Source organism: Pezoporus occidentalis, unplaced genomic scaffold (genome assembly GCF_034315485.1).
Source record: "Pezoporus occidentalis ecotype Australia unplaced genomic scaffold, CSIRO_AGI_Poc_V1 ctg196, whole genome shotgun sequence".
Taxonomy (NCBI): Eukaryota; Metazoa; Chordata; class Aves; order Psittaciformes; family Psittacidae; genus Pezoporus; species Pezoporus occidentalis.
The window spans coordinates 61675-124550 of NW_026913811.1; the positions used below are offsets into that span (position 1 = coordinate 61675).

At 41.2% G+C, this 62876-nt stretch overlaps 2 protein-coding genes across 7 annotated transcripts; both read left to right on the top strand.

Annotated features, from left to right (window-relative positions):
* Positions 1-7469: 7469 nt before the first annotated feature.
* On the top strand, positions 7470-39478 carry FSD1L (fibronectin type III and SPRY domain containing 1 like). 5 transcript variants are annotated; one of them, XM_062617417.1, is made up of 14 exons: positions 7470-7509; positions 14908-15003; positions 15939-16070; positions 19411-19512; positions 23474-23496; positions 25331-25452; positions 28266-28475; positions 28772-28870; positions 30558-30684; positions 32570-32602; positions 36081-36172; positions 36618-36869; positions 37194-37381; positions 37414-39478. In XM_062617417.1, exons 1-13 carry the CDS (start codon positions 7495-7497, stop codon positions 37340-37342), a joined length of 1452 nt encoding a protein of 483 aa, XP_062473401.1. In that variant the 5' UTR covers positions 7470-7494; the 3' UTR covers positions 37343-37381; positions 37414-39478. The 5 variants fall into 5 exon arrangements, with proteins under 5 accessions (XP_062473401.1, XP_062473398.1, XP_062473399.1 ...); XM_062617414.1 differs by having other exon boundaries at positions 37194-37282; positions 39109-39478; XM_062617418.1 differs by lacking the exon at positions 7470-7509 and adding an exon at positions 7828-7846 and having other exon boundaries at positions 37194-37282; positions 39109-39478.
* Positions 39479-44750: 5272 nt separating this feature from the next.
* On the top strand, positions 44751-60522 carry FKTN (fukutin). Of its 2 annotated transcripts, none has more exons than XM_062617419.1 (9): positions 44751-44987; positions 46251-46310; positions 49130-49333; positions 50485-50762; positions 52174-52306; positions 53506-53635; positions 54729-54862; positions 55746-55873; positions 58161-60522. In XM_062617419.1, exons 1-9 carry the CDS (start codon positions 44883-44885, stop codon positions 58372-58374), a joined length of 1386 nt encoding a protein of 461 aa, XP_062473403.1. In that variant the 5' UTR covers positions 44751-44882; the 3' UTR covers positions 58375-60522. The 2 variants fall into 2 exon arrangements, with proteins under 2 accessions (XP_062473403.1, XP_062473404.1); XM_062617420.1 differs by lacking the exon at positions 44751-44987 and adding an exon at positions 45010-45132.
* The last annotated feature ends 2354 nt before the right edge of the window (positions 60523-62876 follow it).

Genomic DNA, 62876 nt, shown 5'->3' on the forward strand with positions numbered 1-62876 from the left:
CCCACATCCCTCTGCCTTGTCTTTGCTCTTCGAATCTTCTATGAAGTTCTTCAGATGCCCTCAACCGCTGCAGTAAACTATTTTCCTGAGCAGAACTGCAGCCACTTCAGAAGAGGACATGCCTCCAGAATCCAGTAAAAATCACTATTAACTGTAAATGCCTGTCAGTGATCACCAAGCTCCCCATTTCGGTGTGCCCACTTTTCAAGCCGTGCATACCAAAATGTCATTGGCATCAGGCAGCTGTTTCTGCGAAGAAAGGTGTGTACAATGCATGGCTGTTTTCTCCAGCACAGCAGCAGCCTGCTTTCCACTGCAGGTCTCTGGCAACCCTTCTAAAGGAGCACATTGTGCAGCTTCACCCTGGAGCTGCACTGATCTGGGCGGCCATCCCACAGTGCACACAGGGAGCCAGCAAGCCACGGTGGGCATAGGGTGTTTCCAGTTGGGTTGCAGCACGGTTCATCCTGCCCCAGAGAGCAGGCAGGCACCATGAGGAAGAGAAACAGATCTGCTTGGCCACAGGTTGGAACTGGGTGCATTGCTTCCTCTTCAGGGATTGCCGGTGGTGTTGGGGTGGAGACGGGTGTCCCTAGGAGGAAGGTGTGGGGCTGTTCCCAGCTGCTGCTCTAGCTTTCAGACCACCCGCAGCCCCCAGGACCAGGGCTGTCCATGACACAGCTTCCAGCTCCACTCCGACCAAGCTTCGTGCTCTGTGTGCGCAGGAGCTTCCTCCTCTGCAGATCCTTCAGAGCCCACCACCCTGCTCAGCAAACCAGCAGGCACCGGCGGATAGAAGCGACGGGCCACGCACCACGGCTGGCGCTACCCCGTTCCAGCCAGACGCGGGTCAGACACGGATCCCACCGCTCCCCCTCGTCCCGGCAGACGGGCGAACACACAGTGCCATCAGCTGGGCGATCGCAGCCAGGGGCCGGCCACCGCTGCCGGGCCCCCCTGGTGCCGCGGGAATGGGGCTGCAGAAAACCCCATCACCTGCCTCCCGCAGCGGGCAGCACTGCACCAGAGTCTGTGCCTGCGCTGGTAAGGACGGCAAACCGGTGTGCAGCACAGGGACGGGATTACGAGTCTTGAGCCCATTAAGAGGACAGCGGCTAATCCTCGCTGTAAAGCAGCTCTAGGAAGCCTTGTGTCCTCCATAGAGCGACCTCTCCTCCGCCAGCGCTGACTGGCTGCCTGAGGGCAGGCTCGGCAGCAGCGCGGCGCCGGGCACTAGCAACAGTCTGACACGGGGACAGAAACCTTTGCCTGCGATTTGCTTTGGGAACCTCTTACAAGGAAAGCGGAGGATCAGGTGGCAAGTTGGAGAAGTGGTATCCTCTAACTGTTACCAGCCAGGAGAGTGCAGCCGACTGCGCAGCCCAGCCAAGTGAAGCCAGCCTTGAAAACCTTGTGAATTATGCTCCCCCTCTCCCAGACTGCAAACGGTCCTTCCACTGGCTATGCCAGCACCTCTCTCCCTGGATATCAGGGCTCATATTTCCTCCTCTCCTCTTACCTCCAGCTCTCTCACACTCTACGGAAGAATAAGCAGCATCAGACCCTTTTTCCCAGGGGTGCGTGCTTTAATCCCATGTGAAAAACCTCCCTTTTTCTCTGTGTGTTCTCCTGCTGCCCTGGATTCTCTCCTCACTCTGCTTATCTCCTTTCTGCTTCTGGCTGGCTGCAGGGCTTCTCAAAATCTGGTTTTAAAACATAAAGTGACTGCTGGTCTGTGTGGCTCTGGGCGAAGCCTTCATAGGCAGTGGCTAAGAAAATGTACTAACTCACTGCTTTTCAACATGGGTCAAAGCTTATTCCAGTAGCATTTCAGCATGAGAGGAGCAACTTCAGAAACTGACAAAATGATGTGATTTCAAGAACTCAGCCTTCATCTTCATGCATGGGTGACCCCTGAGCAATGTACTTTACTTTGCTTTCACATAATGGGCCTTTCATTTCTTTCCGGCTGCTCTTCCTTGGCTCTGCTTTATTTAAGTGGTATATATGGGTCTATGTTACACACACACATATATATACATATATATATATATACATATATCTCCTGTTCACAGCGAGCCAGGTCCCAGAGATGGCACAAGCTTTGTGCCGTGATGAGGCACTGAAGTGGTACCAGGCAGCTGGTACAAGAACAAGACAATGGCCTGACATTAACAGAACTGATTTTACTAGGCTTGGATGCTCCCTTTTGTTACTCCCACAGGTCATGTTTTTAATGGAAGGCTGGTTTCCTGTGATGGAGGATGGTTATTTTCTTTCAGTCCTAGTTATCATGAGGTCTGTGACAATCTGTGGCACTGAAGGGGTATTTTCTGTAGGCTTTAGTGTACTACATGTGCACAACCCACCTCTGTTCAGTTTCTTCTGCAGCCACATGCAGCATTTATTATCACCCTACAGGTTTGAACAAGACTATGACCCCGGGTACAGCTGCAGGTGTCATTATGGTACTTCTGGCACCACAGCATGGGCTGGGAGCCAGGGGGTTTAGGAGCCTGTCCCAAGGGAAATACACTCTTAGTGATGGGCAGAGGAGCTGACTTAAAATATGGGTATGCAGTGGTTTGTGGCATACATGGAAAGGTCACACATGGTGGCAATATCAAGAGTATGGAACTTACAGGTATGGGAGTAAGAAGTGGGAGAGAAAATAAATGTGGAATTTAACAGTAAAAGGCACTCTGGAGAAGAACACAAGGTGTCTGATTAGCTTAGGTATCATTTTCTCTTGTGGCTTCAGAGATTTTTTCAAGCAAGTTTTGGGACATGTGGAGTTAATAAATTTTGTAAGAACATGCAGAGCACCAGGAGCTTGCATGAGCCCTAAGTTAAACTATGTCATTGTTTAACCCCAGCTGGCAACTGAGTACCATGTAGCTACTTGTGAACCATCTCCCCCCAGTGGGATGGGGAGGAGAATCAGAAAAAGGTAAAATCCATGGGTTCAGATAAGGACATTTTAATAATTAAAATAAGGTATAATATAATACTACTAATTATAATGGAAAGGGAAAGAGAGAGAGAGAAAGAGATAAACAAACAAACAAACAAAAAAACCCAATAAACACCCCAATAAGCACAATGCCATTGCTCAGCACCCACGACCAATACCCAGCCCAACCTGAGCAGCGATCTGTGCCTTCCAGGTAACTGCCCCCAGTTTATATACTGGGCATGACGTGCTGTGGTATGGAATACCTCTTTGGCTAGTTTGGGTCAGGTGTCCTGCCTCTGCTTCCTCCCAGCTTCCCGTGCCCCTCCTCATTAGCAGAGAATAAGAGACTGAAAAGTCCTAGATCAGGGCAACACTGTTCAGCAGCAACTAATAACGTTGGTGTGTTACCAGCACTGTTCTCACACTAAATTCAAACCACAGCACTGCACCCACTACTGGGAAGGAAATTAACCCTACCCCAGCTGAAACCAGGATAAGCCAAAAAACAAGAGAGAATGTGAATAGGGCAGGATGTATAGGTGTTCTGGAAGAGGTTTGTGGTTCGGGGCAGGCTAGCAATTCTCCTATTGCGAGCTACTGGGCTCAGAACCCAGCAACCCCCCCTACTGGGGACCCTGCTGTCCATCCATCACCTTCCCAGCTAACTGCGGTCACAGAAGTCAGGTTTCTACATGGGAAAACAGCAAATTCTATGAATCTATGCCCTGTGGCTGAACAAGGAGATGCTCTGTGCTGCATTTCTTCTTCTTTTTGTTATTTTCCCTCCCCCACAGAAATATCCAAGACTGCATGGAGAACAGGAGAGGGAGCCAGCACAGGCACCAGGCACTCTGCTACCTGGTGGAGGATGTGTCATTGTGCCCAAGCTTTTCTGTAACACTGATGATGCCAAGTTGGATATGGGATGAGAAGGACTTCATCCTGCCTATCCTGATTTATGGCATACAAGTGGTGATGGTGTTTTTTTTACCAATCACACCAAACTCCCTCCTTGCAATTCAGCGCCATGAAAGATTCACCACTGACTTATAGTGCTTTAAATTAAGAAAATAATACTTTAAAACTTAAAAACTCATTTGGCACCTTATTTACACTGGCATGAAATTATTATTAAGTTAGGAGCAATTAATTTTGTTAGTTTTTATTCTAGTATCCGGGGGAATTTTGTGGTGTTTGGTGGTTTTGTTTGATTTTTTTTGTTTGTTTTGGTTTTGTTGGGTTTTTATTTAATGCCTTAGTGTGCATAAAACCAGCAATGCAGTAGATTTCAATGTTCATTCCAGGTGAGGAAAAATCAGTTATTCAGGTCTCAGAACACATTTTACTCTCCTCCTTTTCTAATTGGAAAACTGCTAATAAAATTCATCAAAAATCAAAGCTCTACTGTCTTTACAGTACTGTGCCTGAAACACACAGGTCTTACCGCTAAGCAGTACTTGTGTGTACGTTTTAACCCTATGGATGCACTGCCTGTTGAAACAATAAAGCAGATTTGCTAGTCACAGCTCTCTCTGCGTGCAAATAAATAGAACTTCACTGTGTTTTCTTCAGTGAAGTGATTTGAAGAACAGTGGGAAAGCCTGTTTTCCTCTGCTGACTGTCCTCTGTTCTTGATGTGAAGAAGAACACTCTGAGAGAGGCACACCCCTACCAATTTGGAATACCAGGGGGCATTTTGATCCAAATTTCTCAGTTCAGTGCGTTAACTGAAAGTTCAGAAGTTGTTAGTGGGGAGAAGGACATTGCACAGATCTTACTTCCTTGAGTCATGATGGAAACCCTGCAGTAACTACATTTAATATAAGGAGCCATCACTGAACTGACTTCTGAGGCTTTGGTGTTCATAAAGGTAATGAAGAGATAATCAAGCACTGAATGAGCAGAACTGTCGCGATCTCTCAGCCCATCCACAGTGACTCCCAGGAAGCTCTGAGCATGGCCCATGAAAACCCTGGCATCCAGCCCTGGTATTTTCAGGTAACTTGCTGAAAAGAAACCCAGGAAGTCTTTATTGTCCTTAGATTGTTTAGGCAGACCGTCTCATACACGGATGTGTCCAGGCTTCTCTGCTGCTGCACCAATTTTCCTCTTACTGATTGTGCTCGTGGTTTCTGACTCTGATGTTTGTAGCAGTCATCACAGGCTCCGGCCCTTTCTCAAAGCCAGCACAAAACAAATGTCCTGTGTTATAAAGGCCATTGATGGCCATCTTCCTACTTTGTTATTTTGCTAGCTTGGTTTCTCAGGCAGAGTTTTAGTATCAGTTTTAACTCCTTCCAAGCCTTCTTCCATACAGAAATGCAACAACCTGCTGCCTCCTCCTCACACAATACATACATGTATCTGGCACTGCAAATAAACATAAGTACTGCCACCCAATTAGTGTTTGAAGAAAATACAAAAAAAAGACATAATCTTTTACTTTGAGCTGGAAGAAAACTATTCGTATTGTAATTCTCATGAGGTTCAAGATCGCAAGTCCTCCTAGGAGGTGGCCAGGTAAGGCTAAATCTTGCTTTATTGCTCCAGACGTTAAACTGTAAGGAAGCAGTGTGCTTGGTGCCAAAAGAAAGTTGCTCTGGGGCAAACTTCTTCCTTAAATTTCTAACCTCTGTTTTAAAGACAAATTTGGTAAATTCATGTGCCTAATGTGCAAAGACAGATTAAATCCAACCTCCACTTGTATTATTCTGTGATTACTCAAGCTGGCCCATTCTTGTTTTAGGGAGCTCAAGTATTTCTTCCTCCTCCAACTTCTTACCATTTTTTTTCTTTTAAATCTTGTTACTGTGATATCTCTTTTTATCCTAACATAGGCTAACAGCCTTAACTTGGAAGATATTCTCTGTCCCCTCTAGCAACCTGCCAGCAGCTCTTCTGCTCATATGTTAGCTTACAGACCATCTGCTTGCCAGGCTCCCCTCCTAATAAGGTTTTTGTTCAGGACCCAGGTTCCCAGGGGCTGCCAAGCATCCGCACATGTTCCTGCCATGTTTCTTGATGTCCCGGTGTATAAAGCAGTAATATGTCATTACAGCCTTTGTTAGGACCAGTTCTAGTAATCTGAAGTATTTCTCCTCACCAGGCATTCCTCTTTTAAAACTCTCTCATCATGCAAAATAAAGAACATTTTCTCTAGAACAACTCTAGAGAAAATCTTTTTAGTAGATACTTTGCTGCTCAATGTATGTTCACAAGAGCGCTGAAAGAACCCATAAAACCATGGAATAATTTCCTGATGATAACCCTTCCCCTGCATTTGCAGTTTGTAAATGAGAAAGCATACAGGAAGATATATAGTTGAATCCTTCCACATAATCCATACCCAGAATTAAGAAGTGGGCCCACAACTTCAGAAATCAACATAGGCACCCAACCAAACACACTGTAAAGGGTTTCAGAGACAAAGGTGCGTCTCCCTGAGGCTGGTGTTATTGGCTCCCTGGTCTCTGACCACAGGCACTACTTCTGACCCAGCTGCCAACTTCTCTCACTGGCCAAGACATTAAAAATCCTTTTGAGTTTAGTAGGTTGCCACTGAACTGTTTGTGGAAAATGGCATCGATGTCTCCTACATTTAATTCATGGAATTACGGTCACGGTAAGTCTGCAGTCTCCTAAGAAGTTGTGTTTAGAAATACAGGCACTAAGTTCATTTTCAGAGCTATAACTGTCATCTTGAACAGCTAAAGCACTTTTGGTTTTTTTACCCTCTTGAATATACGATAAACAAATTCTGTTCTGAAAGGATGTCATCACTAAGAAGGTGAAACCGCAACCCAGCTTTGACACCCCTCGCTGCCAGTCTGGTGTGAAACAGAAAGGATGTATATGAAGGCAGGAAGGATGGCTAGATCGGTTCCTACGGAGCAGTCCCCGTTACCATTTTGTCCTACAGCTGGTTTACCACCACCAGCCATGTCTCCCGGCAGCTGCAGGCTGCTGAATTCTATAGCAGTAGCCATGCCCTGTGCTTCTGTCCTGGTTTCAGCTCGGGTAGTGTTAATTTTCTTCCCAGTAGCGGGTGCAGGGTCTGTGTTTTAGCTTTGGGGTGAGAACAATGCCAGTAACACACTGATATTTTGCATGTCGCTCAGTAGCACTTTAAATAAAGGACAGACGCGGGGTGTCCCGTCCCACGGACGAAGGGGCTCCCGTAGCCACCCGCAAGCCCGGCCCGGACACGACTGTCCCACTCCGCGCCCCTCCAACCCACGCCGGGACTCGAACCCTCAGCACCCCGCATCGCATCCCCCCCCACCCTGTCCCCCGCTTTGGGCAGTGAGCCCGCACTGCGCGTGCGCAGAGGCCCCTCCCCGGCAGGGCAGGCGAGGCGCACGTGCCGCTGGCGTGCGCGGAGGCAGGGGCGGGGCAGAGGGCGCGGGGCAGAGAGCGCGTGCGCAGGGGGCGGGGTTGGGCCGCGCGCGCACGTATGCCGCTGCGGGGCGCGCCGTGTCCTGGGCTTAGTTCCCCGTGGGCTGTCCCGGTGGCGGCTTCCTTCCGTTCCCTTCGGCACCATGGACGAACAGAGGGTGAGTGCCGGCGGCGGCCGGGACCGGAAAGGAGAGTGCGCCTGCGCTCCCTTAGCCAGCTGGGCTGCGGCGGGCGGCAGGAAGGGCCTTTGCCCGCATCGTCGGCGTTGCCCCGGCGCTCGGCCTGGCCGCCTGAGGGGAGGGGAGGGGCGGCGGCCGCGCTGTGGGAGGGCGGCAGAGCCGGGAAGGCGCTTCCCTCGTCCCGGGCTGAAGGCTCCTGCGGACGGCCGGGGAGAAGCTTCCCCGCGGACGCTGGCTGCGGGCGCTGCGGCTGTTGTACTGTAATGAGGCGCGGTTCTGCTGCAGAGCGCTTTCAAGCTCTGCATTCCTGTCATAAGTAATTATGAGTGTACTTAGGCCGCTCTGTTTCCCGCTGGTGGCGTCCTGTGTTGAACGGAACTAATTAATAAAAGCGTTTTGTAGTTGGTTTCTTGTTTTTTTTTATTTTTTTCCCCTGTGGCTGCTGCCCTGTAATCTTCTCTTTCCCTAACTTGCCATCTGCCCCTTCAGGGAAATCACTGAGGAGCAGGGATGTGCCTGGCAGAGGACTGGGCTTTCTAAAAATGATACTCTGTCAGAAAGAGTTCTGACTCAGCCTTTTGGCTTTCAGTGCAGAAAGGCTTCTGTTCCTGCCTCGGTGTTTTCTTGGCAACTGGTTTGTGTATAGGGTCTGGGTAACTACTGGCTTAAATGTACAGATCACAGATGTTTGCTACTTAAGTGTTTGTGTGCTGCTACTTGAAACTTAGCTACACTTTGGAAAGTGAGATAGGAAATGCCAAAAAAAAAGTGTGCTCCTGGTAGGTACTATTTGAGTCTGCCTGCCCCTGCCTGTTTTATGTGTGATTAGCCTCTGCTGAGAAGGAGTAAATGAGGGCTGCATCTGTTGTGGGTGCTCCAGGTTGATGTTCCTGAGTGGCGTCATTGTTATTTGAATTTCAGTGCTGCTCGGAGGTTCTTAATACAGTAGTAAATTTGCAGTTGATCTTTTATTTTACAGTTCTTTGTTAATTTGCTATTGTCAGCTGTATTGTCTTAAGTATGTCTTCAAACTCTGGCAACTTCAATGTGTGGACAAGTGCAGAAGATTAAAGTAATAGCGGCTAAGTAAATTTGAAATTCAGTCTGCATGTGAAGGTTAGTACGACACAGGATTTTGTCCTAAGCCTGCAGAAATGCTTAACTGTGTCCTGCATCCGCTTCTGTCAAAAGACTTCAGTACGATCTTGAACAAGTTTATAACTTGCTTCTTAAACAGAACTGATGTAAACTGTTTAGTTTATCAAAGTTTACTCTAACTTTTATGAGGTGCCCATCTGCTTCAGCATATGCTATATGATGTTAGTTACTAGCTATTCGAAGGAGGGTATATTGTCTAGTTTTATACTCTTGGCAAGATTACAAGCCACCACATGTTAGCTTGTAATAAAGGGCTTCCTGTCCTTTTTCCTGTCATTTCATGTTCTTCATCCCTTCCACATCAACTCTGTTGCTTTACAAATGCCAGGCGTGTTTTTTTTCTAGCAAGAATGTATTAGATTCAGAGTGAGAATAGGATATAAAAGTGAAAAGCAGCATGAAGCTCATTGATAGCACCAGAAATCACTTCTGTGATAAAAGTGCTGTAATGTTTTAAAAGTTAATTTGAAACTGACCTCATCTGACACATGCTAACTAGAGTGAATTAGGAGAAAATTAGTTTTAATAAGATTCTGTGAAATACTACATCCCTTAGTAGGCAATAGATGTAAATTTCATTCAGTGTAGAAGTACCAGGAAGGTTTACAGAGCATGGTGCTGTTGTAATCCTTTTGTGAAGTAACTTAGAATACATGCATCAGCTGCTGCTTATGCTTGTAATTTTTCTAGCACCCTTTTCATTATATGTAATTGTAGTGACTTTTCAGAAATTCCTGTTAAAGGAGGAAATAGCAACAGTGCAGTGTGCTGAATTTGGCATGTGTGTCTATTACATATTGATGATTAGAAAATTCCATTAGAAGATACTATATATTAGTGATTCCTAACAGCTCACTTTATTTGCATTGCTGTTTAAGAAAAAGATCTGTCTGCTGCTGGTGGATATTTTTAGGGCTTTACGTCTTCATTTGTAGGTGGTGTCCAAACTTGTTCAAGTTTGACCCAACCCGGTAAAATTCTTGTTCAGAGAAACTGGTAGCTTACTTTGAAAGAGCTGTACTGATCTGTTTGGTCAGTTGGCTTCAATTTTAGATGTAGTGGAGAACGTCGTTTGATGGTCATCTTTCAGTTGCCGCTATGCATTTCATCGTGCAAAGACTTCCTAAGCATTCCTCCCATGTAGAGCTTTTCCTTTTATCATATGAAGCTGTAAAGCCTCCAAACATACTTCAGTAGTACTATGTACAAGAAGACCAACTTTTTTTTCCATGTGGTGTAACTGAGTAAGCCCTAAAATCCTGTCTGAAAGAGGATTGGGAGTTTTCTTGTTCATCTAAATTGACAGTTACGTTTATAGGATCTAAGGCTTAACTGCAGGCTGTCTGACATGGCAAAACAATTGCCTCTGGTCAGTAATGAATGCAGAAGCAGCTTGGTTGGACAACGTTGTTTCATCTGCCATTCTGATCTGTGCAGAATTGCCCTTAAATATGTTCTGTTTAACCAGACAATGGATGGATTCTTTAATGAAGTGATTGAGACCTGCTGTACTCCTTGTTTCTGAAAGAAGCCAATCTGGTTTTGTTTCTTTTCCTCAAAGTCCTGATTTCAGTCATTGCAGTTGTAGTCGGGCCACTGTATTTTTACATAACGTTATCACAATGTATGTGGTAAAAGCAGTAAGTTTTCACTTCTGCTGTTGCTCTGACTTTGTGAGCATGGCAGTATGCAAACCGACAGTGGGCTGGAGTACCAATAAACACATCACTGCAGATTTGAAAACTGCAGAGGACGGGGTGAGGACAGGTATGGGCATGGCTTAGGACTAGTGTAGAGATTCGTCACATGGGACATAGTGTCTGGGTTTGCTGTGGATGTTGCGTAAGGATAAAATATTTTTCTTGCTTTTCAGAAAAAAATATGATTTAAGTGGCAAATGTTTATTTAAAAAATGCTTATGGGAGGGACTTTTACAACATCTTCTTGGTGGTCTAGCTGTTTTAAAGGTGTGCTTATTTGCTCCCTATGCCTTAATTTCCTAAATGTTCTCAAATAACAATGTTAAGCTGAGCAACTTGAAATCAGTTTTGTTTATAGAACTTACTATCAACCAGCCAGAATTGAATAACAAAATTCTTAGTCACTCCCTTGCATTGTCCTTTATTTTTACTTGCATATGCTGATGTGTTCTGAACTTACTATACAATTACACAACTTGATGTAGTTTTAAGTACTGAGCATTGATGAAAAATTTTTAGAAAGTGATTGAGTACTCAACATAATTGGACTTGGTAGTCTTACTTAGTTTAAAAATGCACTTTCATGTGCTTTATGTTGTTTTCCTGCTTATGATTCGGAGAAAACTCCAGGAACAAACTTGCCAACAAAGTTTTCAAGCTGACAACAGGTATTCTTTATTGCGGCGCCAGGAGACAGGGGGCATAGCTCCTCCTAACGTGTGTATTGCTACACAAGCCGTCCTTATATAGTCATATATAAGGCATACATACATATTCATGAGGCTACGTATGGATTACATAATTTTCCAGAAAGTTCCCCGCATGCGTACAGAATTGTGGTGGTGGTCTCTGAGGGTCGTTTACTTCTTCCAACAATCTTCATCACTTCTGGCAGCCTTTGAAGCATGTGCAGTAGATGCTTATACCAGCTTAATTGGTTCGTTAGCACCAGAGACATAATAATCCTCCTGTCCTCCTACTTATCAGTTGGTTTAACTCTAGCCCATCCTGGACACCTGCCATTCCCAGATATTCTTTATGCCTGTGTCCTGTTCTTCTAGACTGTTTTTCTTAAAACTATGTCAACTATAACAATTTATCTTGTACAAGAATTGTGTTCTCTAGCTGTACTCAACTTTTTTTTTCTGTGTATCATGCACCTCAGTAATTTTCCATTGCTACTGTTACAAAGCCATAAAACTTAATATTACTTAAAACTGATTCTAAAGGTTTATATATTCCATTTTGTAATTTTGTGGCACACCCCCCCCCCCCCCCCTTAATATGTATTGTGCAAGCTGAATCTACTGTTTTTTAATAGCTGGAGTAGTACACATGTTATGGTTTAAACAAAGTCAGCCATAAATCACGGAGTCGCCCTCTCACTCCCCCCCTTTTTGCCTTTCCCCTTCTCCTGGAGGGATGGGAAGGAGAATCAAAAGAATGCAGCCCCGCGGGTTGAGATAAGAACAGTTTAGTGACAAAGGTATAACACAAATCACTACTGCTACCACCAATAATAATAATGATAAAGGAAATAACAAGGGAAGAGAATACAACACCTCACCATCTGCTGGTCGATAACTTGCCCCCCCAGCCCAACCGAGCACTAAGCGATACCTAGTCCAACCCCATAGTTCTCTCAGTCATGCTGGACATGACATGTTGTGGTATGGAATACCTCTTTGGCTAGTTTTGGTCAGGTGTCCTGTCTCTGCTTCCTCCTGGCTTCCCCTATTCCCTGGCAGAGCATGAGGCCCAGAAAGCCCTTGGCCAGACCAAACATTTGAGCAGTAACTAAAAACATTGGTGCTATCAGCACCGTTCCCAGGACGAAAGTCAAAAACACAGCTACCAAGAAGGAGAAAAAATGACTGCTACTGCTAAACCCAGGACAGTATCCACCCTCCCTTATTCCATGCCATTCATGTCATGCTCAGATCCCACATTTTCAATATACCATCACTCTTAGCACACTCTAACCTTAGTGCATGGACCAGTCCCTATAAAGCTGCTGAGTCTATCTGGTCCATGATGTCAGGCTCCATCTCTTGTAACAGTCTTCCAGAGCAGGAGAGACTGTGTGCAGTGTTCACACTCATGAATAACCTGGGCAATAGTGTCCATTGCTAAGTCCACCCCTCGATCATGAGTCCATCTCTATGTTGCATCTCTGAAGTGCCATGGGCCCACCAGGCTCAAAATAATTCACTGTCCCCTTCAGCAGTTTCTGCAGCTTGTTGCCGGGGCCTTCCATCTCCGACGCTTGCAAAGCACCGGAGGGGCTCAGTGGACTAGGTACTCACCCAAACTGCCCCACACACCCTGCCATTCATGACTGTCCAGCCTTGGGGAAAATCTCCTGGTCCCCCTATATCGTTGTCTAACCCCAGACAAGACACAAACCTGACTCTGCTTAACCTTTGAGATCATAAAAAATGGTCGTGGGTAGAACACAGTCTGTGTGTGTGCCAACATGCTGATCCCCATCACAATCAGCAGGCAGGTCCCAGGGATACCCAAAGGCCATTCAAAACCTTCAGAACTCTCAGTTGATGCTGCTGTACTTGTCACTGGGGCTGGTGTAGCCGCTGTGCTTGCCGGCTCTCCCACCGCCAGCTTCTCTTTTCCTGAGTCCAGCTCTTTCTCCTTTGCCTTGCCGGGAAATGCTGCGTGGTCTCCTGCATCCTCCTGGGGCTCGGCGGGCGGCTTCCGGGGAATGCTCTCTGCCGTCGCGGGGCTGGGCTCGGCTCCTCCGCCGCCTTCTCCCTCTGCTCGGAAGCCGCCTCCTTCCGCTCCTCGACCGCACCGACCTCCTCCACCGGCAGCCGCTCCCTGCCGGCCTCCGGTCCCGCTCCCGCCGCCGTTTGGTCCCCGGGGCCGCTCTCCCGGGCCGCTTCGGCCGCCGGCGGCTGGCGGGGCCGCTCCCCCTCGACTCTCCGCGGCCTCACGAAGACGGAGGCGAGGGCGAGGGCGAGGGCCAGGACGGTGAAGAACAGCCGGACGGCCAGGTACAAGTCCATGGCTACGGGAATCCCGCCCTGCTGCTGGAGCCTGCCCGTATTACAAGTCATTGCCATAAAGTACAGTGAAACAAGAGCCTTAGCCCAAGCCTCACACTTGATGAACACTAACCCAGCAAATACCTGCTCTAAGTAAGTTACAACATTCTGAAACTGAGATCAAGAGGAAGAACTTTGAGAGCCAGTAAATCGGCATTGTGACGAGTGACTGTGATCAGATCCTGTGAGATCTGTTGTTATCTCAACCCCTCGAGCCCCACGTTGGGCGCCAAAAAGAACTGTCTTGGTTTAAACAAAGTCAGCCATAAATAACACAGTCGCCCTCTCACTCCCCGACTTTTCGCCCTCCCCCTGCCCCCAGAGGGATGGGAAGGAGAATCAAAAGAATGCAACTCCCACGGGTTGAGATAAGAACAGTTTAGTAACTAAGGTATAACACAAATCACTACTGCTACCACCAATAATAATCATGATAAAGGAAATAACAAGGGAAGAAAATACAACACCTCACTATAACTCGCCCCCCCAGCGCGACCAAGCACCAACTGATACCTAGTCCAACCCTGCAGTTCTAGCCCTTCAGGGTAGCTCTCAGTTACATGCTGGACACGACGTGGTGTGGTATGGAATACCTCTTTGGCTAGTTTGGGTCAGGTGTCCTGTCTCTGCTTCCTCCCGGCTTCCCCTCCTCCCTGGCAGAGCATGAGGCTCACAAAGTCCTTGGCCAGACCAAACATTTGAGCAGTAACTAAAAACATCGGTGCTATCAGCACCGTTCCCAGGCCGAAAGTCAAAGACACAGCACTGCACCAGCTACCAAGAAGGAGAAAAAATGACTGCTACTGCTAAACCCAGGACAATACCACAGAAATCCTTGATTCTTTTTCTCAGCTATCAGTAGGCTTTTCTCTTTGAGGTCACTTTCAGGTGGAATATAGAAATTATTCACCAAAATATTTTGCCGCTTGTGAAATGACAAATTTTCAAATCAACATTACAGATTTATTCTGTCTATAGAACAAACTGTCAGCTTAGTTATTAAACACTAGCTTCTTTTGACTGTAGGAAATAACTAGTTTTTCTTCTGGGTTAATTTTTACCAGCTTTTTTCTCTATTGGTTCTGTATTTGGTTGCACAAACATTAGGTTTCTCATCTGGAGAAGCTGTATATGGCAGAGTGTGGTGCCACTGGGTGGTCTTGTTTAGATTTTTTTGGGAGTTGCAGTAAAACATGTGAAATGGTGTATCATAAAATAGATTTGTGATTTCTCCTAAACTAACAGCTGGAGATCTTTAGTTTGTTTGAATGCTGTTTAGACCTTTGTTATTCTTTCTTTTATTGAACAAACTCTTATTCTTAATCCCATCAGAATAAGAGTTGAATTGGCCACAACTAGAATATGTGTAATGAATTTCCATCTCTGGTGAAATGGTGATGGTTAACAAAATTAGAAGGTTCTTTTACAACTTCTCTCACTTGTTTTTGTAATTCTAGGAAACTCTGCAAAGGATTGTCTCTACCCTAGCAAACAAGAATGATGAAATTCACAACTTTATTGACATCCTGAACTACACAATAAAGAATGTTCAGGTATGTGTGTATGTATATGTATAAATATATATTAAGGCTCATAAGTTGTAGTTGAGAGGGGAGCAGCTTTCCAGTTTTATCAAACTGTTTAGGTAGTGTGTAAGGCTATAACAATCAAGTTTAAAATATATATATTCATGTTGGAACCAAATAAAAAACATTTTACTTTTTAAGTCTGTCTCTAGTAGAAAGGAATGACGGTTTCACTTTTCTTGTGAAAAGCAATTATAAGATTTTATTTGTGTGGAAGAGAATATGGATTTTGATGCAAAATTTTCAGATCCTGTTATTTGGAAATAGTCTATATCTTTAAATTTGTGGTCTGCTGTGAAGACTGAAAAATGAGACCATGTACATGATACTTGTGAGAAAAAACTATGTTATTTCTCTTCTCAGTAGCTGCAAATTTTGTGCTTAAGTTAGGCCTAATTTTTAGAGCATTTACACTAGGATGAGACTTTGCTTCCTTTAGCCTATCAGTAAACTGTAATTTTGTTTTGTGTTTAAAGCTGGGCCAAGTTAACAGCAGAAATAGAAATCATCCAGCCAGGTCTTCAGGATGGCTTCTAGACTGCAGTTTTTAGAATTAAATGAAAACATTTTCTGTGGAACTATATGACTACCTCCTTAAAAACATCTAGCAATCTCTATATACGTATATGAGAGAGGGAAGTCAAGGTCTTTTGGCATGGAACAAAGTTGCCAAGTATGTGGATTCTGTGCAAGTTTGAGTGTTGTGGAATTTGCATGGATTTCAGTCTTCGGTGTCCATCATTCCTGATGTTTTTTACCTCTTGATAAGGTAGGGAGCAGTGACAAAGTATCCAGGAGCTGTGGCAAAGCATGTTTAGCCAAACAATGTAAGTTACAGTCTTAAAAGCCTGGCCTGCGCTATTGCCAATGCAAATTGAGTCAAGTTTCAATTCTCTTCTCAGGTGAACTCTTCTAGTGCAATCAGTGAGTTGGATGAAGAATTTGATCGTCTGTATTCTGTATTGTATGAGATGAGCGGGACTATGGCCAACACTATTCGGCAAGAGGCCGCTCATAAAATTCAGGCTCTACAGGTAACTGTGTAACTATATCTGCAAATTGTTGCAGCTGAATGGAAGCAGTTTTAAAGTGCTATTTTAAACTTCAGCTGAAAGTGGTATTTTGGTAGTGTTGCAAGAAATGCAGAAAGTGCAGTGTAAATATTTTCTTTGATGCAAGTGTTTCTCTGGTCCCTTCTTCTAGGGTACTTAATGGTGTCTAGTGTCTTTATGTGCTCCAGATCACCATGTAGAAAGGAAGTGATATTACTTGTAGAGCTTACAGGTGGAGAGTGGCTGCATAGGCGCAGGATTTCGATCTGCGTTTACTACTTTCAAATTAATGAATACATTCTGGGCTGAAGTTGGTGTCTTTCTCCAGTTTGGAATACTAGCATCTGAACCTGTATACACACCAGAGTGATTTACTCAGGCTTGAACTTGGAGAATCACATCAGATATCTTAAGCACAAAGTCTCTTCTCCTGTTGACAGAACTGGCCACTCCACTAGTTAGCATGAAGGAAATTGTTCGTGCACAGTGAAAGAAATATTGGAATTGCTTGGGAACAGGTTATACTGGTGTCTGCTACTAAACCTGCTGTGTGAGTTTTGGCAGCTTGTAGTTTTATAATTTCATGAAGAAGAATCTTTGTGATGGGTTTCAGAGAGGAAAAATGTTAACTTTCTGAAACATGCATAAAGTCTGTTTGGTTTTGTTGTTTTGTTTTGTTTTTTTTTTCCCAGTAGCCTGTAGCAGGTTGGCTTTAGCTTTCACAAAGTCTGGTTGCCTGGGGCCAAAGCACAGTTAAAACTTCTAAGCAGAAGGTGTTTCTCCAGCTTTTTTCTTGAAATGATTCTAGTTGCAGCATTCTGCTGTCTAGCTATTTCCTTATGTAGATGAATTAGGAAGATACTTGTTCCTGACAAACTTCACCTTCTCATGTCTAGTCAGTTTAAAGAAGTTCTAGGAGCAGTTTCCTGAAACAAATTCCACAGGCTTCTTTATATAAGGTCTGTTTATGTCCATACTTAAAGACTGAGTATAAAACATTCCAGAGCTTCTCAGTGCACAATTGAAGTTAGGTACCTAAGTGTACTTTTTAACTTTTAATTTCATCTCCCAATATGTCTGTTCTAAGTCCTTCTGAAGTGTCTCAACAGATGGAAGTCTGGCAATATCCAGGCATGCTTATGACTTAAATGCTTAAAGAATGAACAATGAACAGCTCGCAGATTAAATTCAGCTGTGGCATGTATCAATTTTTCTGCCTTATAGTGAAGAAAACCTAACATTAATCTTGCAAGCAATTATTCTGGAACTGAAAACTGATAGTTACTCATCTGACAACTTAACTTGACCATTGAAATTTTCTGCTAGTATCTGTTAGTTTTCTGTGAATATCTGAAATTTAATCTAATTTGATCAAGCTCAGGTGTGTTTGAGCCAAATTATTCTGAAAGCTTGTGGGTGTGGTACAGTTGTATCAAGTATCTGTGTTGAACAGCTGAAATGCTGCTTAGTCAGAAGAGGATGAAAAGAAGTGGAATGTTACGAATCACTGACACAGTTAAGTGCCTTACTTGTTCTTCAGCTGAGGCTGTTCTCTAGTCAGGGGCCCAGAAGACATTCGCTTTGCTCTGTAACAGACCAAGCTTCCTCTAAGGGACTGCAAGAGTGCTTTTTGCAACAGTCAATCTGCCAAACCAAACTAACACATGAAAACTATTGCATTGAATGTATTAATTCAAGCCATTATCTTTGTCTGGAACTGAAAATTAACTTTGTATGAAGAAACCAAAGAACTTCAGTGAGATAAAACATCCTGCTTAAAGGAGTGGACTTGCTTAGTTTATTGTACTTGTGTCCTTAGTTAACTGTGCTTGTGCTGTAGTTAGTCTTCTGTAGTTGTCAAGATGCTCTTGTGAAAAATAAGCTGTAACTTAAAATACTGGGGCTACATATGGTGGAAAAGGGTGAGGGTTTAATATTTAGACTGATCCCTCAAAAATAATTCCTTGGATTGGCTGAAAACCGGAAGTTTTCCTTAAACCCTTGCTTTGAAAATATTGTTATATTTGGGGGCAGTGTATTTTAATAACGAAGTATTTAATTTAACGGAAATGTAAGTGCATCTCAGGAAGATGCTGATGGAAGCATCCAGTTACCATGTCAGTCCTGCAGATCTGTTTGAAAATGCCTTTGGCATTTGCTTCTCTGCTTTGAGGTGTTTGCCTGGGACGTTTTGGGAGTATCATGGTGTATCTGAGTTCGTCAACATGTGATATCTTTCAAAGAGGAGAGCAGCTGTAGTAGATGAATTACAACTTGCATTAATGGCGTGCTTCAGAAGTTATCTGGAAACTGTGTATGAACTTCTGCCTGTTGGACTGTTTCCTTGCTCCTATTTTGTCTCTGAACAGTAAATCTGAGGGGCAACTGGCCCAGGTCAACTCAGCACAATTGCCAGAACTGGTTGTGCTTCTGAAGTGCACAGACGGGTCTGTTCTTGAAGTTGATTCAACTGTTGGTTGCTTTTGAGGCAGTGATGACCTTAGAACAAGCTGTCTTTCCTGAAGTGTGTTAAAGTTACTTGCTATTGACTTGTTCTAAGATACTATAGCCAAGTATAATATGAGTATAAAACCAGCTGTAGGGTGAATGCTGATGCAAAAGCTGCTGCCAAGCTTAAAGTGTGCATCATTAAACCTATGGTATGTTTAGGATCCTGCAGTGTATTCAAAACTAATCTTTACATGATATGTAATACTTGAAGTTCTCTGTGGACTGTTTTATGTACTGGGGTTGGTAGTTTACTAAGAATAGAGTTTCAGCTGATCATGAAAAATTTCTCCTCTGTCCTCCTTTGTCTCTTCCTTTTCATCTACTATCCCCATTTGTTATACAGCAGTATTGATTTTTCAGGATTGTTTTTGTGATAGTTGTAGAGCTTGTTGGGGATATAATCATTGTCTTTTTCAAGACTACTGTTACATTAAACACTATCAGTTCATTGATGAAGTACAGTTTTGGAAATAAAAATTGTGCACATAAATGCACATTTCTTTGCTTCTGGAATCCTGATGGTGTGAGAAAAAGGCCTTAAAAAGAAATCTGATTTTTAAATCAGACTTCAGCACCTATCCAACTTTTTCCCCTTTGGATTTATAAGATGTGCCATATATTACTGTGCACTTGTCAAGCACAGTGAAGTCCTAGTTAACATGATGTGTCAGAGGTAATAGCCTTGATCAGATAAGGTGTTAAGCTGTTACAAACAAACAGCAAAGCCATGTTGTTCTAGTACTGGTAGTTTATAAACCATTTTTTTAACGTGAATACATCTAATTACTTTTACTTTCTTTTTTTGCTTCAGGATCAGCTTAGCCAATGTCGTAATGCCCTAGAGAGTTCTGAAGAGCTGCTGGAACTTGCAACTCAGTCACTGGACATAAAGGACCCTGTGGAGTTCTTAAAGGTAGGAAACATTGAACAAATATGTGTAAGGCGGATGTTGGTATTTGGTTGAAATACCCTTGCATTACTGTACTGTGAACTTACCAGGAATGTGGAGAATATGGATAAAGCATATGAAATGCTCTGTTGAGGAGGCAGAGTCAGGCATGATAGTCTTGAAGTTTTATGCAATCTGTAATGAAAGAAAGTTTTTTCTCTTAGAGTGATGGGGGAGGGGAAAGTAATGACTTTTCATGCGCAACAGTCAGTGTTAAGCAAACTTGCACGGATGGTAGGTAAGTGAACCCAGAAAGTGAGGGTAAAATATGTCTCTAAAACTGAACCAAGACTTACAAAGTGTGTGAAGGCCAGAACTCAAAGCTGTGGCAAGCGACCCATTGGTTGTCAAGTCCTGTTACATGACACTTGCAGAGAGTGAATTGCTTTGCAGCTCTGCAGGGGGCTAACAACAAGACAGCTCTCCACAACAAAAGACAAGCCAGTTGCCCTGCCACTAAAGAAGTTACTGGTGCTTCTAAGGAAAGGTGGCAGGTTAACAGATGGTTAAAGGGGTGGTGCATAGTCAGGGGTTTGGTTACTTAGACCGTGGGACTTGCTTTGGGAAGCCAGGTCTACTGGGGGCTGATGAGGTCTGACAAGGAAGAGAAGAGCATCTTTGGTAGGACAATTGCCAGGCTGATGAAGGCAGCTTTAAATCAGATTTGTTGGGGTAGGGGGGACTGATCCATCACAAAACTCCAAGTCATATGCCAGCACCTGCAGTGAATGCTTGCAGCAATGCAGGGCTAATCCAGCCATTCCAGCCAATGAGTCGGCTTTATTTAGAGCTCAGCTAAGATGCCTCTATACGTATGCCCATAGTATGGGGCATAAATGAGGAACTAGAGGTGTGTGCACGTCTATAAGGATATATCATTTGCATGAGGGGTACATGGTGGCACGGCTCCTATGACTGGAGTATTGGAATGGAAAGTTACAGGCTTCTTAGACAAGAGAGGTCTGGGGGTATAGCCATTTATGTCAATGAGTAGAGTGTGTGGAGCTCTGCCTGAGAATGGATTAATGAACTAACTGAAAGCTTATGGGCCAAGATTAATGGGAGGGCAGTGACTGGGGATGTCACTGTGGAGGATAAAGGGGCTGGAACACCTCACGTGTGAAGACAGGCTGAGATATTTGGGGGTGTTTATCCTGGAAAAGAGAAGGCTGTGTGGAGACCTCATAGCAGCCTTCCAGTATCTGAATGGGGCCTACAAGGATGCTGGAGAGGGACTCTTCATTAGGGACTGTAGTGATAGGATGAGGGGCAATGGATTTAAACTTAAACAGGGGTAGTTCAGTTTAGGTATAAGGAAGAAGCTTTTTACTGTGAGGGGGGTGAGGCACTGAAACAGGCTGCCAAGGAAGTTGTGAATGTTCCGTCCCTGGCAGTGTTCAAGGCCAGCTTGGACCTAGCCTTGGCAACATGGTCTAGTGGATATCCCTGCCCATGGCACGGGGTTGGATATAGATGATCTTAAGGTCCTTTTCAACCTAAAGCTTTCTATGATTCTATCTGTAACCATCTGTGGATGACAAGCTGCTTGTTTTGCAGAACCTTATGCAACCTGTGAGTCTTTAATTTGCAAGCCTGAACTCTATGGCTGTACTGAAAGGTCCTGTGAAATTGAATGCAGGGCAAGTCTTCTTCTATTTCTCAACCTTCTAATGCATTTATATACTGTATAAGTGAGAGCCTGATTTGGGCCTCATGTTGCGATTCTGATACACGTGTACTTTACAACAGACTGTAAACAAGGCAATTTATCTAACTGGAAGAATATATTTACAAATTAGTGAAACAGTTCTACAAATGAACTGAGTCAGTACCCTAGGCTTGCTAGCATAATCTTTTCATTAGTAGTGGGGCCAAATCCAAGACCCAATTACTTCTGTATTTCTGAATTTTAACTGGAACAAGGACATAAATCAATCTAAAAAAGTGGGCAGGAAAGCAATCTTAATGTCAGTTATACCTTTTGGCAACACGTTTGTGTGGTGTCCTGAGTGTCATGTTTGATTTATGTGCCTTGAAGAGTGACAATTCTGAAACTGAGTATTTTTTCTTAGGACTTCAGTTTGAGTTGTCCTTTCTTTCTTGTCATTCTGATGTGTAAAACTTAAGTTAGCTCTTGAGCACTAGGTAGAATGTAGCTTTGAATTTATTGCAAGTTGTTTCATTTCAGGTGTATCTAATACATCCTTTTTTTGAAGTTGTATACATTTAGGAAAATTATTCTTTTCTGGGAGTTTCAAATTTGGTGTCTTGTATTTAGGATACTGAAATCCAATTTGTTTAAGATTTGAAACTTGTCTTATACTAGTCGCATTTGTAAATATGCGTTTGGATATGGTGTTTTAAGGTAATACTGCCTTAGCTATTAGATAGCTAAATCTGTTTTTCTGCTAATAGGAATACCAGATGTTCCTGAAACACAGGGCAGCTTCAGACCTGAGAATTTTTTGTTGGCAGAAATTTTCTTTGGATCCTCCAGTAAATCAGTTTCATGAGAAACTAGCATAAGACTGAACTAAGATTACTTTAAATTTCTTTTTTCTGTGTTAGGTTTCTGGTGGCTTTATTGGCTGAATTGACTTACCTGAAAGTCAAAAGAGCACGAATGCCAGCACATAGAAGGATTTGGTGATTAGACAGGATGTGATTTGACACTGCTGGGCAGGTCATCTGAGGTGGGCTGAAACCCATAATTGTCTGCAGCCTGGAAGCAAACTAAATTCAAAGGAGATAAGCCAGGCCTGTCTTACAGTAGACTGTTGAGTCCTGGCTACCACACATTCCACAAGGCACAGAGGTTATGAAGAAGGTCTTTGTTTTAAAATGGCTTTGGAGAGTTAGTCAGCAGTTCTTACAATAACATTGGTTTGAGGTAAAACAAAGCTAGCTCTTAAGCTAAATTATTTCTAAACACATGGGTTTTTTTCTGCTTCTGACTTTGGGAATATAAAGTTGGTTTTGTGGTAGGGACGTATGGACAATTTTAATTTTTACTTTTTTGAGTGTGTGTCATATTTAGTGAAATAATTGAAATTCCTCCACTTTTGTTTGACTTTAAGTTGGAAAACTACCTGATGTTTGTCTCCCCTTTGAAAGGGAGTGGTTCAGCTGCACAGCAGTTAGATCAAGTAGCAGTGTCAACTCCTGGCATGGATTCAATGGACATAACTAAGCCATCACTACTTCAACAGTAACATTTTATCTTGGGTTTGCTGTTCCTCTTGGTGAAGGATAGGGATTTTGTCCTTCCTAAAGACACTTAATGTTTGAAATATGCCATCACCACTTCTGCATCTCCTTCAGTGGTAGCATTTAAATGCTAGGAAAACTAGGCTCTGTAGTTTTGAGTGGTGGCATAAGGAGAGAGCCTTTTATGAAGTATTTCTTGAATAATACAACATGTTCAGAAGAAAAGTGAAAACAACCCCTATTTTTTTTTTTTTTTTGAGTTTGTCAGAATATACATTCTGTGATGTATACACAAACAACTCAGGCATGTTTACATGCCACTAATAAGCACTTCATATTTTAAAGAAAATACCGTAATAGTTAAATTTCACTGACTTAGTTGAATTAGTCTTTCAAAATGTGTTGGAGAGCAATTTAGCTGATTAAGAGAAATCTGAAGAGATAGTCACACCCAGAAAGTTGAGTCATTTGAAATTAGTTTGGTGTGGCTCTTCATACCATTTTTTTTTCCTTTGTGATTAATTGTTGCTGTTTTCACAAATACTATTTATGTGCTTAATGGGAAAATTTATCTTAATGAAAATGTTAAACTCATTTTGATCTTCAGATCTGAGCAGTACATCTGAGATTGTTCTCACCCTTCTTGCATGTTACCACCATTGATAAATGCATGGAAATACTAACTACTTTCTCTCTCTTCTCCCTGACATGCATCAAGGCTGGCAGAGAGATCAAAGATAGGTACAGTACAAAGTCTGTCGCTTTTGTCTTTGTATTAATCTTTTCCTTGAAAACACATTTATTTTGAAAGGGTCATAGTCAGCTTAAATCAAGTTCATTGACTCTTTCTGAAGTGTTTGTTGTGATGTCACAACTTTCAGAGAGCACTAAAAACTCCTATGCTTCTCATGTAGTGTTTTTCTTTGCTGTTGGCCTTGGTAAAGAAAAAGGTGTTTTTAATGTAGGGAACTAGAGCTCCACAGTAGCCGTTATTATTATGTTACTATTATCATTATCATAATCTTTATATATTATTAATAATAAACTTCCGATTTGTTATTGATACTTGATGGCTGAAATTTAATGATTTTTCAAGCTGACTCTGTCCCTTTAAATTATGAGAATCTTGTTGCTGTTTGGTTTTTATTTACAGGCTTTTCTAGCTAATATCTCTTTGAATATAAGAAGTACTGTAGCTGCTTGAAATATTTTGGGTGAAGTCACTGCCTGTTGTCAAGGAAATTGCTATTTCTACTAGTTTTTTCTTTGAACTGTGTTTTCCAACTGTTGTTTAGAAAGCAAAACTAATGTTTTGAAAAAAAAAAAGAAAAGCTAAGGTCATTTTTTTCTTCATTTGGAAGAATGATAATGACCTTGTGAGAGTCTTAAACGGAAGTTAAAAAGCTGCGTGCAGTTGACTATTTAATGTTTTCTTACTGCTAATCAGAGGATTATGCTTTCTTAAGGTGATATTTACCTCTCTGGCCAAGTAGTGAAATCTACTAGGCACCCCATACTGAATTTCAGAGCATCAGCTATGTCTTGGGAAATCAGTTGACCTGTTTTTCTTAAGATGTTTGGTTTAGTGTCATAACTATCTTATATTCCAAAATTGTAATGCTTGTCACTTGACGTCCTTATGTCTTTGATGCTCAACTTCATGTTTTCTTCCCCTTTTTCACTACCTGAATTTCATAGTTTCTCCTTACTTAATGCACCTGGAGTTAGCGCACAATCTCTCTGACAATCAGTGGTATTCAGATTCTTCTGCATGGCTTGGTATCTTCATTGTTACAGAGCTATACAAGAGATTTGTCCTTTTTTTTTTTTTTTTTGTGGTGTCATTGATGGAGTATAGGGGTGTCTTAGCAGTGTTCAGAATATGAACTGAGCAAAGATTTGGGAAATGGAAATGGAAGATGTGGTTTAGTGTTTTCTTGTAAGACTGATCAGATACTTGTATGTTCCAGAGCAATATGCTGTCTGCAACTTAAGTGTTTCTTCATCCTCTGTAAGATCAGAGGTAGATATGAAATCAGAATACTCAGCTTGTTCACTGCTACTTACAGATGCCTTCTGAGCAGTATTTAATATGTGGAAAATGCAGTTTGGAGATAATGAGTGGATCTTATTGACCAGAAAAGTCTTTTGGCCTTTTTAAACTAAAAGTTAAAGTTTCAGGTTTCTAAGTGCATAAAAAAGGTCATGATTCTGCAGTGCTTTAGATTATTTCATGCTTCTTAATTTTGTCTAAAGTTGTGTGAATTTTGATTTTTTTCCAATTTTTTCACCAGTAAAAGAAGTTAGTTGCTTCTGTCATTTTCTTATGTAGTAATATGGAAGAACTGGGAGCAGCTTGTACCATATTCTGAGAATCGCATTAGGAAGACTTTCTGTTTTGGACTCTGGGCTAACTGGTAAATAGTTATTTAGCAAAACGTTCTGGTTGCTGACCAGTGTTTTGGCTCACAGTTTGACATTAACAGTACAGATTATCTGACTGCTGTCTGTTTTTGAAAATGGCTGTAGGACTTAATGCAAATCCATTTTGCTAATGCTGCTTTCTTGACTTTAGAGTCACTGTGGCTTCAGCGTTCCGCCTGTCTCTGAAACCAGAGGTCAGTGATAGTATGACTCACTTGATGGTGGACTTCTCTATGGAAAGGCACATGCTCCAGGCTATGAAATTTTTGCCAGGTAAAAACTGTATGCAGTCAGTTTGATTTTTTTTTTTTTTATTTTACTGCGGGAATAATTTACCATATTTAAACAAAAGAAAAACACACCTTTTGCGTCCTAATAAGCAAATTTTTCAGAGTACCTAAACTCATTCTTAGTTATTGGATATTGAGCTGAATACCTTGAAAGTAAGAGTTTTCTAGTTTTATTATTTATTTTTCTACATAACTTCAGAATATAACTGATCTCAGAAGTGAGGATGAGTCTTCCAGACTGTTTTTCCTTGAGTTACCAGTTCCTCTATATTTCCTGAAGTTCTTAAGTTTCTCAGGACTGTACCTGCTAGCTTGATGGTGACACTCCAAAGTCCTAGTCATCTGCAGTAGTGTTATTCATGGAACTGTAAGCTAATACGTCCCTTAAAGAGTAGTGATACGGCCTGAAATGCAGTACAGGGACAATCTTCTAGGCCAGTAATACTACAATAATACAAAATGTCTATTGATGCATCTATTTATTACTGTTTGAAAGTAAACTTGGGTGCAGTATACCACTATATTTCATGTATTTTTATTCATATTGCTTTCCTATTTAAACCACTGTGCCCTTGACTGTTACCAAGAATATATTGACAAGAATACTGTTGGCAGGGATATAAATTGTTTCATCTATAGGTCACTAATCCAAATCTGTTAAGGACTTGGCAGCTTCAGTTTACATTTCTGCACACTTGTATGCTGCAGATACAGTATGTGATAGCAGGTGTAGTAGATGACCAGCATTATTCCTAGTGGTCAGCTAGTAGTCTCTAGGCATAAATTCACCTTTTAGTCCCAGAGCAATGATTGCCACCCAGAGTCTGTATTTCATAGATAAGAGAACAAGGTAGGTAAGCTGATCCCAGTGCACCTTTTAACAGGAATGGGAGTGTACAGATTTAACAGCAAACATGAACAAAGTCTTTGTATAGGCGAAGATGATATTTAGTATGACCCTCTTACAAATGCATTTTCCTTATCAAATATGTAGGAATTTATATTGTTTGTGCCTTTGATTTGTAAACAGGAAAATAAACTTGCTGGTTATCAGTCTTGCTTTCTTCTACTGTAGTGCCAAGCTATCAAATTACTCTGACACTAAATACCAACAGCTCACTGTTGCAGGCAAAATGGCACTAAGCACTGGTAGACCTTTAAAAATCAGGAAATACTAATCTGCTAGTTTGGGAAGTTGGAAATAGGTTTGGTGGTGTGGTAATGCAGGTATTTGAACACTGCTTGCCAGAATTACGCTGAAGACTTTGTTATGTCAAACACATGGAAGGCTCTTTATCTGGTATCTTATACTGTAACAAAAATAGTTGGGGTATTTAATTAAATTTTCAGGTATATGTTTTGAAATACTTCTCATCTTAATTTTGATTTTGGCTGAGAAGGGATCTTAGTAGTATTCTCAAATTATTTTTGGATGACTTTGAAATTTGATGGTAAAAGCATGTGATTATCATTTGAGAATTTGTTATGGTTTAGTCCTGTCAGACAGCTAAGCGATGCATACAGCTGCTTGCTTGCTCATGCCCCCCCGCCATGGCTTGGGGGGAATAGAATAAGAAGGGGAAGAGAATAAGAAGGGTAAAAGTGAGAACTTGTGGGTTGAGATTTACCACTTGCCATTGGCAGGCAGGTGTTCAGCTGACTCTAGAAAAGCAGGGCTCCATCCATTGTGTGTGACAGTTACTTGGGAAGACAAAATGCCATAACTCTTCTTGTTCCCCTAGCTTTATATGCTGAGCATGATGTCATATGGTATGGAATATCCCTTTGGTTATTTGGGGCCAGTATCTGTGCATTCGCAGCCTACTGGCTGGTGGACAGTGTGAGAAGCAGAAAAGGCCTTGATGCTGCTCAGCAGTAACTAAAATACCTGTGTTATCAAAACTATACACACACACACAAAAAAAAAAAGGCATGGCACCGTACAATCTCTATGAAGAAATGTAACTTTGTCCCAGCAAAAACCAGTACAGATTTGAATATGTCTGCTTTCAGTGTCTTCTGTGCTGCTTCTTTGTCCCAAAGCTTTTTAAATGTATACACCCAGTTTCAGTGTAATCCCTGCTTGGCTTAAACCACAAGGATGTGAGGGGTGAAAAGGTGCATTTTGGTAGTTCTATGTTAAAATATGTGAACAGATCATGAAGGGAAGTTTTGGAGAGGTATGAAATGGTATGCGTAAAACAAAGTATATTTCCTGCTTCAGGTGGACCTGCTGTAGCTAGAAGGTGTTGATATCTGGGTGATAAAATTACACATCTCTACAAGACTCAACCATAATTAGTGTGATGCTAATTGTCATCAGTCATTGTGAAGGGGAATCAAGGCTGACAATCTGTTAAAGAAATAGTTGGTTCACCTGCATAAAGGCAGTTGTAATTAGGACTTGGTCACTGGGACATAACTGCAGAAGAACACAGTAAGCTTACTTCTTGCTATTCTTATTGTGTAGCATTATTCTGAATGTGTGTCCACTCTAGCAGCTCCTTCCTACTGCTTACAGAAGGGCATCAAGCCCAACTTACTGACAAAACATCTGGAAAATGTGATGCAAATGTTCAGTATAGAGCTAATGCAAATTTGTTCTGTAAACTGCATGTTAAGTGCAAATTATATACTTTGTCTTCTGTGATGCTTTGCTAATGGAATAAATCATCTAAAAGAAATGTGTGTTACTGGGCCAAGGGCAACTTGTGAACTCTATAAATCCAAGGAGAAAAAATGAATATTCAGTCCATTTTCTTCTTTAAACCTATCTGTGTATTTGTCTTTCTGCAGTCCCTAGAGCTCCAGAGATAGATACAGCAGCCTGTGTGGTTGCTGATAATTGCATAACAGTATCATGGAGAATGCCTGAAGAAGACAGCAGAATTGATCATTTTGTACTGGAGTATAGGAAAACCAACTTTGGAGGCCTTCCTCGAGTAAAAGATGAACAGCACTGGGAAGTGATTGACAGTATTAAAGCTACCGAATATACAATATCAGGTAAAGGTTTGTTTTATATTTAAAAAAATCAGGAATGTTGATACAATTCTTAATGCTTGGAAGTTTTGCAGAATGTCCATTTTCCTGTATGTAAGGAAGCTTTCATTGTTTCACATTACTCTTAGGTGTTTTGTGTAATAATAGCTCTTCCTCTTATTTTTGGTATTGAGATCTCGTGAAAAAAAAAAAGTTGTAGTTTGATATAAATGGAAGACAGCTACATGGAATAGATCTTAGTCTTGTAAAAGTTGTCAGTAATTAGTATCAATTCAAGTCTCTGAACATTCACTTTTTAGGTCTGAAATTTGATAAGAAATATGTGAATGCTAGAGTAAAAGCTTGCAACAAAGCCGTGGCAGGGGAATACTCTGATCCTGTGACTCTGGAAACCAAAGGTAAAATTTGAGAAACTAACCTTAGATGTAGTGAAACTGTAGACTTACTGTTCTGTCTTCATATATAAACTTGTATGGTAGACCTGTTTCTGCATGAGCGCTGCTGAAACGTGTCCCAGGTGAAAAGGAAAATAAAGCTGGCCTTTTAGTGTTCAAGCACTAAAAATGAGATAGTGATGTAACTTCCCTAACAGAGCTTGGTATTGGTAGTTTTGAACCGTGGATTGACTATGTGCTGCCACATCATGATATAGCAAAAGAAGAGGAACTTTGTGGCTGAACATCAGTAGGACTCTTGGGGCATCTAAACGGTTGGTATAGTTGAACTTAAGGTGTGATGGGTAACGATGGGTAATAGCTTCCTGTAAATAGAAAGGGCTGAAAAGCATTTTTTTTTTTTTTAGCTACTTTGTAGCTATAGATTCTAATCACTGCCAATATTAAAAAAAACAGGCAGTTCCAAATTGCTCAAGTTATTAAGTCATTTTGTTAGAAATCAGTTGGTCTGAGGGCAGTGGCTTCCTAACATAGTTTTGTAAATAAACTAAATGAAAAATATCTTGGAAGTGATATTTTGGCAGAACACATCTTAACTATTATGATGGAGACAAAGATCTTGATGCCTTAATTTATAGCCAAAGCTATAGTGTGAAGGGAAAATGGATGATCTAAAATACCTAAAGTGTAAGTTGAGTGTGAAGGTTGCTTCATGAAAACAAAGCTGTATGCAGTTTGAATGAACTGGTGGGCATTTTGGTAACTTTTCTAAAATGCTTTTAATACTCCGAAGCAACAGTAATTGTCAGATTTATAGTATCCTTTTAATAGCCATTTGTATTCCTTACTCCAGTACCAGAAAAATAATCCTGATTTTAATTGTTTGGGCAGTTATGCTTTCCATATTTTCATTATTTCTGTTAGAGCATTTAGTTCACCTTCTTTAATAATCAGCCTATAGGAATTCAGTATCCTTGTCTATGAGTTTACCTTATTGTTTTTCAGACCTGGGTACTGTTAAGCTCTAAACTCTTAAAATCTCAAGTATGCTTTCTTTCAGAATCAGAGTATAATATGATATTAGGACACTTGCAGAATAGTTTGTAAATAAATATCTTTAGGGAACTTGGCATGTTGTATTAGTTTCATATTACTGGATGAAGGACTTGGCTGCAATGAATACGAAGTGTCTTCTAGCTGCATGCATCCTGTGCTGTCTTGTATCTGCAACTGACTTCACAGTTCAGTTCTCTCTGTATGTGCTACGCTGTCAGTTCAGTATTCTCCAAGTTTGCAGTGCTTATTAATCATAAACACCTTTTTAGAGTTAGTACTGCAGGGTATGGAAAATAAGCATACCAGTTTAAATCATTCATGATTGCAAGAATGTAGGGAGTAAGCTGTAACTAGTAGAAAGCACTAGCTGAATTTAATTGCTGATATTGCAGCATTATAAAAATGAAGAAAACCTTACTTTGATTTAACCTGTGTACTGAAGGTAGGTAGTTGGGCTTTATTTAAAGAGCTCCTTACCTTGATTACAAGTACCAGATTAAAAAGCTAATGTTTCTATGAAGTTGAACAGTACTCTGCTACAGCTTTACTAGTGCTTTTGGCATTTTCTATGAATAGCCACTGGTTGGGAGAGAGCATTATACCATTTCACTGTCTTACATTTTCTCTTAATCAGCATTTGTGTTCAGTTTGGACAGTACCTCATCTCATCTAAACTTGAAAGTTGAAGACACCTATGTTGAATGGGACCCTACTGGAGGTAAAGGCCAATTAAAAATAAAAGGGAAGGAAAATAAAAGCAGGTAAGAACTGTTTTGTAAATGTTTACATTGTCTGGAATGTAACATCTGGCAGTTAAAGCAAGTGGGCAGGAGGAATAAAATCACTTGAGGACATTGGGAAACCAAAGGAATTTTCGTTCAAAAATCTTTATCTGGAAGAAATTTTTATTTCCCTTTTTTTGTCAGAGAGATGCAGAGGCTGTTTATGGAGGCTATTAGAAATGTGCCTTAATCATGCAGTCTATTTTAAAAAGAACTAAATTCTATTTGTAGTGGGTTGACCTTGGCTAATCACCAGGTGCCCACCAAGCTGTCTCTCCTCAACTAGACAGTGGGAGAGAAAACACAGTGAATGGTCTGTGGGTTGAGATAAGGACAGAGAGATAACTCTGCCATTACTGTAGTGGGCAAAACAGACTTGAGTTGGGGAAATCTTAAATTATTGCATATCAAAAATCAGAGTAGGATAGTAAGAAATAAGAACAAATCTTAAAATACCTTCTCCCTATCCTTCTCTTCTTCCCAGGCTCCACTTCACTCCCAACTTTTCTACCTCCTCCCCAGAAGCAGTGCAGGGGAATTAGGTGTAGGGGTTTCAGTGAGCTCATCACACATTCTCTGCTGCATCTTCCTACTCGCACTCTTCCCCTGCTCCAGCATGGAGTCCCATTCAAGGGAGACAGTCCTTCACAAACTGCTCCAGCATTGGGCCCTTTCCGTGTGGTGGAGTCTTAAAAAACAGACTGCTCATGTGTAGGTTCCCTGTGGGGCCACAAGTCATGCTAACAAGCCTTTTCCAGTGTGGGCTCTGTCCATGGGCTGCAGCTTTCTTTAGGGCACATCTGTCTGCTCTGGCATGGGGTTGTCCATGGGCTGGCTATAGCAGGGTGGCTATATTCTCACTTCTGTGTCCCAGCTGCTCTTGCACAGCAGTTTTTACCGTTCCCTAAATGTTATCACTGGCCCTCTAGTCCAGGCCACCTTCATGGAAGGGAATGAATATCCTGATAACCTGGTTGTAATTTCCTGTGGTACAATGATTACCAGGCGCCCCACAGCTATCAGTGTGCACGCCTCTCAGAAAAGCCTGGCTTGATCTTCATTGTACCTTCCTGTTACATTCTTAAAGACAGCAATTAGCTTTCTTCTTTCTGATCCTGAGCAAAGTCAGTTGTCTTCCTGTTCTCCAGTCCCTTAATTGCATTGCTAGCCCTCCACTGGACTTGCTCTAGTAAATTAGTATATGATCCTGAGGAGCCTAGACCTGAACACAGGACTTCAGGCTTAGTAAATGGACAGGCTCATTGCCAGATGGAGAAGAACAGTCACTTGCTTTGGCCTCATGGTTGCTGTCTTGTTGGTAGCCCAGAATGTCACTCATCACCTCTGCCACAAGGGCACAGTGCAGTATGTTGTCAGTTCCTGTTGTCCACCAAGAATCCCAGCTGCCTTTCTGCAGAATTGTTCTTCCCTCAGTTGTCTCCCAGCCTGTCTTGTGCATGGGGTTCTGTCATTTGGAGAATACTCTCCACAGCTGTGAGCCTGCTGTTCAGCTGGTTCTGTACACAGCTTATGGCCCACTACCCAGTCTGTATCTCAACTCCTGAGGTTTGGGGATGCTGTGTTGGAATGGATCAAAAGCCTTGCCAAAGTCAAGGTGTGAACAGTGTCCCTTCCTCTTGCCTTGTTCACTGAACTGGCTACTTTCTCAAAGACAGTTAATTGACTTTCAACATGCACTCTGGGGTGTAGAGTGCTGCTTGAGTTAATTTATGAACAAATACCTTCCCTATAGGCATATGTTGCCAGAAGCATGGTAGAGTAAGTTTTAGTGGCATCTTAAAAGTGGCGTAATTTAGTGTGGTAATAGGGCAGTTGTTTAATGGCTATTTATTTCTGTTGACAGTGGCCAGAATCTTCTGCTGAAGAGCAGTAGAAGGTGATAATATACCTCTCACTCGTAGGATCTAGCACCTGATTTTGTTGCGAGTCCATTCTACTTTGCTTTGCTTGATGTAGTGAGAAGTCTAATAACCTTTATCAGTAATAAATACATTTAAAATATATCAGTAATGAATACATTTAAAATTATTCTGAAGTCTTATTTTTGTTCACAGATTATGTGTATATTTTTCAGTGACTGGAAAACAGTCTCCCTGGAAGCATGCTTCCTACCTAGTGTATAGAAGACCTGATTGCAATGGTTGAAAGAGCCTTATGTATTCTAATGTTGATAAAAATATCCCTGCTACAGACCTATAGATAGTTAACCTTATGGCACACTCAAATTTTACAAACACAACAAAGAGTTCTTTTGAGAGCTTTAATTTTTTTTGTTACCTTTTTGCCTCTGAACTTGTGCTATAACTGTTATTAGAGATCAGATGAAAATAAATCACTGTTTTCACACTTCAGAGAGGAGAAGATGTAGCTTAATGGCATGTGTGAAAAGCTTCATGGCAACTCTACTTGTGGAACCAATTGCTCAAATAAGAGCACTTCTCTTTTTGATATGTAATAGCAGCTAAAATACTCTATTTGTTGTGTAGTTGTGGTTTTTAGTGGAATTTTCCCCATAATTTTTCTAACAGAAATCCTGATAGAAAATTACTTCTCCTGGTTTGCTGACTTGCGTTTTCACTGGTTTAAAAGCTGTGGAACCAAAACAAGGGCTCAGGTTCCTAATTTCTAGGAGGTTTTACTCCTTTCTATTCATCCATTGGGTGGATCTGTCTTTTGACTTGGCATCAGCAGTAAATCTCCAGTGCTGAGAGCTCTGCTACACAAAGTGTATCAATTTCATGGAATCATAGGATGGTTTGGTTTGGAAGGGACCTTAAAGCTCATCTAGTTCCAACCCCCGCCACAGGCAGGGACACCTTCCACTAGACCAAGTTGCTCAAAGCTCCATCCAGCTTGGCGTTGAACACTTGCAGGAATGGGGCAGCCACAACTTCTCAGGACAACCTGTGCCAGTGCGTCACCACTCTCACAGTAAATAATTTCTTCCTACTGTCTCATCTAAATGTACTCTCTGACAGCTTAAAGCCATTCCCCCTTGTCCTGTCACCACATGCCCTTGTAAAAAGTCCATGTCCAGCTTTCTTGTAGGCCCCCTTTAGGTTATGGCCCCTGAAATGCTCCTATAAGGTCTCCCCAGAGCCTTCTCCAGGCTGAACAAGTCCAGCTCCCTCAACCTGTCTCTCAGCTGTTCCAGCCCTGTAAGCAACTTCATGGTCCTCCTCTGGACTCACACCAGTGGGTCCACTTCTTATATTGGAGGCCCAAGAGCTAATGCAGTACTGCAGGTCGGATCTCGTGAGAGCAGAGTAGAGGGGCAGGATCACCTCGGTCACGCTCCTTTTGGTGCAGCCCAGGGTATGGTTGGCTTCCTGGGCTGTGGGCGTGCACTGAAGCCAGCTCATGTTCAGTTTCTCATAGACCAACACCCCCAAGACCTTCTCGTCAAAGTTGCTCTCAATCCCTTCTCTGCCCAGCCTGTATTGTGCTTGGGATTGCTATAAAATTGCCTGAAATTTCTTTAAGTGCTCAGAAATAAAAACAAACAAACAAAAAAAACCAAAACCAAACAAACCCCAAATTGTTTGGTTTTGTTTCTGTTTTTTTTCAAAACTTTTATGCCAAATATTTGATGTCATTGTCTAAACTGTTAAAGGTTATTGGATCTGGATTAGACAAAGCACATGCAGTGGCTGTTTACAGAAGACTTGAACAAAGTAAATGATACTGAGGATGTTTTAATGTCTTGCTAACCTTGAGAAAATATTAGCAAAGCACAGGCATTTTTTCTTACAGTGATTCTTTAAATGACCACATTGCTTTCTGCATAACTCATACTGAATCTAACAGAAAAATTTCAGCAGCTTTTGTTGGGTGAGTGAATGATCTCTGATGCACTTGAAGCAGGATGGATTCTGCAGAGAGTTATGTCTCCCCCTGAAATTATGCTTTAATTCTTGGCTTTGCTGTTTTGTTTCTTTTATGCTATCATTTTTCAACTTTTGGTAAGTAAACTACAGCTTCTTCCATGTTAACAAAATTCAAAAGCATGATGTGGTGCACCTGCAGTATATACTCTTATCCCCTTCATGTAACTTACAGGCTATTTAGAAGCTTCTGATCAGTATTGGGAAATTTATATGATAAACAGTGATGCTAAACTGGACAACCTTTTCATTGGTGATTTCTTGTAGACTGTATAAACTGCATAGCTGTTTCTGAGAAGTTAAAATTCTTTGCTACTAAGTGCCTTTAAAACAATAACCAGATATAATTCCCTGGCTACTGAGGCTTAATATTTGCTGTAACTTGCAAATGGCCTTCATTTTCTTTAATGGTTAAATTGCTAGGAATTATTTTTGAGGACATAACTGAGGTAAAATAGAATGCTTGAAAACCTCATTATGTTAAAATTATTGTTTTATGCATCTGATTACTCATTAGAATATTCTCCAGAGCAAAGTGTGTCTCCATTTATTTTGCTGTTGCTTCCTGAGAATGCTTTTGAAAAGTTAACTAACCCTAAGCCTTTCTTGATTGGGATTAGACTCTTAAATTTTATAATGACTCTTAAGGGGTTGCTGTGTGCTTCCTAGCACAATATGTTGTGACACAGTTGTATTTTCTGTAGTCTATGACAGAGTTAATATAATCAAATAAAACCCCACCCTTTTGGTGTTTGGGTGGTTTGGGATTTTTTGGGGGTTGTTGCTTTTTTTTTTTTTTTTTTTTAGAATTCTGATGCACTAAACTCCAGAAGTCTCACTCAGTTGGTTGTTTTTTTTTGTATAAACTGTGCTTAGCTTCAACACCCCTTTGTGTATTTTGAAATGAAATTATTACAGTTTTATTCCTTTCATTCTTCATTGGGTTACACTCTTTCCTGGGATTTCAGTCACTGCTTATACAAGCCATGCATGTTCTGAAAAAATACCTTTAATGCAAATGGTGTTGTTTTCTCATTCACTGCTGTTAAAATTCCAGTGATAATTAGGCATTTTGGCCTGGTGTGTTCATGCTTACCCGATTGTAGCTGGTCTACAAGACTTTTCAGAAATCTAATGTGGAGAACCACAAACGTGTTCTCCAAGATACTGTGTAGCACAGGTAAAACACTTTTATACAGGTGTTGGTTCAAACCATGTGCCCCACATCGGCTTTTTTTTTCTCCTGCTATTTCCTTTCTCACCTACCTCCAAACTTGTCTGTTACAATGTCTTGTGTATTTTCTGGCTGTCTTTTCTCTCTGTTCTTGTGCATGCATACTATTAGAAGTGTTAAGTGGCTGAACTCATGTGTCAGCTTTATGTATGTTTGTTGCCCCCTAACTCTCTGGGGAAAATTTGAGTGTGCATTTCTGTAATGGTGCCAATCATGAACAATTCATTTCTTCTTAGAAGTGGTGCACTTTCTCCAAAGAGGACATTTGTTGGACCCTCAGCGAGGGGCGGCAGAGACCGTTTTACTGGTGAATCATACACAGTGTTAGGTAAGGTGAACTTTTTACTTTTCTTAGAAGTAAAAAAATTCCACAGCATACTGCTTTGGAATGGCAGATTAGGATATGTGATTGTTCAAGGCTGCGTACTTGATGCTGTCAGTAGGTGGTTTTGCCTATATAACACCAGAATCTTGTGCTACAGCAAGGGTTTTCAAGTCTATTGAAGCTCTCTATTACAAAGCTTTTAGTCACTGACATTCACTGCTACTAAATGGGGAATTGATGTTAAGTGCATCTTACTGAGTGTAAGTAAAACTGTTTCGTTATTCTATTTTGTATTCTGTCATCTTGTACATTAATTTTTTCCTTATAGTTCACATTTTTGTATTTCATCTTGAAGTAAAACAGAGAAGGCATTACTGGTGTCTACAAGGGAGCAAGCATTGTAAGGTGCACTTAATTATAGCAACTAATTTATTTTTTTTTTTGGTAGGAGACACCACTATTGAAAGTGGACAGCACTACTGGGAGGTGAAAGCCCAAAAGGACTGCAAATCATACAGTGTGGGAGTAACCTATAGAAACCTGGGGAAATTTGATCAGCTGGGAAAGACTAGTTCAAGCTGGTGCATCCATATCAACAACTGGCTGCAAACTATACTTTCAGCAAAACACAATAACAAAACAAAGACTCTAGATATATCTGTTCCAGACAGGGTAGGAGTATACTGCGACTTTGATGGAGGTAAATTATAATCTTAATCTAAAAACTTGGCTACCTGTGTGAAGCTGAAACAGTACAAGGCTAAAGTAGTACATTGCTTCAAGACTGATACAGTCTCTTATGAAAATAAGGCCCTGACCTGTTTGTGTAATAATGCTTGTAATCTCAAATTACCTGAGTTCATCTATGTAGATACTGAGCTACTGAGAATTTTCTAGTCAATGTAGATTGTATTTATTGTGTTCTGGAAATCATTCCCTATGGAACAGTGAACTTTACAAAAAGTCATACAGTAACACATAGTAACTTGAGCATGTATTTCAGTTTGTTTTCTGTCTCTTTTAGGTCAGCTTTCATTTTATAATGCAAACTCAAAGGAGCTGTTATACACCTTCAGAACAAAGTTTACCCAGCCATTATTACCAGGCTTCATGGTCAGTATTCATAAAATTTTCTTCAGTTTCTGCAGTAAATTAAGTTTACTGAAGACTTAATTGTTTATTTCTTTATTTGTTTCTTGGGTTGTTTTGTTTGTTGGCTGGTGTTGTTTGTTTTTTTTTTTTAGAGGAGAAAACTGGGAGCACTGGTTTTGGCTAACTAGTAGGGGTTTTAAATGTTTAACTGTTTTCTCTTTGATTTCATATGGTGCTTATAATAGCACTCCAGTAGGAGAAATCTGCACCTGGATGTCTCAGCTATATACATTAAAGTCATTAAATTTTTGTAGGGTAAATTAACAGCACATTCTAGTAGCTGATGAGCCTGCTGTAATAACCAATCCAGACCAATGCAGGTGGGAATTCAAGATGCTGTGAGCTGTCAGAATAGGTGTCACGAGACAAAACACCACCAGATGCTTCCCTGTTGAGATACAAGACTCTTAGCTTTCAAGTCTTCAAAGGCTCAGTTGTTTCACTGCTCTGCATAACTCTTTTGTGGCTCTAAGCTTAATAGTGAAAACTTGCTGCAATTCTGTGCAGGGAAAAAAAAATGCATAGCAGAAGCATTAATTCCTGTACTTAGGCTTGCCTTTAATGATTTCAGTAACTAAATCTGGAGGCCTCAGTTGCGTTATAAACTACCATCAAGGGCATCGTACTTTGGGTGCAGAGTATAGGTCTAGAAAACTTAGGAATCTGGAGGAAGCTAGCATACTAGTTCATACTAACAACTCAGCTGCCTAGGTACTGATCTCTAGCTTCTTATAATTCAGGCATAGAAAACACAGCATGGTAATTCTGAACTGTGATTAGGCCAATTAATAAAGTTGTTTTTCTCTTGGGCGTGGAGGAGGAATGGAAAAGTAGTAATTTGCCCTAGCAGCCTTTATATATAGCACTTCCAAACACCTGATTTTTCCTTCTATTGGACAGAATATTTCTCAGAATTTCTACTGTTAGCTAGATGTACTGACAATAGGATTTTAGACTTTTAATAGCTAGCTATTTGGAGATGACTAAGCAAGTTACTTTACTGGTCCCTTCCAACATATGGGGAACTTAATAGCTTCAGAACTGTTGGGATACAAGTATTAGTCATCCTTTAGCATTGTGAAGACTGACTCTTTGAGTCAGTTCCTAAAGCATCCAAGGAAACACTTGCTTACCACACATCAGCCTATTAGTCTGCATCTCATATAGCCCCTCATACTTAGTTATAGCAGTCTTGCAGACATTACTTGGGTTAGCCTGAACAGTTAAAATAGAAACAAAGAAGCTAATTACAGTTCTCAAATTCATTCATAAACATGGAGATACATTCTTTCATGTAACTTAGGTGTAGAATAAAGGTCACTGGCACCTGTGCTGCTGAAGCTTCTCATAATTCAATGTAAACATAGTACACAAATTGGCATAATCCTGCTGTGTCATACTAAAACTAAGCACTGCTTTCAAACACTGGAGCATAAGAGTATTGTGTTTCATTGTCATTCTAACTACTTGCTGGTAGCATGCTGGTCTTCAAAGAAGTTTTCTTATTGGGAAAACTTTTTGTGTTATAACTTAGACTTTGTTGCTCTAAGTTCATAATGCAGTATAGCATGTGAAGCATCTTTATCATCTTAAATTTATCATCTTAAAAGTTAGCTTCTCTTATGTCAGAATGTTTTACAGAGCGCTGTGACTAGTGAACAAGAGAAGACAGATGCAGCTGCAGGATAAGTTTTGTGGTAGTTCCATTGTGCGATGTGAGACGAGAGATATAGATGTTTCATAATATTCAGAATATTGATCTTTTTATCTTTTTTTCTTCTCCTTAGACCTGGTGTGGTGGGCTTACAGTGAGTACTGGATTGCAGGTGCCAAGTGCTATTAGCATGGTCCAGAAAAGTGAAAATAGATTGAGTGGTTCAACAAACAGTCTAAACAATATTGCCTACTAATGTCTGATAAACACTTCTCTTGCTGAATGTTTTTGTTTTTTTTTTCCTGTGTAGCTGGTACTCACAGAAGCTTGTGAGCACTGGATTACACTGGGTTTGCTACCTACTGTTGTTTAAGGCCTGGGTACTGATAGTGCAAAGGTTTGGGGCTATAGTGTTAATAAAACCTACTGTGAATTAAGAGAAATGTCAGAAAACTGAAATGTTGCCCTTTTGAAAACAATAAGTGAGAAATCAAAAGCTGTAACTTATGTACTTTTCTAATACTGTATTTAAACATTTTGTTATGGACTTGAGTATTTTTATTTTTTTATGAAGAGTAAATATAATTAATACCATTTTCTTATCTGTCCTAACATTACTTCATTATATTATTACTAGGCTTCCTGTTAGAACTTGTGATGTGAAACATGCGTTTCAAAAGGATATTTATTTGAGCCCAGGCACACATTTTTGCTAGCTGCTTTGACTAGCAAGCCTAGTGAGGATTCCTGGAACTTTCTGAATAACCAGGTAACTCCAAAAATTGCGTGATTCTTTTTACCCAGCAGAAACATAGATTCCATGCATAACCTGTTTGCCTTGTTCCGTACACTATGTTAATGTGGCTGTAAGACTGTTTTTGTGGATAAAAAATTGGCTGGATGGCTGCATGCAAAGATTTGCAGTCAACAGCTTAATGTCCAGTTGCCCTCAAGGGTTGGAGTTGGGACCAGTCCAGTTCAAAATCTTTGTCAGTGACATGGACAGTGAGATTGAGAGTGCCCTCAGCAAGTTTGCTGATGACACCAAGCTGTGCGGTTTGGTTGATATGCTAGAGGGAAGAAATGCCATCCAGAGGGACCTTGACATGCTTGTGAGGTGGGCTGATGCCAACCTCACGAAGTTTAACTGCAAGGTCCTACACCTGGGCTGGGGCAATCCCAGGTACAGCTACAGCTTGGGCAGAGAAGAGATTCAGAGCAGCCTGCAGAGAAGGACTTGGGGGTGTTGGTTGATGAGAAAATGAACATGAGCCAGCAGCGTGCGCTCACAGCCCAGAAAGCCAACTGTATCCTGGGCTGTATCAAAAGGAGAGTGACCAGCAGGTCGAAGGAGGTGATCCTGCCCCTCTACTCTGCTCTCATGAGACCTCACCTGGAGTATTGTGTGCAGTTCTGGTATCCTCAACATAAAAAGGACAAGAAAGGACAAGAAACTGTTGGAACAAGTCCAGAGGAGGGCCCACGAGGATGATCAGGGGGCTGGAGCACCTCCTGTATGAAGGGAGGTTGAAGGGCCGTTGGAGGCCTGTAACTAGTGGAGTGCCTCAAGGGTCAGTACTGGGACCAGTATTATTTAATATATTCATCAACGATTTAGATGAGGGAATTGAGTGTACTATCAGCAAGTTTGCTGATGACACTAAGCTGGGAGGAGTGGCTGACACGCCAGAAGGCTGTGCTGCCATCCAGCGAGACCTGGACAGGCTGGAGAGTTGGGCAGGGAATAACTTGATGAAATATAACAAGGGAAAGTGTAGAGTCCTGCATCTGGGCAGGAACAACCCCAGGTTCCAGTATAGGTTGGGGAACGACCTGTTAGAGAGCAATGTAGGGGAGAGGGACCTGGGGGTCCTAGTGGACGACAGGCTGACCATGAGCCAACACTGTGCCCTTGTGGCCAAGAAGGCCAATGGCATCCTGGGGTGTATTAGAAGGGGGGTGGTTAGTAGGTCGAGAGAGGTCCTCCTTCCCCTCTACTCTGCCCTGGTGAGACCCCATCTGGAATATTGTGTCCAGTTCTGGGCCCCTCAGTTCAAGAAGGACAGGGAGCTGCTGGAGAGAGTCCAGCGCAGGGCAACGAAGATGATTAAGGGAGTGGAGCATCTCCCTTATGAGGAAAGACTGAGGGAGCTGGGTCTCTATAGTTTGGAGAAGAGGAGACTGAGGGGTGACCTTATTAGTGTCTATAAATATATAAAGGGGGAGTGTCACGAGGATGGAGCCAGGCTCTACTCAGTGGCAAACAATGATAGGACAAGGGGTAATGGGTGCAAACTGGAACACAAGAGGTTCCACTTAAACTTGAGAAGAAACTTCTTCTCAGTGAGGGTGACGGAACACTGGAACAGGCTGCCCAGGGAGGTTGTGGAGTCTCCTTCCCTGGAGACATTCAAAACCCGCCTGGACACATTCCTGTGTAACATTATCTAGGTGTTCCTGCTCCGGCAGGGGGATTGGACTAGATGATCTTTTGAGGTCCCTTCCAATCTCTAGCATACTGTGATACTGTGACTGTAGCAGTAGGACAAGGGTCAATGGGTTTAAGCTAGAACAGGTGAAGTTCAGGTTAGATATAAGGAGGAAGTCCTTTACTGTGAGGGTGGTGAGGCACTGGAACAGGCTGCTCAAAGAAGCAATAATTGCTCCATCCCTGGCAGTCTTCAAGGCTGGGTTGGACAAAGCTTTGGGTGACATGGTTTAGTGTGAGATGTCCCTGCCCATGGGAGGGGTGTTGGAAGATCTCTTTATAACTTCCAACTTACGGCATTTCCTTTTTTTAAGGGCAAGGACAAAGTGTACAGTGAGCAAGTGCTTTCCCAGCTAACCTAATCTGCTGCTGGATCTGCAGGTTTACATTTTCTTTCACAAATCAAATGAAATGTTGAGCCTTGGTATTCCATCATCTCAATTTCTATTTGGAAGCTTAGTAAACACAGTCAAATGACTGTTAACAGTGGGAGAGCTAAAAAAACCCCAAACAAATCATGTTATATTCTTCATGGAAAATCTCAGCTTTTCAATGAGAATAACTTGTGTATTATAGACTGCTTAAATTTGCTTTCTTCCCTCTAATCAAGTCCAGGAACCTAGAAGCAATTTTCAGATACACAATTGAATTGAGTGTTTCCTAACTGAAGATTTTTTTTCCTAATATCACCTGAGAACTGTTTCTACTTCATGCTGATAGGGTCCATAATGAATTGGCTTCTTTCCTACAGGGCCAAAGTAGGAAAGGAATAAAAATTTTTTGTGTATGTATCTCTCAGTCCATAAAAAACATAACCATCTAATTGTGTTAAATTTTGTTAGTATCAGTGGGTCCTTTGCATCCGTCAGGATTTCTCAAGAGGAGGAGAATTCCTTAAAAGTAATAAACTGGTTGTGATGTTCAGTGGAAAATTGAAGTTTTCCTTCAGTGGGAAACTTAATTTTTTTCCTAATACCTGCTCCAGAAAGTTTTGTTTCCCTTGAGAAATCATGAAGTTGACAAGACAGTTGAGCCCCTAATGTTCATTTCATATCTGGAACTTGAGCATCCCTAAATATTTGCATTTTGAACAAAGTTAGCTGTAATAGTTCTTGCAGAGGAAAGTGCAAAACAATTCCCAGTTTAACTGCACCTTCCTCTACCATTTAAGTATTTTGGGTCTTGAAACAAAAATCCTGGAAGGTGACATGGTTTTAAAATCAACAGTGTCTGAATCTTCCACAGATTATCTACAGTTGTTGTTGTTCACATAGTCTGTGTAGTAATCTTCAATATTTCTTCTTCACTTCTTTTGTTTTTACTGCAATTGTCCTGGGTTCAGCTGTAGCTGTCTGGATGTTTAGGGGCTCATCTGCTATCAATTCAGTGGTATATGAGGGAGGATTGCATGCCTGGACCCTGGTGGTGTTTAGAATGAGGATGGTTAAGACAGATACTTCGTGTTTTGAGGCTTGTTCTAATGAATGATTGTGATAGACATCGAAATAGGATAGTACCTATTCCCAGTGCCCAGTCATTTGCTTCATCTTGGGTGTTCAGCTGCAGTTCCTATTTAAATTTCCCTTTTTGAAAAGAAAGGGGATGTTTACAGTAGTTAATGTGGGATGTGAAAGAACCACATCTCCAACCCTTCATAAGAGCATTTAAATGATGATGATTTTTCTAGCAAAATGTTGTGCAACCTGTAAGGTAAATTTGATATGCACAAGTAAAAATGTAATTTAACACTTAGAAGAAAGCTTGAAGTATTTCACTGTGACTTGTGACTTGCAAGTTTTAACTGATGATGCCCTAGATGAACTTAACATATGACTTTTTACTCTTAAAAGATAAATTTGTTACGTAATAGTTTGCACAGATGTCAGATTTTTGCTGCTAACAGCTAGTCCAATTGTTTCTAGTAAATGGGGATATGAAGAATTGCCTTAAGCACTTTAGGGTTTTTTTTGACTCTTTTTCTGAGCTAGTGTCTGTCGGATACCAATGTATTGGTGAGGCTTTGTTACAGTTGGTGCACTGTTTGTACCTGCAGCTAGAGAGGGTTGTGGCTGGTGAAGCTACTGTTTTTTTTTCTGGGGATAGGAGGGCTTGTTCTTTGGCAATGGATTAGACCTTTGGATGTCTGTAGCTTTTGCCCCGCAATTAACCCTAAATGTAATATGCCCGGTGACTTTAATACTCTGTGAGCCTCTCCTGTGGGGTTAATGCTGTCTGGTGGCTAGGCAGTTTCCCGCTTTATGACCAAAATGAATTTAAAATAACTTCAGGATGACTTGTGAGGAACTGAAGATTTCTCTGGAGTTTTTAATACATCAGAAAAGTGTAACTCTTGACTGTTTCTGCATAAAGCTGTATGGACTGCAGCAAGGGATGCTGCTTTCAGAAAGCAGTTAAAAGCATCCAGGTGGTAGGTGCTCCTCTAGATACCAAATCTGAATGGCAGAGTGTAACAGGCTTATTTCTTTAGCCACCCTTTTCAGCAGCGAAAGTAGAGGCTAATGTACAAATCCTGTTTCCTCCTGCTTTGCACCATCCCATGTTACTAGAGTTTCTTTCAAGGACTAGGGAAACCAGTTCCCTCGGGAAGAACATCTGGCTCACCAGTATCTTAGTCTGATAATGGTCACAGTTTATGAATGATGCCTAGTTTGATAGACAACGGCATCGACTTCTGCTCATCATTGCCCCACCCAGCCTCACTGGAAATCGGACACTCCGGATGCCCTGTGGAAGGGGAAGCCTGAACGTAGTCTTCCCTCCTCACCACGCCGAGCAACGGCATCCTCCATTGCCTCGTCCTGCGGCGCCTACCCCTGCGGCCAGCGCGGGGTTTACCCGGTCCTCCCTTGGCTCTACCTCAGATCTTCTCCATCAGTGCTTCATCGCGGCCGGGAAGGGCAGGAAGGCGGCCCCCGGGCGTGGCTTTAGGGCCGCGCGGTGTTTCGGGATCTGTGACTTGTGTGAAGGCGAGCTTTTTCAATTAAAGAGACACCTGGAAGCGGGCGCGCCCGTGTTCTCGTTCCGTCCTTCCTCCGCGGGCGCGGGCTAGCGGGGAGGGCCCGCTTCCCGGTACGTTGCAGGCGAGCCCCCGGGCCAGCAGCGGGCGTGCTCTGCCCCACCGCGCATGCGCGGGCAGCCGCGGGCGGTGCTCTGCAGCGAGGGTAGCGAGGAGCGTGAGGGGCCCGCGGCCCGGTGCGGCGAGCGGGCAGCGGGGAGGACCGTGAGGGGCGGTGCGGTGGGGGAGGCTTTTCCCAGGGCCTCGGCTCGGGTCTGCTGGTTTGCGGCCTGTTGCGGTCCCTGCATCCCTCCGGCGGCGCGCAGGGAGGAGCTGGGAAGCCGGAGAAGATGAGCGACGCGGCGCAGCTTCCAGGCGGTGATCGGCAGCGCCCCGAAGACTAATGCAGAAAATCAACAAGAACGTGGTTCTGGCGCTCCTCTCTTTGACCAGCCTGGTTTTCCTTCTCTTCCAGTTGTACTATTACAAGTTCTACCTGTCGCAGAAGGTAAGAGAGCTGTGCTGCACGGGTTTGCTTTTGTGGAATAACCCGGTATAATGTCTGCTCTCTTCAGAGGCCCTTAGCAGTGCCAGAGCCACCTCCGAACTGCCCTCGTGTGGCTAGCAATTCCTGCATTGTTGACGTGGAGCAGGTAGGTAGCTCTAGCAAGGTACTGGTGGCAAAGGTAATCAGGTGAAGTTGTCACCCTGATATTCAAGTCATTGTGTCAGCCGAAGGCATCCCATTCATTCTAAAACGGGATGTCGTTCGCTGCTTAACCTTCACAAGCCTTCTTACTCCTGTTGTTAAGTGACTTTTGTGGAAAGTAAAGTCAAACCAAGTGCTATCTTGGGGCTTTGAAGAAACAAGGAAGGAAGCCTTTATTGGCTACAAGTTTTTCCAGCAGTGGTGTTTTTAAAAGAATTGCAGTTCCCGTACTGTTTTGTGATTCAGGGTTCCTAATTTTCTAGGGGACAGATTAAATCGTACTTTTAAACTATGAGTGGGATGTTTAGGTGAGGCTGATCATCTGTAACAGAAAAAGAGGTTCAGTGTTAATGAAATACTGTGGGGTTTTTTATGGCTTTGTAGTTTATTGTTGCAGTGCAAATTGAACAAAGTAACTTAATTTTATTTTTATGGAAGAACTGCATAGGTATCATATTTCCTGAGTTTGTTTTCTTTTGGTGAGGACTTTCTTAACGAATGCGGCCTTACTGCTGGGTAGTACCACAGCCTTTGACTTTCTTATAGTTTCTGACTGTGAACAACAAGGCTGTGAATGAGAAATTCTTCATGCTTTTGCAAAGCTAAAAGCCAAGCCACTAACCACCTTGGCTTTGTCATATGAATATATTCTCTTTCAAATTTAACTCTCTAGGATTACACCTGGAAAGACTGAGGCATAATCCTGTTGTCTTTCCCCTAGTGGTATGTGCCTAACAGGGTTTGTATTTGTCATCTTCCTGTTTTACTTCTGTTGACTTAGAAACCTGAAGCCTGATCATGCAGTCCTTGTATGTCTGGAAGTCCTCAAGGCTTGTGTTGTACTTCTAAATACACTATGCCAGAGCAGTTGTTTCTGATTTCATGTGCAGTAATGTAGTTGAGTGACTGGAAGCATAAATAACCAGAGCCGTAACTATAAAATGCTGACTGAATAAATGCCTCTGAATGTCCTGTTAAGAAATCCTGAGCATGAATTCAATCAAAACTTAATTTTTCTCCCTTTTCTTTCTCCCTCCCACTTCCCTTCTTTGGTTTTGACAGAATGGAGCAGTGTTTTCCAAAGTCAGAGGAAGCCTGTCAGGCCAAGACAGCACTAGATGGGTATGTACAATGTTACTGGTTCATACAGTGATTCTGCCAGTCTCTGAGAACTCTCATGGCATTGCACAGTTCTCTTTCAAATTCAGTGGGGGTTTTCTAGTATTAGGTGCTAAAAGTTATGAAGTGCTTCAAAACATCAGTTTAAAATAGAACTGAGAAGCAGTTACAGGTTAGCAGCCTTTTCTGTGCAGTCCTTACTAATGTTGTTAAAGTTATAAGCAGCAGCAAAACTTGTTCTTTCTGCTATAGAAGTTTTGATCCAGGCTTTTGTGTTCTTTCAGACTGAATATTGAAAAGATTGGTTTATTTGGGATGCAGCTTGTTGATAGTCAGTAGCATAGTAAAAAAATCAGCTGCAGGTCACAGAATACCCCTTTGCTCACTCACCCAAGCAGTTATTTAACCTGCTGCTCAGTGTTTTCTGTTACTTGCTTATACTGGGTCATAAAGTTCTTCACAAGCAGGAAAATGTTACATTTCAGCATTCGCCAGTTTCTGTATTCCAGGGTTCAGGAGCAGTGATAGTAGTGCCATTAAATACTTGAAATGGGGTATTTTTTATTGTGTCTTGTTTAAGGTTTGAAGGATTGAGTGCAACCAAAGCATCATGTTGGCCTCAGGGAATCAGAAGCTCATTATGATTTCATAGTTAGCATTTGTTTTCTAAACACTTTATAGAATTTTTTTGTTTAACAGATCTCCCAGAGAAAAACCAGCACAGATGCACAATGCGCTGGAAGCTGGCTGCTATTTTCTTTGGATGCTAATGATACCAGTTAGCAAAATAGCCATTTAAACACCTTGCTTATGCTGAGCAAGAGGAAGTGTGCACTGGTTAAGAGCTGTTCTTAGGAGTAATCTTGATCAACTACCCTATGGACTGTTGGATTGCACCTGGAATGTCTCACTATTCTTGGAAGTGTCACCCCTTGGAACTACCTGCCATGTTAGATGACATAGTCATAGTGGGCTTCCAGTCTGTGGGCAGAGTTCTCATTAAGCTTTAACTTGTGCTTACGAGATCATCAGTAACAAAGCAGAATGTTGCACCCCAAACTTTCTTGAGAGTCCCTGCGTGATGAGTCCAAAATGCTCTGTTTGAGTGCATTTCTCTTAGCTGTTTGACATGATCATCATCTCTTTCTGCCAATTACTTGTTTCAACTAAAAGCATTTGTCCCTGAAGGAGTGAAGGAGGGGGTAGAGGGATGTACATACCAGTCTTATCTGCTAGTTTTAGTTACAGAAATAGTGCTAGCACAGCACTCACCTTTCAGCTCCATGTAGATGAAATCACTAAAAGGGTGGTTGTGATCCTACCTCTGCAGCATATGTAGCATTGTTGCCTGAATTCTGTTTGTTGATCCACATTCTGTCTTTACGTTTTTACATCCCTCTGAAGCCAAAGCACTATGCCAGAATTGGAGGTTGGCCTATGGAGTCTGACTGAACAGATTCAGCAGCTGGGCAGGAGGAAAGTTAGAGCTTCACTTAAAAAAAAAAGCCAGAATTATCTTGCTGGGTGGATAGTTTGGGCTTACCACACCTCTTCTAGAAACCTGGAGATGTAACAGTTGTAAAGCCTGGCAGTTCTGTTCTAAGCAAATGTTTTGGGGTATTTTTAGAACAGTACTTTAAGTAAATTTATCTGTTACAGGTAAAAACATTACATTTTTAATAGCAGGGTGGCTGTGACTGTTGTAAATGGCTTCTGTATGCCAGTGTCCTGGGTTGAGCAGTAACAGTCATTTTTCTCCTTAGTAGCTGGTGCTGCTAAGGGGGGAGGGAGTAGACTTGTGTGGTTCTGATTTATGGCCTGGGCTTAAACAACAACAGCCAGGAACATTTAAAAGTATTTCATTAAAATCCTTCACTGAGTCAATTTAATAAATCCCCTCATCAGGCACAGAATCTTCTTGCTGCAGCTTTTAACCCCTATGCAGTGTTGCAGTGGTTGAGTGCTCTGGGTACACAGGTATCCAAAGACCAGATAGCACTCAGTTCCTACCTCCTCATTGGGTCACCAATGATATACAGCAGGTGTCATGCAGAAGATCTGGGGGGTGGGTCAGGAACCTTGCTGAAATCAAGGTATGAAGAGTGTCCATTGCTCTTGCCCACAGACTTCTTCAAATGCAGTCGATGTGATTAGGTGCAGTTTGCCTTTGGCTGGCTTTCCCAATCACATCCTTGTCCTTTATGTGCTTGGATTTGACTTCCCAGGGCCTTTTGTTCCAGAAGCTTCATGGGGACTGAGAGTAATGTGACCAGAGTTCTCTAGATCCTCCTTTTTGAAGATGGCATGAGATTTGCCTTTTCTCAGACTTGAGAAACTGCTCCTGATCATGGCCCTTCAAGATGTTGCAGAGCAGCCTCAGAGTGGCATCAGCCAGATCCCTCAGCACCCACATGTGTATTGCATCTCATCCTGTAGTCTCTGGTTTATTTAAGTGCTTTCCAACTCTCTCTAGATCTCCAAAGGATCTAGAGTTTAGCCTAGAGTCTGCTTTCAAGTCTAGCACTCCACAGTTCAAGTGCTGTAAATTGTAGAAAGTTCTAATTGAAGCTGAAAGGTTTTTACTTTAGTCTGAGAGACCTGGAAGGGCTGAGAGCAGCCTGTTTTTCTGGGAGAGAAAATTTCCGTTTCCACAATTGTTCATGGAAGTAAAGTGGATGCTCAGAAAATGTATTGGGAAATAAAATTCCTTTCTGTCAGCCGGTTGGGGTTGTTTTTCCCTTCTGTCAAAAGGTTTTAATGTATTAACCTGTGTATGCTTGAAGATGGTGTTTCTAACTAAAATCTTATCCTCTGTCAAACAGCACGTGGTTAGGAAGTTCCTAGGCTTAATATCCAGTCACAATATACCAGTGTATTTGATCGATCCTTTGATTCTGGGACTGGTTGATAAAGATATTGAACAGATCAGAAGTTCTCCTGATGGCCCTAGTCCAGAATGCAAGTACTTTTGTGCTCCAAGAGACTTTACTACATTTGCACTGCTGGACAAAACATGGAAACATGAAGTAAGTGCCTTTTTTTCATTTTGCATTTGTGTATTTGAATGTATTTAACCGTTCAGTGATTTTATTTTTTACACAGTGCTTTCTTGTTTATATTAAGCCCTCTTAATTCATTGTGTGGAAATCTTGTAAAGGTACTGCTAGAGGAAGCTTGGTTTTAATAGTAAAAGGCATCCAGGCACTACCCTGAATACATGAGGAGTAATTTACTAAAAGGTTTTTGAAGCAGTCTAGAATATTCATAAACACTTGTAGTAAGAAGCCACACCAGAAAGAAGAAAAAAATGTGGTCTGTTAGGAAAGAAGAAGAAAAACCTTAAGTCTGTATTCTAGATACAGCTGTAATAAATCTTGAGTTTGAGGAATCTATCAAGGAGGAATGCAGGTATTGATGTGACAAGGCTGGAAAGATTAACTTAGTTTTAGAAGACATTTAAACCATAATCTTACAGTTTATATTTCTGTTAGTACATCCTTGTACTTAACACCATTTTATTTACTCAGTGTATTGTTATCTCTGCTTTTCTTTGGTGTTCTGAGATCTTTAAATGGATGCGTTAAAAATAGAGGTGTAGCAGGTAGTAAAGGACAAAATGAAATCCAAGATTATTTCATCAATTAAGCATCAGCTGGAAATATTTATTACTCTATACAGACTAAATATACCAGTGACAAACAGGAAAAAGCAGGGGACCTTAAAATGGTCTGTGACTATTTTTACTGCATAGCTGTAAAGGAATTAAACTGAAAATAAGGTTGTGTGTAGCACACTTATTTAAATCCATCTCCCCATTCCTTTGTGGCTCATTGATAATATCTGTAGCATCCAGAGGAGAAGCTGATGTGCCTGTATAAAACAGTTCAAGGGGGGTAATTGAAAGGATGTTCAGATGTTGATTGGTTCTTTTCTTATCAGCCAGAATTTAATTCCCTTTTTGTATGGAAATATGAAAGCATGTTACCTAGTGCAGTGGTTGGTGAGATTTAGACAAATACTTATGTACATCATAAAAGAAGATTTTTGCAGTATATTTTTGAGTAGTTTGTGCTTAAGTCTAATTAGAAAGTGAAAATGGCACATAATGTCACTTAATAAGCAATAAGCTTTTAATTTTTGGTTTCTCTAATCTTTAGCCCCTCTCTCTTAATTATAGGTGGGCCTTTTTAGAACTGCTGAGAAAATGGGATTCCAATGGCTAAAAATTATAAACAAGGACCCCCGCTTGGATGGGATGGATGACCTGTCTGGGACTGAAATTCCTTTACACTACATATTTAAACTGGCATCTCATGCCATTCATCTGGTGGTCTTCTATGAGAGGAGTGGTAATTATCTCTGGCATGGCCCTCTGAGACTCAAGCAACATATGGACAGAAAGTTTGTGCCTTTCCGGAAACTCCACTTTGGTCGCTACCCTGGAGCATATGAAAAGTGAGTTCAAAACAGAGGAGAGAAAAAGCCATAATGACACTTACAAAATAAGTTCTTTCTCCTGTATATAAAATTACTCTCTTTTCTGAAGTCAAGTTGTAGAATTTAGCTTATGTGTGATTCAGCCCTCAAAGTGCATGTAAGCTAAGGCATGAAGGTAAATCCAGTTCTGTTTACCTGGCAGCAAGAGCTTCCCACCATTCATAAATTAAGAAGTGCATTTTAGAGGAAGTTGCTATTTAGCCATGTCAGAGCAAGGATGTGAGAAGTCATGACTGAGGTTGAATGTACCACAGGATCTTCTGCTTGAGTCAGTGGTTTACCATTAATATATTTCAAAGTTTGAAATCTCTTGATAGCCATGTGCTATGAACGTAGGGGTAAAGTAGAGATTTGGTACTAGCCGATAGATATTTGGTGTTAATTCTATAACAGTATGTATCCAAAAGTTGAATACAGGTACTGAACATTAAATGAAAAGGGGAAACAACAGGCATCCATTCCATAACAGTAGAAATAATCAGTGTTAAAGAACATCAATAAAGAAAGGTGACTAATACCAGAAAGACATGTGCCAACCGTTGCATCTAGACTATGCTCATAACATGCTGAGGGGACTTCTTTCTTGCATAAATGTTCGAATTGCTGGTTTTATTTGTCCATAGTCTTATGCTTAAGCTTTGCATTACATTGGTAAAGTTACTGTAAATGTCTGCCTTTTCTTACAATGCTTTCAATGGGAGTATTTTAGGAAATACAGGTCTTGTTGCTGTTTTCAAATCCAAGCACATGCCACTAGGCTTTGAGAGCAGTGTTCCTGTAGGATGTGTGTATGTGCCATAAATTAGAGAAAAACAGTCAAACAGATCAAACTTAAATTTGTTAAACTTTCTCCTTAAAATTGACACCTTTCTTTCTTTCTTTTAAAACATGCAGTCTGTGCTGGTTATGTGCCTGAACATTTGAAGTCAACTGTGTAAGCTGTTAAATAGCACATTTCATTCCTTGTGAAGGCTGATCATTTTTTAGATTTTAAACGCAAATAACCTCAAAGTACAGGGTAACTTGGTTCTTAAATGCATCCCATATTTAGACAACTAAATAAACAGCACTGCGTAACAGCTCTGAACAAATGCAGTGCAAGTTATGAGTCAATAAAGGAGTCAGTGGTCTGACAAGGTAACTAGGGGCTTTTAGGCATGGAATTTCTTTTTAAACAAAATTTTGAGTTGCTTGGGAATTTGTTGAAGCTCTTGTTGGTCTCCTTTTATAATTGGGTTTGGGTGTATTTGGACATAGGTGTCACTGCCAGTTGTGTGCATCAAGATTTTAACCTAAGCTAGAGGAAAAAGTGGCTTGTGATTTGTAGAGCAATTGAAAGGGGTAATAGATCATCTTTTTCTCCCTGCAGGCCAGAACTTCTGCTTGTTTCCATTGATGACTTAAAAGTTCAAATTCCCAAAAACCCATCCAGTTTTCTAGAGGAGATGTCACACTCTAGATTTCTTGAATGTAGGTACAGAGAAGCTCGGGCTTTCTTTCAGGTTAGTGGTAATCAGGTAGTGTCTCTGAGATGTAATGTGTGTTTTCATTGCTTGACACAAACCTACAGTTTACTGTTTTTTACCTAGATGGGACTGCTTGCATACATAAAGCTAAATACAGCCCCTGAGACTCAATCCACAGTTTAAGTGCTAATAAAAATAAAACTTTAACTGAAAATTACTGTTTAACTTGTTAGCACATTTTTGTCCATTTTCCAAACTTCGAAAAGAAGAGGTAACCAACACATCCACAGTTCTCACACGTTGTTACTGTTAAAGAGATTTCGTGTAAATAAGACTAAGATCTTATGTATCTTTGTAGTTGGAAATTCTCCTTAATGGCAATTCTCAAAAGTCTGAGTAATAGACTTATAGAACAGAGCTGGAAAGGACCATAAGATCATCTATTTCCAACCCCCTGCCATGGGCAGGGATGCCTCCCACTAGTCCAGGTTGTTACCTTGGCTCGAAAATCGTCAGGCAGTATTCACCACAGGCAGAGAAAATGTGCCTTAGAAGTTATATTGACCTTTGCTGGAGCTTTAATATTGAAATAAGCAACTGGCATGTTTTGAAAAGTATTAATTTCAGCTGTTTGTTGCCCAAGAGCTCTTAACCAGTCCTGAAGCTGTGTGGTGGGTTGTTCTTCTGTTCAGTTTGGTGACGTTTGCCTAGACTGGCGTGTTGTTTTGGGTTTTGCTTTACCAGAAGATCGTGCCCACTATTGCAGCTGGAAGATAGGCATGATTTCCTGTTCGCATTGTTTTATTCTGTGACAGAAATTGTCAATGTCCCGTTGTAACACTTGGTGGCGCCAAATAAACTAGTGTGCTGCGAGTCGCTGATCCTGTCCCAGCTTCCCCCTGCGCTCTGGGTATTGAGTTCAGCATGTGCAGAACTAGGGTTCGTCTGTGTTTGTTGTCAAATGCCGAGAATGAGTGTCTAATATGTATATTATGATTCTATTTTACTGTGACTTTACATTATGTTAGTCCAAAAAACTTAAGATTAATGTCTCAGGCTTGAATTTTAACTTGTCATTCTAGTGGAGGTTCAAAAACTGGGCTGTATATGTGAAAACAGATACTGCCCAGATACTAGTAAAGTAACTTTTTAAAGGTTTTTTTCTTAGGACACTGAAAAATGAATGGACAAGTTTGCTGTCTTAATAGCTTGCTTACTCTTTCTTTGCCTTTCAGTTGTATCCTGATGATGCCTCGCTTGATGCAGTGGAGTTCAGAAAGAAAGCAAAATCTTTGCTCCATCTGGCTGCCCTGACGCTGAATAAATTAGGGGTAAAGTTCTGGCTGAGCAGTGGAACATGCCTTGGTAAAATCTCTGTATTATGTTGTGTTCTTAAACTCATCTGAAATGTTAAACCTTTCATCCCCTATTGCTTGTGATTTTAACTTGGGTTAAATATACCATGTTGGAAGGTAATACCTGGCATTAGCTGTGTTGTCAGGAGCAAAAAGGCCTACTTCAAAATGCTTTTTCTTTAGAAACCTGAGCCTTGGAGATGCTGAGCAAATTTCCAGTGAAGCATTTAGTGTGGTTAACATTTTTCTGTGTTGTGTTCACTACGATCACTGCTTAGGAAATAATCAGCTGTTCCCCAAATTGTGTGATTTGGAATTTACTAAAATACTAGTTGAAAAACGCAGTGATGGATGCACTGCTGTCCACGTGGGCTCTCATCTGATTTTTCTTCCCATGCAATTTGGTGATTATCACTCACTGATAAAATATTTATTCATTGTAAACCACATCTTTTTAATAAAATGTCAGCCTATTAGTGTAGGTTTTAAATTGTGCTGAAGAGGGAAGTAGTGTCTTATCACTGGTGAAGAGTCTTATTACTGAAATAAGTTGTGAAAACTCCTGTGTGCACATTTGACATATCTGTTTAGTCCTAGGGAATATGATTTTCTGAATGGATAGTTAGTAAAAGCTTCTTTAATCAAGCAGACAGAAGGGATGTCCCATTTCTTGTCTTACTGGTTTCAGTAGTGACTGAAAGATGATTAACGTCTCAAATACTACTTAAAATAATAGTTTCAAAGTAAAGCACAGCTGTTAGCCCTATTAGACTAGGTTCAAGATATAGAATGCTTTTTCCTTAAAGATATTTAGGTTAGAAAACTGAAAATATTGTGTCTTTGAAAGAGTTAAGCGTTTTCTCTCTCTTCGTGACTTTCTGGAGGAAAGAGCTGGCTATAAGTGCAGGAATACTTGTTTCTTTGATGTGGTTCATTTCGTGCTGGAGAAAGCAAGGATTATTGTTTATGGACTCGCTCAGATATCTCTGCCTGGTGATTTTCCATCAGTTCGTTTTTATGTTGCCTTTGTTCTATTGGTGTATTTCTCATGTTCCTGAATTAACTAGTTTGGTTTTGTTCTTCTTTTTTTTTTCCCTCCTTAGGTTGGTTTAGACAGTGCAATGTCATTCCGCACAGCAGAGATGTGGATTTGGGAATCTTTATAAGAGACTACAAAACAGATATCATTCCAGCCTTTCAGAAAGCAGGCTTACCACTGAAGCACAAATTTGGCAAGGTACCTGAACCGTTTGCTTCTTATGTCTTTCTGTACATTTGTAAGTTTGAGTACCACTACAGATCTACAGTTAGGTAGAAGTGTGTATCTGAAGTTTCCTTGGCAGACATATTTACTCATAAGGGTTTTACCTAAACATATAATCTTGCTGATTTTATGTGTTCTCTTAGATGGAGAAAATACCCTTCTTAATAGCATCAGCCCTGTTTGGGGCCTCTGAATTCCACCTCAGATTAATTTTTTTACTAGGTTTCAAAGGGGTCTAATATCTGTCAGTGGTTTCAGGGAAATCTGAGAATCAGGGTAGAATTTAGTCTTTGAGATTGGATGGGCCTCATTATACAGGAGCATTGGTGATAGCTCTGAGATAATCTGTAGCCCTGTAAGTAGAGTGTTCAGAAAGGAAAGGATGGCTTGAGATGGGCACTGGGCTTGTTCATTATTAGCTAATGTGGATCTTTATTTAGCTTTTTCAGAGTGAAATTGCAGGAATATGAATTTTCAGTCGTAGTTCAAGTGATACAGTGTTACTGGTGCTAGTGAGCATTTTATTGTAGAGGAAGCATGTTAAATGAAGACACCTACTAATTATGTGTTTATTCACTGAGATTATTTTGCTTGTGGCAGAGGGCAGGGAGATGTTGCTGCAGCTTTTGGAGCTAAAAGGAGGCAAGAGAAGGTAGTCCCACTGAAGGGCAGAAAGATTCCAGTGTTCTCAAGGCATTAAAAATAGAAATAAAAAAAACTGCAGAGTTAGCATATTTTCTTCACTTAGGATAAGAGTCATTCTTCATACCTGACCAAAATAAATCTGTTTTATGACACCTGCTGACATAAATAGCCTGGTGTTTTTATGAGTACATACACTATTTTTGTCTTGCAGGTAGAAGACAGCTTAGAACTGTCTTTCCAGGGAGATGCTGACGTGAAACTTGATATTTTTTTCTTCTATGAAGAGGATGACCACATATGGAATGGAGGAACTCAGGCCAAATCGGGCAAGAAATTTAAGTATGAACTGGATTTATACCTCTAATAGAAAGGAAATTGAATTGATTAGTGTTTAGTGTTGGCATTTTGTGTGTTATGTGTTGTTGTTGCCTTGCAAAATCTGTGCTTATTGTGGGAAAGGTAGTTGTTGACAACAGCTAAAAAGCTATTTGATGAGTTTAGCTTATTTTTCCCTAGGTAGCTGGCATTTTGTTGCTTTTTGGTTTAGTCTAGGGCTTATCAGCAATCTCTGGATATACATATGAAAGTGCTTGATTACTTTTTTCTCTCTATCCATTTAAGGCATAAAAGCAAGGTTGTTTTATTTGCTGATACTGTTTGCTCAGTGCTTAGAAGTAAAATTAACTTTATGCTTAGAGGAACATGTGGGGGTTCTAATTGATGCAAATGCATAAATCTTTTAGCCTTGTTCAGAAAGTCTAAGTGTTTGTGGTTTTATTTTAACCGTGAAAAGGAATTTTAAGATTGTTTTTTCCTGTGGAAGACTTCACAGATTCAGTAGTAGGAGTAGTCATCTGCAGGAATAGTACATAGGCTTAATTTGTTTAACGAATTGACTCTGACACTATGATCCTACAGGATGTCTTTATGATCAGACTGTGAAATTTACCTGTGATATTCAATGGGTGTAAGCATGCCTATAGGTAGGGCTTGTGTTGGCCCTTCTACAGGAAACAACAGGTCAGATTTGTAGAATAATTAATTTGTTTTTTTTTTCAATTTAAATGGGCTGAGGAGGTTTCAGAAAGTACAGGGTAGCAGCTGTATTTTAATGCTTTGCAGCTGCTCCAAGTCTGACACACCATGTTTAAACATGGGTGCTGAAGGGGAATTGCATGCTTTGTTTGGCAAGATTGAAGAAAGGTAAAAACTAGATTTTAAAAAAGGCCTGATTCATAATAAAGTATTTAATGCTGCTTTTATCATTTCTCCTCTAACATGTATCATCATCTTGACACAGTTCTAAATGAGGTAACTGTTAAATCTAGTTTCTAAGTGAAAAAAAGTAGAGATAGGGACTAGTGATTTCCTAGAGGTGCCAGAATGGTATGGAAATAAACTGCAAAAGAATTAGAAATGCTCCTTGCTAAGGACCCTGTGGCAAACGTTAACCAGTTACTGTTGATAATAACATCCTGTGGTGGTTTAACTGCAGCCAGCAATCAAGTATCAAGCAGCTGCTTGCTCACTCTCTCCCTTCCTTCCCAGTGGATGGGGAGGAGAATCAGAAACAGGTTATAGCCCTTGGGTTGAGATAAGAACATTTAATAATTGAAATAAAGTAAAAGATGATGATGATAATAATACTACTACTAATAATGGTAATAATAATAACAGTGACAACAATAATAATAGCAAAAAGAGAGAGGAATAAAACCCAGGAAACACAAGTGATGCAGAATACCATTGCTCACCACTCACTGACCGATACCCAGCTTAACCCAAGCAGTGATCTGGCCTTCTGGGTGACTCCCCCCAGTTTATATACTGGGCATGATGTGCTGTGGTATGGAATACCCCTTTGGCTAGTTTGGGTCAGGTGTCCTGTCTCTGCTTCCTCATGGCTTCCTGTGCCCCTCCTCACTGGCAGAGCATGAGAGACTGAAAAGTCCTTTATATAGAGTAAGTGCTACTGAGCAGTGTATAAAGTATCAGTGGGTTATTGGCATTGTTCTCACACTAAATCCAAAATACCAGCACTATACCAGCTACTGAGAAGAAAACTGACACTACCCCAACTGAAACCAGGACAATATTCATCCCTTATTCCATATCATTTATGACATGTCAGATCTCACACTTCTTAATCATAGAATCATAGTGATGCCATCTTTCCTGTCCAAAAAGACTGTTATGAAAAATGGAACCCAAGGTTGTGGACTAAATGAACTCAACAGACTTTTATAGCGGTGGTCCATAGACTAAGGGAATGATAGCTGTATGTATATACTAAAAATCAGGAAAAGTGATGGTGTACCATTCAATTTTCCCAGAGGCTGATGCATGATAGGGAATGCGATGTCCCCACTTGCGTCTGTGCTTTTTGGCACAGGTGTCTATGAGTTTTTTTCCAGAAATGAGTCCCATTGTCTGACTCAATTATCTCTAGGTTGCAATGTTGCCACAAAACTGTCCAGTATGTAAGTAGCATTTTGTAGATAGGAAGGTGTGAAATAAGAAAAAATATGAATACCCACTTGCTGCAGTTGCTTGCTTTCTCTGTGAACTTACTTAGAGGTGTATTTCAGTCTTCTGCAAGTGACCATGTTCTTTTGTTATGACGCAGGTATCTCTTTCCAAAGTTTACTCTGTGTTGGACTGAATTTGTAGAACTCAGGGTACATGTGCCCTGTGAAACCCTTCAGTATATTGAAGCCAACTATGGCCCAGACTGGAAGGTTCCTGTGAAGACATGGGACTGGAAGAGCTCACCATCCAACGTACAGTACAACGGTATCTGGCCTGTTGATGAATGGGATGACGTCATTCAGATCTACTGACCACCTGACTATCCTTGGAACCATCAGTTTGTAATTTCCCATTTCCCAAAGGCATCAAGTTCTGTTCCTTTTGTAACTTCTCATCTGTTTCCTAAGGAGACATTTACCTTTTTTTTTTTTTTAAACAGGCATCTTTTTCACCTTCAGCATGCATTTTCCACAAAAAGATTGAAGGCAACTGAAAGAAAGAGGATCAGAAAGAAAAACTGCCCAAAGGGAATAGAGAGCAATGTTGCAGTAAATTTATGGGCTGTTTAACTGACTATTTAATTGACATTTAATTCACTATTTAATTGTAAACAGTGGCAAGGTGGCTTAGACTTTCCTTGATCATCAAAACCATGGGACTCTTCACTTCTCAAGCTTAATAGAGGGATAGGATGGAAGAATAACAGAAGTTCCTTTCTTTCAGAGGAGATCCACTGAATATTCAACTTCAAAACACCAGAGTTATGAGTACCTCAGATGTGCTTGATTTAAGACTGATACATTCCTATGATACACAGCAGTTTGCTCTTGTCAGTTGAATGTTTCTATTACACAGAACCCATGTGGTTCACCTGCTTTAATGTAGGAGGTATTGGGTAATGGTGTATGAATGGAAGGAGAAATTATCCACATTGGGCATATTCCAAATAATAGCTGTTTTTTTGTTTGTTTTGTTTTGTTGGGTTTTTTTTTTGTGTGTGAACTATTGCATGCAGTTATGACAGGGAATGTTATTTACCTTTTTTTTTTTTCTTTTTAAGGGCATGAAGGTGTAGGCTGCAGGTATGTCTTCTCATGAAAAAAATTATATTCTGGGTTTAGTGTCCCAATTAGTGTGTTCTCCCTGTAGTGGTTTTGACTGGGTTTTAGAGAATTGCAACTATCTCTGATTTCGTACAAGCAGATGGAAATGGGGTATTCATTGTTTTCTGTTTAACATGGGCCCACAGAACAGAGATGTTGGAGAACTGCAGCTCTTTAAGCAGAAGTGTGTAAAGATGCCAACTGTTCCATCAAATTTGCAGTAGCACAATTTCACTAACACTCTACTTGAAACATTAGGCTTTGGATGGGAAGAAAGTGCCTGATAACTCTTCTGCTTGTGCTTTTGGTGAATGAAATAAGCTTGCTACTTAAGCATTTTTGAGTGAGATTATAGCTTTCATATGAGCATGTGTGTCCCAAGTTTGTTTTGGTCCTGCTGTGTGGGGAAAACAAGGGCACTAGAGCTGCTAGTGAATTATGACTGTAATATACAGTACAAACCCAGGAGTACTTGTGAATCAAGGTACTGAATGGAGCTTACACTTACTTGCACCAAACTTGTATCCATTCTGTCCTTGTTAAATCAGAAAGGTATTGTCTGTGGGTTGCAACTTTTCCACCTTTCATTGGGAAGAGATAGGTTGAGTCTGTGTTTTGTGTTCTGTTGATCTGCAGTTCTCTGCTGTGTATTCAAATGTGTACAGTTGTGGAGAGATGAAATAGCTACTGCTGTGCAGCTGTTTCACTGTTGTATTGTTCCAGCTGCAGTCTGGGCTTCCCTGCTGTTTTCATCCTGGAGTGTGCAGCATGCTTTCTCCTGCCAGCGCTCTCAGTTCCAGCAGTCAGGAGGCTCAGTGCCACTGAAGCACTGGAGTAAATTATTCAGCTTCTGGCAACAACTTGTCATGTTGGCTCTTCAGTTGGTATGGTAACTTTGTTAGCTTTTGTCTAATTGAGAAGGGAGAGATGTAAAATCCTGCTAATGCCATTTACTCAGTAAAGCACACTTTATATCAGAAGGGATAATTTCTCAGAAGTTGTTGTAGTTTTTCCCTTAAAATGAAAAAACAACGTCCATACATTTCTTTTTGTGTTCAGAACTCTGTTTTCACCAACTTTTGTTTAATAATGTACAATAAGCTTATGAATTTTTCAAATGTAATATATGTTTAAGAGTGGAAAAAGAAGATACTATCAGAAAATTATAAGCCTGTTAATTTTTTTACTTTTTAGATGGAAAGACTAATGGAAAAAAATGCATATCGCTGAAAGGGGGGATGTCTTAAGCAGCTAAGTTATGTAAGTTAACCTACATACCTGTAAGTTATTCTTCAGGTTAAAATACTTCCTCTTCACAAGACACTGATTAAAAGGAGAGTCTAATTTGCAAATCAGGATGTTGTTTCATCCTCTGTTTTGTCATCTTGGGCAGCATTTAACACACTTCATCACAGTACCGTGTCATAACGCACCGAGAAGAATTTTGAACTGCTTCTTACGCTGCTTATTGACTGTCTTATCTTGAGCTTTTATTTTTAAATAAAGATACTTAAACACCACAAAGATACTTGGAATAAAGCAGGTGCCCATATGTAGAAAAAAGGATCTCTCAACTGCACACACACATTTACCTTCTGCATGTCTCCAGTCGTATTTTGTGCAGTGCCCTGATGGCAGATTTCCTGCTTGTAGGGCTATATCCCAAGGAGCAATGTGAACATGTCAGAACTGGTGCTCTTTGAAGGCACACTGTAAGGCTCTGAAGTCTTGCCACGCCCATGGAAACACACAGATGTAGGCATTTGTGTCCTGTTAGGTTATCCTGAATTGCCTCATGTGAAATAGATTATTAATTCTGTGTTACCTTCCTAACTCTACTACCTACCTTCATTTTGAAAGTTTTTTGAAGACACACACAATTTCTGAATTCTTTTAATGGCATGCATTTAAGGTCTTAAGAAGCATCAACATGTGAAATACCTTGACTTTGTGTAGCAAAGAAAGCACATTACATATGTGTAACTTAAAGGTAGCAGAGCCTATTCAAAGGATACCCATGAGCTGAGATGAGGGTCACAAGATGTTCAAAGCTCCAGAGTAACTACAAAGTAAGATTGAAGAAATAGGGTTCCCTGAAGAGAAGGGACCATAAAAAGCCGTATTCAAAAGATGGTTGTACAATGGAAGAGATGTATGTACTCCCTTTCCATGATTGTTAGGGAATGGAAGTAAAAGGGAGGAATGTAAATTGAGGTTGCCTGCATAGGAGAATGCCGGAGTGTTGTATATGTGCGTAAATGCATATACAACACCCCCCTTTGATTTTTAGGGTCTCTGAGGACACAGACAAAAGTCAGCCGAGACAGAAGGTAATTTGCTTTTGATCTGTCCAGAAGGAATCTTGCCATAGAAGAAGGGCTTGTGTATGTTCCACCCTACTCTTTTAGAAGTGGAAGGTGGTCAAAACTGTAATGATACAGATGGGAGAGAGTCCTGGAAATATGGTTGAATCTTCCACTGCTGTCCAAATGGAAAGAATTGGCTCATTTTGCTATGCCCTTGAAAGAGTCTGGAGCGTGTTTGTTCCCAACACACAGTTGCATCCTTTGCTGCTTTAGAATTCTCTCCCTCCTCATAAGTCTTAGAGTCTGTCAACTCAAGAGAAAAACAGTTTCTGCTTTGCACTGTCAGTTGAGTTGTTTGTTTTGCACAGGTGAATGAGATGCTTAAGGGGTAACATCTGTTTATAGTACAGATACCGAAGGGGCAACATCTGGATAATAGATACATTCCTTCCAAGGACTGGCTTGTCACGGTGCAATGACTTTTAGGAGCTTAATTCTGTCCTTCATTACCCATTTGCAGAATTCTCTGAGTTCACATAGCAGTGTGAGAAATCTGGGGGCAGCTACCTCACTGTGTAGGCCTGCTTTTTGCTCTTCATGTAATTCTGTCATGCTGTGTATTGCAGAACTGGATGTGGAAACTTGAACACTGCCAGGGATTAGGCATCCACAACTTCTCAGGGCAACCTGTGCCAGTACCTCACCACCCTCACGGTAAACAATTTATTCCAAAATTTAATCCACCTTCTTTCAGTTTAAAGATATTATTCCTTGTCCTATCACTGTGCTTCTTGATAAAATATCCCTCCCTATCTTTCCTGGAGCCCCCCTTTAGGTACTGAAAGGCTGCTAATAGATCTCCCCAAAGTCTTCTCTTCTGCAGGCTGAACAAACCCAACTCTCTCACCCTGTCTTCATAGGAGAGGTGCTCCAGCCCTTTGAGCATCTTCGTGGCCTCTTGTGAACTCATTCCAACAGTTGCATGTCCTTTTTATGTTGAGGACAGCAGAACTGCACACAATACTCCAAGTGGGGTCTCACGAGAGCAGAGTAGAGGGGCAGGGTCACCTCCTTCGACCTGCTGGTCACGCTCCTTTTGATGCAGCCCAGGGTATAGTTGATTTCTGGGCTGCAATTGCACACTGCTGGCTCATGTCCAGCTTTTCAATCCACCAGCACCCCTGTGTCCTTCTCCTCAGGGCTGCTGTCAATCTATTCTCCTCCCGGCCAGTATTTGTGCTTGGAATTGCCCTGACCCCATTCACATGGGCCCACCTCTCAAGCACATCAGGGCCCTTCTAGGTGGCAACTCTTCCCTCACAGCTTAGTGTTATCTGCAAACTTGCTGAGGGTGAACTCAGTCCTTTTGTCCCTGCCACTGACCACTTTCAGTCCCAATACTGA

Excerpts from the sequence above, each read along its gene's own strand:
- FKTN (XM_062617419.1), top strand. The coding sequence starts at position 44,883 with ATGCAGAAAATCAACAAGAACGTGGTTCTGGCGCTCCTCTCTTTGACC. Across the intron at positions 44,988-46,250 it reads AGTTCTACCTGTCGCAGAAG|AATGGAGCAGTGTTTTCCAA; the intron begins GTAAGAGAGCTG and ends TGGTTTTGACAG. Across the intron at positions 55,874-58,160 it reads AAATCGGGCAAGAAATTTAA|GTATCTCTTTCCAAAGTTTA; the intron begins GTATGAACTGGA and ends GTTATGACGCAG.
- FSD1L (XM_062617414.1), top strand. Across the intron at positions 15,004-15,938 it reads ACACAATAAAGAATGTTCAG|GTGAACTCTTCTAGTGCAAT; the intron begins GTATGTGTGTAT and ends TTCTCTTCTCAG. Across the intron at positions 28,476-28,771 it reads TACCGAATATACAATATCAG|GTCTGAAATTTGATAAGAAA; the intron begins GTAAAGGTTTGT and ends TTCACTTTTTAG.